The sequence below is a fragment of the Amblyraja radiata genome, chromosome 30 (genome assembly GCF_010909765.2).
Source record: "Amblyraja radiata isolate CabotCenter1 chromosome 30, sAmbRad1.1.pri, whole genome shotgun sequence".
Lineage (NCBI taxonomy): Eukaryota > Metazoa > Chordata > Chondrichthyes > Rajiformes > Rajidae > Amblyraja > Amblyraja radiata.
Window position 1 is genome coordinate 3161605 of NC_045985.1, and position 72089 is coordinate 3233693.

At 45.7% G+C, this 72089-nt stretch overlaps 2 protein-coding genes and 1 long non-coding RNA gene across 3 annotated transcripts; 1 reads left to right on the forward strand and 2 right to left on the reverse strand.

Annotated features, from left to right (window-relative positions):
* Window positions 1–17536: 17536 nt before the first annotated feature.
* Window positions 17537–25740, reverse strand: LOC116989904 (nuclear factor 7, brain-like; the record flags this gene model as incomplete). The annotated part of the gene is made up of 4 exons (XM_033047460.1): window positions 25723–25740; window positions 19546–19920; window positions 19359–19454; window positions 17537–17623 (listed from the first exon to the last, which is right to left on the reverse strand). Coding segments are annotated over exons 1-4 (576 nt in total), but the record flags the coding sequence as incomplete, so codon positions are not given.
* Window positions 25741–26118: 378 nt separating this feature from the next.
* On the reverse strand, window positions 26119–38944 carry LOC116989906 (E3 ubiquitin-protein ligase TRIM69-like). The gene is made up of 7 exons (XM_033047461.1): window positions 38912–38944; window positions 38726–38821; window positions 34900–35133; window positions 34264–34286; window positions 34046–34164; window positions 29984–30048; window positions 26119–26241 (listed from the first exon to the last, which is right to left on the reverse strand). Exons 1-7 carry the CDS (start codon window positions 38942–38944, stop codon window positions 26119–26121), a joined length of 693 nt encoding a protein of 230 aa, XP_032903352.1.
* A 23532-nt stretch (window positions 38945–62476) lies between these two features.
* On the forward strand, window positions 62477–65909 carry LOC116989834. The gene is made up of 2 exons (XR_004416338.1): window positions 62477–62688; window positions 65615–65909. It is a non-coding gene; the product is annotated as an uncharacterized LOC116989834 (long non-coding RNA).
* The last annotated feature ends 6180 nt before the right edge of the window (window positions 65910–72089 follow it).

The following is a 72089-nucleotide window of genomic DNA, read 5'->3' on the forward strand; positions in this document are numbered from 1 at the left end:
ATTGTTTCTGAATTAACAATGTCACTCTCCATCCTAATGAAGAACTCAACCATATTATGGTCACTCTTGCCCAAGGGGGCACGTACAACAAGACTGCTAACTAACCCTTCCTCATTACTCAATACCCAGTCTAAAATAGCCTGCTCTCTCGTTGGTTCCTCTACATGTTGATTTAGATAACTATCCCGCATACATTCCAAGAAATCCTCTTCCTCAGCACCCCTGCCAATTTGATTCACCCAATCTATATGTAGATTGAAGTCACCCATTATAACCCATTTGCCTTTGTCGCACGCATTTCTAATTTCCTGTTTGATACCATCGCCAACTTCAATACTACTGTTAGTTGGCCTGTACACAACACCCACCAGCGTTTTCTGCCCCTTAGTGTTTCGCAGCTCTACCCATACCGATTCCACATCCTCCAAACTAATGTCCTTCCTTTCCATTGCGTTAATCTCCTCTCTAATCAGCAACGCTACCCCACCTCCTTTTCCTTTCTCTCTATCCCTCCTGAATATTGAATATCCCTGGATGTTCAGCTCCCAGCCTTGGTCACCCTGGAGCCATGTCTCCGTGATACCAACTATATCATAGTCATTAATAGCTATCTGCACATTCAACTCATCCACCTTATTACGAATGCTCCTTGCATTGAGACACAAAGCCTTCAGGCTTGTTTTTACAACACTCTTACCCCTTATACAATTATGTTGAAAAGTGGCCCTTTTTGATTTTTGCCCTGGTTTTGTCTGCCTGCCACTTTTACTTTTCACCTTGCTACCTATTGCTTCTACCCTCATTTTACACCCCTCTGTCTCTACGCTCACACATTTAAGAAACCCTTTCCCTTTAACTCCATCCTGCACTATCCCATTCGACACCCCACCCCCCTTATTCAGTTTAAAACCACCCGTGTAGCAGTGGCAAACCTGCCTGCCAGAATGCTGGTCCCACACCTGTTAAGATGCAATCCGTCCCTTTTGTACAGTTCCCCCTTACCCCAAAACAGATCCCAGTGATCTAAGAATCTAAATCCCTGCCCCGTGAACCAGTTCCTCAGCCACACGTTCAGGTCCCGTATCTCCCTGTTCCTGCTCTCGCCAGCACGAGGAACTGGAAGCAAACCGGAGATAACCCTGGAGGTCCTGCTTTTCAGCATTTTTCCGAGCTCTCTAAAGTCACGCTGCAGAATATTCATCCCCTTCTTTCCGACATCGTTTGTGCCGACATGCACTACCACTTCCGGATGTTCACCTTCGCCCTTGAGGATTTTCTGCACTCTGTCCGTGACATCCTGGGTCCTGGCACCAGGAAGGCAGCACACCATCCTCGCATCCCGTCTGTTGCCGCAGAAACCCCTGTCCGTACCTCTCACAATGGAGTCTCCCACTACAATGGCGTTGCCTGCCTTAGGCCTTTTTGGTTTTGGCTCAACAGCCCTATTCGCATCACAAGCCAGTCCGCCGCCCAGTGTAAACACCTCTTCTGTCCCGACAGCTTCTAAGTGGGTGAACCTGTTCACAAGAGGTACAACACCCGGGGAAGTTGGCATTCCATGCTTCCCTCCCGTTCTCACTGTCTCCCACCTTCTCTCTTCCAGCACCTTAGGTGTAACAATCGTACCGTAGGACTTGTCGAGGAACGACTCCGTTTCTCGGACGAACCGGAGGTCATCCACTTGCTTCTCCAGTTCCCCAACACGGCCCTTCAGGAGCTCTATCTGGATGCACTTCTCGCATTTGTAGCAGCCAGAGGCACCAGCGGTGTCCTTGACCTCCCACATACTGCAAGCATCGCACTGAATCAGCTTGCCTGACATTTCCTTCTTTCGTCTCCTCGCCGACGACTCTCGAGCCAAAGACTCACACTTTACTCACAGGGCACTTCCCTCACAAGGCCGCTCACTCACTGCCGCTCGCTAAGAGCAGTCTTGCTTAAATTGACTGATAAATTGCCTGATTTGCCAATTTACAAACCAAATTCCTCAGTTTTCAACTGTTTTCCCAGCACTGACTCACTTCTCTCCTCCCGCTTGGGTTAGAGCCGATCAGTCGTATCTCTTGCTTAGCTCATGCTGCTGTTGTTGCTCCCAAAACTACAGCAGTTCTGAGTGGTACTACTACTGCTCCTAAACTATCCCAGCTGTGGACAGGTGATCTCTCTCTACCTTTAAACAACCTCTAACATCTGAATCAAACATATTTGTTTATCTTACCGGTGTGTGGGATCGGGACAAGCACAAATCACTACCATTATTTCTACACTGTAATAAAGACAAAGTGCATTTACTTCATTGATTAAAATAGTAAATACTGAAAACAGTGGAAAGTGCAATGTTGGATGACCCATTATCAGAACTGGGACTGTAATCAAATGCCGCTCAAACTGCTGAGTGTTTCCAGCATGGCAGCTTATTCCTCAGACCTTCTGGAATAGCAATGTTTCTTTAAATTTCCTTGCCCAAAAAAAGTTGCAAAAGTCACGTCATCCTGGTCAATAGATTTGTGCAAATATATCACTCATATACCCGACAGACAGCCCCAACTCGCTAGTTCTCGGTTCATTATTCAAATATGTACAAAATGCCTTCCATGCTACAAATCCACAAAGTATATTTTCCTCTTGCTACCATTCTGTTGTACCGTCTCCTGGGATCGCTCTCTCCGCTGTGACCAGAGGGCGGTAAAAACGAGCAACACTCCTTTACTCTGGCAAGAGGAAGTTGCTGGACAAAAATAAATGAAAACGGGAATGACAGGTTCAACATCTGACGCCCCAATTTAATTATAAATAATTACCGTGAATGTTCGGCCATTTTGTAACTGGAACAAACTCCAACCTTTACTTTACAAATGTATAGATCTGTGTCATTGTGCAACATGAATCTCCACAAACACATCCAATGACAAAACACAGCCTATTGCACTGTATCTGTTTATTTACGTGTGTGTATAAATTTATATATATTCTATGGTATATGGACACATTGATGGGCGGCGCGACGGACGTCTCAGCGGCCTCTGCAGTCTGTCTGTGTGTTTTTTTAAAATCCCGTTGAGGGTATAGTTTGTAGTGGGCTTTTAAATGTGTATATGTGGGGGGCGGGGGGTAGGTGGGGAAACTTTTATATCTCTTCCCTGCACAGAGACCCGACCTTTTCCCTGTCGGGTCTCCGTTGTCGTTGGGGCCTAGCACCGTGGAGCGGCCAACCAGCTGGAACGACCTGGGGGCTCAAGTCACCGAGCTGCGGACCTACCATCGTGGAGCTGGCCAGCTTCGGAGCGTGAGGAGTTCAGAGTGTGGAGAGCTGCGGTGGCGCACGGGTGCGACCCGACTCCGGTGGATGGTGACATGGTATTGTATTGTATTGTATTGTATTGTATTGATCTGATCTGTATTGATGCCGACAATATTCTATTGTGCAGCAGCAAGCAAGAATTTCATTGTCCTATCTGGGACACATGCCAAGAAACTCTTTAAGTAGGAACTGCTGATGCTGGAAAATCCAAGGTAGACAAAAGTGCTGGAGAAACTCAGCGGGTGCAACAGCATCTATGGAGCGATCTGGCCGAAACCCTTCTTCAGACTAGAAACTCTCTTGACTTGACGACCAGATGGCGATTAAAAATGTGCAACTCTCCTTACAGAAGGCTCAGAAAGGCCTTTACTCTGGCAAATGAAGAGTTTTTTTCAGCAAAAATATCTGAAACCAGAAATAACAAGATGACAGTTTCATGATGAAATAGTTCCCTGTACATTGAGCCATTTAGCAAGTGTAAAACAAACTGGGACATTTGCTTTGACTCCAGCAGACTGCTCAGCTCATTCAACACATCACGTGTTGGTTACAACTTTATACAAGTGTGTGTGATGGATGCAGCATGAACCTCCACCAACACATCCAATGACAAAACGCAGCAGCAGCTGTTGCTCAACATGACTTTCCTGCTTCAAACTATCACTGGGACACATTTAGTCACAACAATAATTTCAATGTCCTCACAGACAAGAGCAACTCACATTCAATGGGGGAAATTAACCCAAGTCTCTCCGCAAGATTAGAGCCGTCCACTGCGGAGCGGTGGACAAAATACTCACCGATGGATGGATGGATGGATGGATGTCAATCTGCTGTCCTCGCCCCCCCGGCCCCGAGTCTCCCCGCCCGGACTGCCAGTACTTAAGATGGCCGCCTATGGCTTCACTCCCAATGACGTCAATGAGAGACTGCCAGTAGTTAAGATGGCTGGCTATGGCTTCGCCCCTATTGACTTCAATGGACCCGTCCACTGGGGATCGGCAGACAAAATACTCACCGATAGATGTCAATATGCTGTCCTCGCTACCCGGCCCCGAGTCTCCCGACAGCGGCCCTGAATCCCCTCATCCGCCGCTGCAACAGGTCGGTCCAAATATACTCGAGGAGCCGAAGGAGGCGCCACCCATCCGCAGATGCAGCAAATGTGAAATATAGACCTGCAGATGCTGCAATTCTGAAACAAAGACCCGCAGAAGGGCGCGCCTCCGGGCGGTGACGTGGCGTGACGTGAGTGTGATGACGAAGCTGCCCGGTGATTGAGTGATGACGTGCTGCCCGGCGGATCCCAGTGGCGCGGCGCCGCCCTGAAACTCCAGTGCCCTGAATCCTGGCTGAGCTCAGACGGTGCCCGCACCCCGACCCCTCCCTCGACCCCTCCTCCACCACCCCCACCGCACCCCAACCCGACTTTTTAATTAAAATTGTTGACCAGCTGACCTTTTTTGAAATCTGACCGCTGCCCAGCTGTGTCTTTTTACATGTTGTGGTAGAAATTTTCCATGTGATTTCAAAAATCCAATCATCTATAAACTTTGTCCATTATTTCCTGAGATGTTTGCTAAACATCATCGCCAAACTGACATTTAAAAATAAATATTAAGACTTCCGGTGGCTGCTATGAAGCAGTGAAGGCAGTTGCACTGAGCTCTCCTCCAACAAATCGTGTTTAAAGTCGACTCCCATGCCAGGATCGAGTTAAAAAAATCTTATCAGGTTTGCTGAACGTCGAGGGTACTGACTCAATCAAACGGTACCGGTGGATTTGGGATTTTAAACGATCTTATCCTTAAAACTGGATGAGAAAGCGAAGAGGTCAGAAAGGACCCAAGAAAACTACAATCAGTTTCCAGCTCCAAAAAGCTCTGGATGAGCTTGAAACCACCCCGGAACTCACTTTTGAAAGTTTGGAAGAGGAGCTGGAACCTCAACAACCTACAAGCGATATGGCTGCGAGAAGTGATACAAAGGAGAAAGAAATGAAAAGCTGGGAAGAAACGGTAAGAGCTAATATTCTTAAAGATATCACTAAAGATCTTCAGAAGCAATTTGCCAAAATGAATTCTACAATGCAGAACAACTTCTCCACTATGGAGGGCAATCTTTCTAAGAAAATTGATAATAGCTGCGGCGAAGTAAAAGAGCTTTATGTAGCCCTGAACCAGCAGTTTAAAGATTTGGAGTCCAGGATGGCGAAGGAATTGGAAAGTATCCAGAAAGAGTATAACAATAAACATGACACCCTGCAATTAACAGACTCGGAAAAATTGAGGGAAGAGATGGATGGTGAAATGGAACAGATGAGCCAAGAAATACAAGGTCTGAAAAAACAACACGATACTAATTGGGAGCTAACGAATAAACTAAATGAGAAATGTCAAGATTTAGAGGCCAGGTCAAGGAGGCAAAATCTGAGAATAGTAGGAGTTCAAGAGGGTGCTGAACACGGCCTTCAAATGCGTGATTTTATTACTAATCTACTTAAAGATGTTTTCAAACTTCCAGAAAAACCAAAGATAGATCTGGCTCATCGAGTGGGTCGCTTCCAAAAACATGATAATGCTAAACCAAGGCAAATCATTGTAAAGTTCCTGGATATTTCAACTCTGGAAACTCTATTAAAGAAAATAACCTATGGAGAAAATCTTACATTTGCTGATAATATCGTACAGGCAAAAAGACGTGAGTTTAAAAGGGCAAGCAGTATTTTATATGGACATTCTGAAGTTCGTTATGGCGTGATCTATCCAGCGAAAATGCTAATTACGTTTAAGGGCAAGCAACGCTCATTTACGGACCCGGACTCTGCTTGCAAATATGCCCAGGAGATTTTAAACAAAATTCAAGGAGGAACAGAATAATAGACATTTTATCTGTGGAACTTTGTTTTTTCTGTTTCAATTAAGACACTAGAACGCTTCAGACGGTTACCAGACAGGCTTATCTGGCAAGAATGTGTTGTTCAATAACAGAGGCCGAATTAAACTTCTGAACTGAAAGCACAGATGGAAGCTCAAGGTCGCAAGCTCGTCAACAAACCCCTCAGCACGGAGAACTATGAGACCGTCTCCTTTTGAAATGGCCATTATGAGGCATCTGTTCCACACTATATGATATATGAACTATTATTTATATATATAATTAACTAACTAACTAACCACTTTCGCGCAATAAACTCAACTAACGTTAAAGGCGCAATGTACTATACTAACACGACTAACTATATAGCAGGAAGGATGGGGGAGATTAGACATATATTTTAAATACTAAATACTAATTATGAATTACTTAACATACAGGTATATGAAAAGTGTCATTATTGACGAGGTACTTTAACCCATAATTACTTTAATTTTAATCCAAATCTTCTACCTTCCCTTTTATTTTATTCTATTTTAAGCTGTTCAGCTGTTGACCTGATATGATAATTTTGGTAACAATTAGAGGGAACCGACTAACGTTGGGTCAAATTCTAATAGGGGGGACAAGGCCCAGTGCATAATTTCATCGACGGAGGTCAATTTAAAAATAAATCTAGCTACCTTAGGTGGCTTTTTTGTAATTTATCGCTTTTTTGATAAATTACATTCACTTTTTTTGTTTATTCACAATTATTTGTTGTGTGACTTAACAATTTTTATGTACACTTTATTTTATGTTTTTCTTTTTCCCTTATTTATATTTAAAAGTGTCAGGAGATGTAGAACTACTGTAGAAATTATGAAGGACAACTCTGGATTCGGGATTCCGAGGTACTTGCCTGCATCACATGAATCATACAGTCTGGTAATAATAGCCAATGCAAGATAATAGTCGAATAAATATCGGAGGTCTCACCTTCTGTAGTTGGAACATCAGAGGTGCGAATGAGCCAATTAAGAGGGGTAAAATTCTGGCACAATTAAAATCATTAATATGGATATTGCTTTCCTACAAGAGACACTTCTGAAACAACAAACTCAGATCAGATTAAGGGCAAATTGGATAGGTCAAACCTATTACTCCTCATTCACCTCTAAAGCAAGAGGCACGGCTATTATAATTCGGAAGGGTATACCTTTTAAATTAAAGAAATCTATATCTGATAAAGAGGGAAGATATGTTATAGTCACGGGAGAAATTTACAATACACCATTAACTATGATAAATATTTACGCGCCTAATTTTGATAACCCACAATTTTTTAGGAAAATATTAGATTTAATCGCAGAGCATAATTATCAAAATATAATAATGGGGGGAGATTTCAACTGTGTTATAGATCCATACTTAGATAAATCAATAAAGCTAGGGAAGCGTCTTGTTAAAACTAAGACCTGTGAATTTTTAAATACTTATATAAAAAATAATAACATAGCTGATATTTGGAGAATAGCAAATCCAAGCGGTAGGGAATACTCATTTTATTCATCAGTTCACAAAACTTATTCGCGAATTGATTATTTTTTATTGGACACAAAATTAATCCCGTATACGAATAAACCATCATATCATAATAGTATTATTTCTGATCATTCACCATTGACTTTTATACTTAAAATTGAGGGAATGCCGAGTATAAAACCTTTTTGGAGATTCAATGTACATATATTAAATAACCCGCAGGGTTATGAGTATATAAAAGAACAAATAAAACTTTTTTTCGAAATAAATGACACGCCAGGTATTTCTGCACCGCTATTATGGGAAACCTTTAAGGCATATATTCGCGGCGTCATAATTTCTTACCAAAGTTTTCAAAATAAGGAAAATAAAAGAGAACTTCAGCGGATAGAACAGAAAATAAAACTACTAGAACTGGACAATGCAACTGACCCAACCATAAATAAACATAATAAGATAACTTTATTGAAATATAAAGTCAATAGAATACTATCGGCTAGAGTAATAAAATTATTCCAAATTACAAAACAAGCACACTTCGAATTTGGGGATAAGCCACATAAACTACTTGCGAGGCAACTGAAGCAACGAGAAAAGGAAAAAACTATTACCAAAAATTAAATCGGATAAGGGTGAGTTTTTAACACTGCCTAAGGATGTTAACAAGAGGTTTGCCCAATTTTATCACAATTTATATACATCTAAAATAAATACAGATGTAAGTAAAATTACAAATTTTTTAGATAATTGCAAGCTCCCAAAATTGGATAGTTTAGAACAAGAGCAATTAGGAGCACGGATTACTAGTGAAGAAATAAAACAAATAATAAACTCACTGAAAAATGGGAAGACCCCAGGACCAGACGGTTTTAGTAATGAATTTTATAAAAGATTTCAGGAGTCAATTATACCAAGATTATTCAATTTATACACGCAGGCTTATACCGAAAATAAACTACCAGAAACCCTAGCAGAAGCAACAATAACACTTATACCAAAAAAAGATAAAGATTTAGATGAACCGGGTTCTTATAGAGCTATTTCACTACTAAATACGGATCAGAAAATTTTAGCAAAGATTCTAGCTAGAAGGCTAAATATTTATATTAACAATTTAATAAATACGGATCAAACGGGATTTATACCCAAAAGACAATCATTTAATAATTTGAGAAGGCTTTTCAATATAATGTACTCTCATAATGAGGACAATGAAGATATTTCAGTTATCACGCTGGATGCAGAGAAGGCATTTGATCAAGTAGAATGGCAGTATTTATACAAGGTAGTCCAAAAATTCAATATGGGAGAGAATTTTATTTGATGGGTTAAACTACTTTACGATAGACCTACGGCAAGAATATTAACTAACAATACGCTATCTCCAAAATTTTACTTATCAAGGGGTAATAGGCAAGGGTGTGCCTTATCACCATTGCTATTTGCCCTTATGATAGAACCGTTGGCCGAAACGATTAGAAATCACCCGAATATTCACGGATATAACACTAAGGATTCAAAGAATAAAATTTCACTATATGCTGATGATATTCTTTTATATATTACTAATACACAAAAGAGTATACCCACCTTATTAACACTAATTGAGGAGTTCGGCTCTTTTTCAGGATATAGAATAAATTGGGATAAAAGCGAAATGATGTCTTTAAAACCACAGGATTCGAGACACTTACTAAAATTCCCCTTCAAAATTGCAACAGAAAAATTCAAGTATCTGGGTATTCAAATTACAAGAAGACACAAATCATTATTTAGTGCCAATTTTATACCACTATTAAATAAACTGAATGATATGATTACATTTTGGAAAACACTTCCGCTCACATTGATAGGTAGAATCAACGCTATAAAAATGACTTTCTTACCACAATTAATATATTTGTTTCAAGCGATCCCAATATATATTCCAAAATATTTTTTCAAAAAACTAGATTCCACTGTTACTAATTTTATATGGGATTACAGAACACATAGAATTCAACGAAAGCATTTGTGCAAATCTAAAGAAGTTGGGGGTTTATCATTACCTAACTTTATGTATTACTACTGGGCAGTGCATATTAAGAACATAATGTACTGGCTGGCTAGCTCCACTCAGCAGTTGGAGTGGATAAGAATGGAGAAAGAGGAGTGCTATCCGCACGATATAGGAACGATCCTGCTCTCACCGATAAAATTGAATAGTATAATATACAAGAAGAACCCAATTATTCACAATATAATAAGAATTTGGAAACAAATAAAAGTATCCTTGAAATTAAATAATTTATCAGTACTAACCCCACTATTGAACAACCCCGCATTCAAACCTTCTCTCATCGACAACACATATCAACAATGGGATAGACTGGGGATTAGGAAAGTAGGGGATATGTATGAATTGGGTAAACTGTTATCATTTCAACAATTAAAATTAAAATTTAAATTGAAGGATAATCAATATTTTAAATATATACAAGTATGTGACTTTATGAAGAAATATATACATAGATTTCAAACTATATTTTTAGACCCTTTAGAAGAAGCAATGAATATTAAGGCTGATTCACAAAAATTAATTTCATACTTTTATAATAATATATTAGATAGAGAATCACCCTCAACAGAAGCACTAAGGGAAGATTGGGAACATGAGCTAATGATAAAGATCTCGAAGGATAGATGGGAAAAGTATTTGATGAATACACATAACTGTTCTATTAATACAAGACATAATTTAATTCAATTCAAATTATTGCATAGACTACATTATTCAAAAACGAGGTTGAATAAATTTTATCCAAACGTCTCTCCCAGATGCGATAAATGTTTGTTTCAAAACGCTAATTTAACACATTCATTTGTAGGATGTACAAAGTTGAATACATTTTGGAGTGATATATTTGATATATTTACAAAGCTCTTCAAGTCAAGAATAGAACCCAAAATGGAATGGATTATATTTGGAATAATAGGAGAAGATACCAATTTAAATAAAGACCAAAATGTATTTTTTTAATTATGGGTTAATAATTGGAAAGAAATTGATACTTAAATTTGGAAAAATACAACCATACCAACTGTTAAAATGTGGATTAGGAATATGATGGACATAGCACGCCTTGAAGAAATGATACTCCGACTAATAGATAAATATGACCAATTCTTAAGGAGTTGGTCTCCTTTCATCGACTTTTTGGAATCATGTGATGCAGCGGTACCATAAGGATTGCTGATTTCAGTTCATGACGTGGATAGATCTACATCTCCGAATATAGATTTGAAAATTTCTCTTTTAAGGGGCCTTCTCTTCTATTTCTACTTTCCACCTTTTCTTTTTTATTTTATTTTTTTTTTTTTTTTTTTATATACACACTTCACATTTCTACTTCTACCATCTATTTTCCACTCTTTCCCCTTTCTATTGTTTTCTTTTTCTTGTCTTGCTTACTCATAACATAAACTAGAGGTTGTACATGGAATGGATTACGGTATGACATAGTTGGCACCTAAAATTATGTGCCACTGTATTGTTTTGTATTGTATTAACTTCTAATAAAATTAAAAAAAAAAAAAAAACCTTGTAAACCTACGCTGCATCCTCTCAATAGCAAGAATGTCCTTCCTCAAATTAGGGACCGAAACTGCACACAACACTCCAAGTGTGGTCTCACTAGGGCCATGTACAACTGCAGAAGGACCTCTTTGCTCCTATATTCGACTCCTCTTGTTATAAAGGCCAACATGCCATTCGCTTTCTTCACTGCCTGCTGTACCTGCATGCTTACTTTCATAGACTAATGAACAAGGACCCCCCAGATCCCATTGTACTTCCCCTTCTCCCAACTTGACACCATTTAGATAGTAATGTGCCTTCCTGTTTATACTACCAAAGTGGATAATCTCAGTTATCCACATTAAACTTCATCTGCCATGCATCTGCCCTCTCCCCCAAACTGTCCAAATCATCATGCATTCTCATAGCATCCTCCTCACAGTTCACACTGCCACCCAGCTTTGTGTCATCTGCAAATTTGCTAATGTTACTTTGAATCTCTTCATCCAAATCATTGATGTATATTGTAAATAGCTGCGATCCCAGCACCGAGCCTTGCGGTACCCCGCCTGCCATTCTGAAAGGGACCCGTTAACCCCTACTCTTTGTTTCCTGTCTGCAAACCAATTTTCTATCCATGTCAGCACTCTACCCCCAATACCATGTGCCTAATTTGCCCACTAATCTCCTATGTGGGACCTTATCAAATGCTTTCTGAAAGTCCAGGTACACTACATCCACTGGCTCTCCCTTGTCCATTTTCCTAGTTACATCTTCAAAAAAATCCAGAAGATTAGTCAAGCATGATTTCCCCTTCGTAAATTCATGCTGACTCGGACCGATCCTGTTACTGCTATCCAGAGTGGGGAGAGTGAGGAAGATTGCCAGATTGCAGTGGGGATGGAGGAATGAAGCGGACTATTCACATATGGAGGCAGATCGGAGCAAGAGGATATTGAGGTGAGTGACAATAGAAAGTAGACAATAGGTGCAGGAGTAGGCCATTTGGCCCTTCGAGCCAGCACCGCCATTCAATGTGATCATGGCTCATCATCCCCAAATAGTACCCCGTTCCTGCCTTCACCACAGATCCCCTGCCTCTTCTATCTTTAAGAGCCCTATCTAGCTCTCTCTAGAAAGTATTCAGAGAACTGGCCTCCTCTGAGGCAGAGAATTCCACAGACTCACAACTCTCTGTGAGAAAAAGTGTTTCCTCGTCTCCGTTCTAAATGGCTTACCCCTTATTCTTAAACTGTGGCCCCTGATTCTGGACTCCTCCAACATCAGGAACATGTTTCCTGCCTCTAGCGTGTCCAAACCCTTAATAATCTGTTATGTTTCAATAAGATACCCTCATCCTTCTAAACTCCAGATTGCACAAGCCCAGCAGCTCCATTCTCTCAGCATATGACTGTCCCGCCATCCCGGGAATTAACCTGGTGAACCTACGCTGCACTCCCTCACCGGTCGGTGGGGGCGCTACAAGCCGGCAGCCCTGTCAGCAGCGTGTCAGTCTTTTCAACTTTTGGGGGGGGGGGGGGGGCCTTTCCCGGAGACGTGCCTGGGGCTTCAGCGGCGGGCGCAGCGCGGACTCTCGGCGTGGAGCGGGCAAGCCCTCGCCGGAGGGGAACGATCCGTTCGCTGACCCGCGGTAGCCTGAAGCCGGGGTCTGCAGATCTCCAGCTGGCGAGACGTCCGCAGTCTGGGATCCCTAGTTGGGGCCCCGGGGGGAGAAGAAGTTCCGACTCCGACTGCCGGCCCGCGGCCAACTTCTACTGCGGGCGGGGCATGGACTTACCATCAGGATCGGGGTCCCTCGCCGGGGAGCTTTGGCCGCCGGCCCTGCCGTCTCTGGTGCTTCTGGCTGCGGCGCGGCGGGGACTTTAAATCTTCGACCGCCAACCTGAAGCCGCGGTATCCAGTGGGGAAGAGGGGATTCTGGACTTACCTGGACTTTTACCTGTCTGCACATCTGGACGTCCGCAGCGACGGCTGCGGAGGGTTGAGGTCCCGACCACGGGGGAAAATGGAGGCGGACTGGCCAAATTTTGTGCCTGCCACCACAGTGATGAATACTGTGGTGCATGTTTGTGTTAAATCTTTATTGTTTCTGTGTGTGTTAGTAGAGGGTTGATTTTCGGACTGGAGTCCAATGTTGTTCCTTATTTATATACACGATTGGATGTGTGTGTAGGTTGCACGGTTAGTCAGTTTGCAGATGGAACTAAAATTGGTGACATTATGGAGAGTGAAGAAAGTTATCTGAGAGTAAATGGGATCCCTGTGAACTGGGCCAATGTGCTCAGGAACGGCAGGTGGGATTAATTCATGTGAAGGTGAGGTGATGCATTTTGCTGATTCAAACCAGGGCAGGACATACACAGTAAACGGGGAACTTTATAGAACTGAGAGATCTCGGGCTGCAGGTACACAGTGCCATGGAAGATGCAACAGTGACAGGCAGGGTGGTGAAGAATATGTTTGTCACTCATGATTTATAGGTCAGGGTATTAAATACAGCATTTGACACAATGAGGTTGTTTGTATATTGGAGAGGGTGGTAAAGGATTTACAATAATTTCATCAGGTCTGTAGGGCTGGGTTATAAGGAGACGTTGGACAGGCAGGGACATTTGTCTTTGGAGCCCATCAGAATGCCTTTATAGGCCTTGTATGAGATCTATACAAGGTGCACAGATAAGGTGAATAGCCACAGTATTTTACACAAGGTAGGAGTGTCTAAACTCAGAGTGCATCAGTGTAAGGTGAGAGTGAAAACAGTAAAATGGTTCAGTTTTTTCAGTCAATGCGTAGTGTATGTATGGAACGAACTGACAGAGGAAGTGGACAAGGCAGCTACAATGATGACATTTTACATACAGTTGGGTAGAGATGTGAATAAGAAAGACTGGAAGAATATGAGTCAGACTCAGGCAAGTGGGATCTAGCTTGGTTGGGCAACTTGATTGGCAGGGTCATGTTGAGTCAAAGAGCCTGTTTCTGTGCAACATCACACTCTGTCTGTGATGCTTTTCTGCAGCTGTGTTTGGTGGAAGATCAAATCTTCAATTTCCCTTCAGTCCAAAATACCATTAATGTTTGCATCTACGCATAACTTAAAGATGTCAGAAACAAGAACAGTGGAAAAGGTATAAGCTTTACCTTGCTTGATGGCATCAGGTGTTTCTGCCAATACCGTGTTGTACAAAAAAGGATTTCAAATTTTTCAATCAGCAAGTTATCATCTACCACCGACACTGGTTTATCTTCATCACGAACCCTGCAAATATTTAACAGCTAGTTATAAACTGAAAATTAGAAATATATTGGGCTGTTCAACAAAAACTTACAATGTTTCCATCAAGAGTATGTCCTACCTTTGCTTGCGACCAGCTTCCTCCTGAAAGAAATAAAACACAAATCTCAATTGACTGAGATGGACCATCCTCATCCCGACAGCGGGAATTTCACCAAATTCCTACAATCCTCTGATAATTCCCATTTCCCAACTCTTATCACCACTGTCATGCAGAGAGAAAGCGGATATTGCCACAGAGATGTAGAACGATGGGGGAAAGCACATGGAATGTTCATGAGAATGACGCCATAACTCAGAGGATGGAACTCAATGCAAAGATAGACACAAAAAGCTGGAGTAACTCAGCGGGACAGGCAGCAGCTCTTGAGAGAAGGAAGGGGTGACGTTATGGGTCAAGACCCTTCTTCAGACTACGGATCTCAACCCGAAATGTCACCCATTCTTTCTCTCCAGAGATGCTGCCTATCCCGCTGAGTTACTCCAGCTTTTTGTGTCTATCTTTGGTTTAAACCAGCATCTGCAGTTCCTTCTTACACAGAACTCCATGCAAAGACTGGGCAGGTCGTGAGATTTTATCTGGAGAACATGTCAGGAATGATGAGATAGGATTTAAGATTATCAGTGGATTTAAATGGGTGGGGGTGAAATAATATCTCTACTTGTGGGGAGACCAAAAATCAAAGCTGAAATATAGCATGTTATTCAACAAATACCGAAAGGAATGTAGTCATGAGAACATGGACCTCACTTGCAATGGAGGGACTGAAGCCAACAGCAGAGATAAATGTAAGTGCAGGCGGGATAAACACATTAGGGCTCCTGGAATTTGGGGTGTTGTTACCGGGTGTGGAGAGTAGATGAGAGGGATGATGAGTGGAGCAGTAAACATGACTAGGTAGGATGGGCCGAATGGCCTGTCTATGATGTAGAATGTGATGTCATTCTATGGTGAAACAAGGTGGACAAAACAAACAGAGCAAATTCCCCCAAGGTGACCACCCACTGCTGATGGGAACCGGATATAGATGATCAATCTGATGTGTGTGCGCCACGTTCTAGATTTCAATGTTAATCCCCACAATGTGGTCATGGCTGATCTAGCCCAGGACTGAACTCCTCCTCTTTGCCCCATTACCTTTGGTTACAATTCCCCGAATTATCAAACATGTATCTTCCTCTGGTATAAATACGTCTAACATGTTAAACCTCTCAGAGTCTCTAGGTTGGAGACTCCCAGATATTCATTGCCCTCTGCCCATTCCGTGGTCCTTGGGATCAGATATAGGATCACCTGTCATTGTTCTAAACGCTACAGAACACAAACAGCTCTCTACATTCCGGCCAGGCAATCCTGAGATCCCAGAGATTATACGGGAGGCCAATTAGTTTGGGAACAACAACAGCTGAAACAGATTAAACATTTACCTAAGGTATACAAAAATGCTGGAGAAACTCAGCGAGTGCAGCAGCATCTATGGAGCGAAGGAAATAGGTGACGTTTCGGGCCAAAACCCTTCTTCAGACTGATAGGGGGTGGGGTGGGGGGGAGAAGGAATGAAAAAGGGGAGGAGGAGGAGCACGAGGGCGGGGGGGATGGGAGGAGACAGCTCGAGGATTAAGGAAGGGGAGGAGACAGCAAGGGCTAGCAAAATTGGGAGAATTCAACGTTCATGCCATCCGGACGCAAGCAACCCAGGCGGAATATGAGATGCTGTTCCTCCAATTTCCGGTGTTGCTCACTCTGGCAATGGAGGAGACCCAGGACAGAGAGGTCGGATTGGGAATGGGAGCTGAGCCACCGGGAGTTCAGGTAGGTTCTTGCGGATGGAGCGGAGGTGTTCGGCGAAACGATCGCCCAACCACCGCTCAGTCTCAACGATGTAAATCAGCTGACATCTAGAGCAGCGGATGCAGTAGATGAGGTTGGAGGAGATACAGGTGAACCTTTGTCACACCTGGAACGACTGCTTGGGTCCTTGAATGGAGTCGAGGGGGGAGGTAAAGGGACAGGTGTTGCATTTCTTGCGGTTGCAACGGAAAGTGCCCGGGGAGGGGGTGGTACGGGAGGGAAGGGAAGAATTGACAAGGGAGTTGCGGAGGGAGCGGTCTTGGCGGAAGGCAGACATGGGGGGAGATGGGAAGCTGTGGCGAGTGGTGGGGTCACGTTGAAGGTGGCGAAAATGGCGGAGGGTGATTTGTTGTATTTGCCGGCTGGTGGGGTGAAAGGTGAGGACTAAGGGGACTCTGCCCTTGTTGCGAGTGCGGGGATGGGGAGAGAGAGCAGTGTTGTGGGGTATGAGTCCCTCTAGTCCTCACCTTTCACCCCACCAGTCGGCAAATACAACAAATCATCCTCCGCCATTTTCGCCGGAAATTGGAGGAACAGCACCTCATATTCCGCCTGGGTAGGCTACGGCCGGGTGGCATGAACATTGAATTCTCCCAATTTTGCTAACCATTGCTGTCTCCTCCCCTTCCTTAACCCTCGAGCTGTCTCCTCCCATCCCCCCGCCCTCGGGCTCCTCCTCCTCCCCTTTTTCATTCCTTCTCCCCCCCCCCCCAACTCTTATCAGTCTGAAGAAGGGGTTCGGCCCGAAACATCACCTATTTCCTTCGCTCCATAGATGCTGCTGCACCCGCTGAGTTTCTCCAGCATTTTTGTGTTCCATCAATTTTCCAGCATCTGCAGTTCCTTCTTAAACATTTACCTAGTTCTGAATTACTGATAAATGCAGCATTTATTTCTGAAATGTCACCCACCATTTTGTGACTGTGCACTTTCACTTCACCAAACTGTAGTGTAACCCCTCACCTTCAGAAACACCACACTGTCTTTTTGATCCATCTGTTGCTGCAACTTTAAGAGTTCCTCCTGAATGGAATTTAAATTCTCTTGAATCTCTCCAAGATTTTTCTCCATTGTATTTAGAATCTTCTTCTCTTCCTCTCGGATATCTGCCAGTGCGCGCTGCTCTTTCTCAATGAGAATCTTGTGCTGTTCAGCAAACTGGGATGTAATCTTGGACTGAAGGTTGTGTGACTGTTCCTGTGAAATGAAAGGTGAAAATCAATATATAATGTCACTTTGTTTAAGAAAGAACTGCAGATGCTGGAAAATCGAAGGTAGGCAAAAGTGCTGGAGAAACTCAGCGGGTGCAGCAGCATCTATGGAGCGAAGGAAATAGGCAAAGTTTCGGGCCGAACCCCTTCTTCAGACTGATGTAGGGGGGGGGGGGAGAAGAAAGGAGAAAGGAAGAGGAGGAGCCCAAGGGCCGAGAGAAAGCCTAGAAGGGGAGGAGACAGCAAGGGTACCGGAAATTGGAGAAGTCTATGTTTATAACGCTAGGGTGCAGACTGCCCAAGCGGAATATGAGGTGCTGCTCCTCCAATTTCTGGTGGTGCTCACTCTGGCCATGGAGGAGTGAGCACTTAAATACACCTGGACCATTTCCGACACTTCCCTACCATTTCTTGGCCTCACTATCTCCATCGCAGGTGATGGACATCTGACCGACATCCACTATAAACCCACTTACTCCCATGGATATCTTGACTACACTTCTTCCCACCCTGCTTCCTGTCAGGACTCCATCCCCTACTCCCAATTCCTCCGTCTACGCCGCATCTGCTCCCAGGATGAGGTGTTCCACACCAGGGCATCGGAAATGTCCTCATTCCTCAGGGTACGGGGGTTCCCCTCCCCTACTATAGATGAGGCTCTCACCAGGGTCTCTTCAATACCCCGTAACTCTGCTCTCTCTCCCCATCCCCCCACTTGTAACAAGGGCAGAGTCCCCCAAGTCCTCACCTTTCACCCCATCAGCCGTCACATACAACAGATAATCCTCCGCCATTTTCGCCTGCACCAACGTGACCCCACCACTCGCCACATCTTCCCATCTCCCCCCCTGTCTGCTTTCCGCAAAGACCGCTCCCTCCGTAACTCCCTGGTCAATTCATCCCTTCCCTACCGTACCACCCCCTCCCCGGGAGCTTTCCCTTGCAACCGCAAGAGAAGCTACACTTGCCCCTTTACCTCCCTCCTTGACTCCATTCAAGGACCCAAGCAATCGTTCCAGGTTTGACAAAGGTTCACCTGCATCTCCTCCAACCTCATATATTGCATCCATGTAGATGTCAGCTGATCTACATCGGTGAGACCAAGCGCAGGCTTGGCGATCGCTTCGCACAACACCTCCGCTCAGTCCGCAATAACCAGCCTGATCTCTCGGTGGCTCAGCACTTCAACTCCCCCTCCCATTCCCAATCTCAATCTGACCTTTCTGTCCTGGGCCTCCTCCATGGCCAGAGTGAGCAACACCGGAAATTTGAGGAGCAGCACCTCATATGACTGTGACATTTGCCCGGTACATTATTTATTTACTTTGGCAAATCAATAGCTTCTCTAAATGCTTCTGAAATATCGTGAGGGTAATCTTAGAATCCATCAATCCTCTACCCCAATATAATTCCCCGCTGCCAATCCCTTTTCACGTGCCCATTAATTCCCATTTTTCCCACCCACCACCCACTTTCCCAGGGATTACAACAGTCACCGATTGACCATTGAACCAGCGTGTGCTGGGGACGTGGAAGGAATCCGGCGCGGTCACAGGGAGAAGGCGTGAACCACACGGGCAGCACCCGAGGTCAGGATCGAACCCGCTCACCGGAACTAGGAGACCGCAGCACTACTTGTGTCACTGCGCTGCCCTATTATTACACGTATCACAAAAATAAAATCTACACAAGATCAGGAAATCAAAACGGGAAAGCCTCACCAGAACTCCAGAAATCTTCTGTTTCTGTTGCTGCTCCATTTGCTGGATCTCTGATTCCTTTTTTGTGAGAGACTGGATTGAAGATTTCATTTGATCCTGGGATTATGTTTGGGGATCAGAGAATAAAAGTGTTAGACAATAAAGACGGAATAAAACAACGATGCGATCAAAATCGGTTTGCATTTACCTTGTAGGTTTCAACAGCTTCTTTAACCGGCATGAAGCTGTGAGACTTGTGTTCCCGCCCAGCTGCACAAATCACACAGATCAGCTTCTTGTCGGTTTCACAAAACAGCTTCAGTTGTTCCTGATGTTCCTCGCACTGAAGTTTACTTTCCTTCTCTGTCTGATTCAGGCTCAGTGTTCGAGCTTTCTCAGACAGTCTAACCAAGGCCCGATTTACTTTGAGGGTGCGGTCTGTAAACTCCTCTCTACATTCCGGGCAGGAGTTTCTCCCCTCCCTGTCCCAACTCTGTGTGATACAGGGGCGGCAGAAGTTGTGCCCGCACTCCAGTGTAACCGGATCGGTGAAGAAATCCAGGCAGATGGGACAAACTACCTCCTCGGTTAAACACTCAAAAATGTCTTTCGCAGCCATTTTATCTTCACTTCCTGGTTCAAAGTGTTTCCCACTGCGCGCGCTGCCGTCTCGGGGGAATGAATGTTATTGGGCTGCAAGTGTTCAGTGTTGAGTGTCCTGGCCACTCCCAACTAATCACACGAGGGAGGAGTCAGTTAGACATTAAACCGGCCTGAATATTGACGAAAGCGCAGAATTTGGGTGGATGCAGTCTCTTGCCCAGACAAAGTTTCAAAGTGAAGGGAAAAGGTTGCTAAGAATCAGAGGGGTAACTTTTTCCACACAAAGGATGTTGGGTGTATGGAACAGGCTGCCAGAGGAGGTGTGTGTAGGAAGGAACTGCAGATGCTGGTTTGAACCGAAGATAGGCACAAAAAGCTGGAGTAACTCAGCGGGACAGGCAGCATCTCTGGAGAGAAGGAAAGGGTGATGTTTGCGATCGAGACCCTTCTTCAGATAGACGTCAGAGCAGGTAGTTGAGGCTGGGGCTATCCCATCGTTAAAAAAACACAGTTACATTCATAGGTACACAAAATTGCTGGGGAAACTCAGCGGGTGCAGCAGCATCTATGGAGCGAAGGAAATAGGCGACGTTTCGGGCCGAAACCCTTCTTCAGACTGATGAACGTCGCCTATTTCCTTCGCTCCATAGATGCTGCTGCACCCGCTGAGTTTCCCCAGCAATTTTGTGTACCTTCGATATTCCAGCATCTGCAGTTCCTTTTTGAACAGTTACATTCATAGGACAGGTTTGGAGGGATATGGACCCAAGCGCAGGCGGGTGGGAATGGTGCAGCTGGGACATGTTGACCGGTGTGGGCGAGTTGGGCCGAAGGGCCTGTTTCCACACTGTATCATTCTGTGACTATAGACTGACACAATGTGCTGGAGTAACTCAGCGGGTCATAGAAACATAGAAATTACGTGCAGGAGTAGGCCATTCGGCCCCTCGAGACAGCACCGTCATTCAATATGGTCATGACTGATCATCTAAAATCAATACACCATTCCTGCTTTTTCTCCCATATCCATTGATTCCGTTAGCCCTATGAGCGATATCTAACTCTCTTGAAAACATCCAGTGAATTGACCTCCATTGACCTCTGTGGCAGAGAATTCCACAGATTCACAACTCACTGGATGAAGATGTTTTTCCTCATCTCCGTTGTAAATGGCCTACCCCTTATTCTTAAACTGTGACCCCTGGTTCTGGACTCCCGCAACATCGGGAACGTGTTTCCTGCATCTAGCCTGTCCAATCCCTTAATAATGTAAAATGTTTCTATAAGATCTGCCTCTCATCCTTCTAAATTCCAGTGAATACAAGCCCAGCCGACCCATTCTCTCATCGCACAGTATGTCAGTCCCACCTGCAGGGTGAGGTGACAGCACTTGCACTTTGTACTGTTTGTTAACAGAGCTGTGTTTTTAACTTCAAGATCGACACAAAATGCTGGAGTAACTCAGCGGGACTGGCAGTCGGCTGTGGAAAGAAGGAATGGGCGACGGACTTGGTGTCGGGGCTTCACCGTTCTCCAACATGCATAGTCCCTCTTTAGCTGGTCAATGTTCTCTGGGGTCAACAGCTTCACATTTAACTTGAATGAATGAATGAATGAATGAATGAATGAATGAATAAGTTTCTCGGCCAAGTATTCACATACAAGGAATTTGCCTTGATGCTCCGCCCACAAGTGACAACGACATACAGTGACAGTTAGGAATGACACATAAAACATTCAACATTAACGATAAAACATTATTGATTAAACATGTGAATTAAATAAAATACCACAGCAAAAGGAGGCTACAGATTTTTGGTTATTGAGTAGAGCTACCTACTGGTGGAAAAACAGCTGTTTTTATGTCTGGCTGTGGCATCTTTGACAGTCCGGAGTCGTCTTCCAGAGGGAAGTGATTCAAAGAGTGTGGTCACGGTCTCCGTCTGCTCTCTGCACTGTCACCACACTGGAAGCCCGAAAGAGGCAGTCAGTCAGACCAGAGAACAGCGTGAAGTAGGATGTGTTGTAATCTGTTGTGTGAGTGTGACTGGTTTGCGAGCAAAAGGGCCAAATTGGATTATTAAACGTCAGACGCTGCAAGCGCCCGACTCATTGGCTGAGTAACAATGCGGTTTTCAATATTAAAGCAATTATCACGCTAAACCATCCCCACGGACACGAATCAACATCAGAACAGGGTCAGAATCAGCCATAGACCTCACACTAGTGTCAGACTCATTGGCGGGTGTTTGTTCATGGGAAGTAATTCGAAGAACAACGGTAGGAAGTGACCACTACCCGATAGAAATAGTAGTAGGAGTGAGTTTAGAGGAGTATAATACAGAGAGAATACAAAAGTGGTCTTTTAGTGGTGCTGATTGGGAGAAGTTTAAGACTATTAGTGATCAAGAAATGGAAAAAATTGATATTTATGAAGATGTGGATAATTTAAATATTTCTGTTTGCGAAGCCATTTTAGAGGCAGCAACAAAGTCCATTAAGAGGAAAGGAGGTAAGCACAACAAAAAGAGCGTACCATGGTGGACTAAGGAATGTGACAAAGCAATTAAGTGTCGAAATAAAGCTTTTAAAATTTTGAAAAGAAATCATAATTTTCAGAATCTTATTGAATACAAAAGGTTGCAAGCAAGTGTAAGAAGAGTAATAAAAAATGCAAAGAGGGAATTTTGGAGGACATTTTGTAACTCAGTGGGAAGGGAGACAAAAGTAGGTCAAGTTTGGGGAATGATAAGGAGAATGAAAGGAATTAAAAGAGAATACAAATATCCAATCCTAACTGACGGTGAAATTACAGCAGTGAAAGACGAAGAGAAAGCAGAGATGTTGGCAAAATCTTTTGCTAAAATTCACAGTTCAGACAATGTTAGTGAAGAAGGAAGAAAAGGAAAAGAAAATACCATAGCAGAGAATAGACAGTTAATACGACATGAGGAAGACACGAACGATGTTCTAAACAAACCATTCACAAAGACAGAATTCAACCGAGCTCTTAGAAAAACCAAGATATCAGCACCAGGTAAAGATCAGATTTGTTACACCATGTTAAACCATCTCAGTGAAACATCCAAGGATTTTTTGTTAGAATTTTATAATAAAGTGTGGGAGGGTGGGAAATTACCGCAAAGGTGGAAGGAGGCAGTAGTAATCCCAATAGGAAAGCCAGGTAAAGATCTGACAAACCCAGGGAATTATAGGCCTATTGCATTAACATCCAACATATGTAAAGTAATAGAAAAAATGGTAAATGAAAGGTTAACATATTATGTAGAAAATAAAGGATATTTATCCAATTACCAGAGTGGTTTTAGGAAGGGGAGAAACACCATGGATCCAGCTATATGTTTAGAACATGAAATTAGGAGAGCACAAATTAATAGAGAAAGTGTAGTAGCTGTATTTTTTGATATTGAGAAAGCATATGATATGATGTGGGGAGAAGGGTTATTAGTGAAACTAGGTAAATTGGGGATTAAAGGTCGTATATTTAAATGGATTAAGGATTTTTTATTTGGGAGGTCAATACAAGTACGAGTTGGAAATCAATACTCAGGAACATTAGATATTGTAAATGGAACACCTCAAGGGAGCATAATAAGTCCTTTACTATTTTTAGTAATGATAAATGATGTGTATGATGAAATTGTAAATGAAATGGGAGTTTCACTGTTTGCGGATGATGGGGCAATCTGGAAAAGGGGGAGAAATGTGAAGTTTATTGTGCAGAAACTACAGAGGGCTATAATAAAGGTACAAGAGTGGTCTTATAAATGGGGATTCAAATTTTCTGTGGAAAAGACAAAGATAATGTTTTTTACTAGGAAGGAAATTGGTAGTGAGGTTAAACTAAAATTATATAACCAGGAATTGGAGAGAGTAAAATACTATAAATTTTTAGGTTTATGGTTTGATGAGAGGATTACATGGATGGTTCATATTCAGAAAGTAGTGGACAAATGTAAGAAGATACTTAATGTAATGAGATGTTTAGTTGGATGTGATTGGGGGGCAGATAGAAAAGCTTTGAAGGCTATATACAATGGGTTAATTAGATCTGTGTTAGATTATGGTTGTGTGGTGTATGGGTCCGCATCAAGTACTTCTCTTAAGAAAATAGACAACATTCAATATCAGGCATTGAGAATATGTACAGGTGCAATAAAAACAACTCCAACAGCAGCATTACAGGTTGAAATGGGGGAGATGCCTCTAGAGATGAGAAGGATACAGCTTTCATTAAATTACTGGATTAACCTACAGGGCCAGAGTCAAGAACACCCAGCACAAGTTACTGTCAAACCATGCTGGGAAAAGGAGAGAAGGGAAACAAAAAGTTTTGGATGGACAGTGACCCAGAGAGCAGTACAAATCGGCATAGCACAATTAAATGTGGTTCCAACAGTTCCATTACCTTCAATTCCACCTTGGATACTTCCAGATGCAACAGTAGACTTTACAACATTAGAACAGGAAAACAAGGATAAACAACATAGGTATAATTCAGTCATCATACAGGAATACATTGACAGATACCACAGTTTTGTCCAAATTTATACAGATGCATCAAAAGATTCAGTAGATAAAGTAGGAGTAGCATTTATTGTACCAGAATTTCACATCAAAGTAGGGAAGAGGATCAATAATGAGGTCTCAGTATACACAGGTGAAATGATTGCAATATTGTTAGCGGTACAGTGGGTCGAGGATACTAGGCCTTTAAGGACAGTTATTTGCTCAGATTCAGGTTTAGCAATAAAGAGTTTACAGCACAGCCATTCAGACAGTAGACCAGACATTTTGATTGAAATACAACAAACACTATTCAGAATTCAAATGATGGGGCTTACAGTCATATTTTTATGGGTACCAGCACACATTGGCATTAGAGGAAACGAAATGGCAGATAAGGTAGCAAAAGAGGTAGCAAAAAGAAGTAAAATTGATTTAAGTATTAACATAGGTAAAACTGAAATCAAAGACATTATTAAGCAAAGACTGAAGGAAAGATGGCAAAAGCAATGGGATGAAGAGCGGAAAGGACGGTGGTTCTACAGAGTCCAGAGGAAAGTGGCAGAAATGAGATGTGCAGGAAAAAACAGAAAAGAGGAGACAGTAATCTCAAGAATTAGATTTGGACACACTGGTCTGAACAGTACACTTTTTATAATAGGCAAGCATAATACAGGTAGATGTGAATACTGTGGGCAAGAAGAGACGATAGAGCATGTCATTGTACATTGTGAGAGGTATGAGGAGGAGAGAGAACGGATGAGTGAGCAGTTCAGAAAAGAAAGAATACAATTTGATTTGGTAGATATTTTGCAAGGAAGTTCATATAAGTGCTATCAAATCCTGTTGCATTTTCTTAGGGTAACCAATTTGTTCGGAAGGATATAGGTTATTAGTATATGTAATTGTGTTGTTTGATCCACACTCCATGCCAGTTGGTGGCGGTAATGCACCAAAAAAGTTGTTTGCCAACCGCCAAAAAACACCACATAGAAGAAGAAGGAGTACCATCCCCACGGTCAGAGCGGGTTACTTTCATAGTTTCTGGATCTCAGTTCACCGCCGTTGCTGGTGAGTGACTCTGTCCCCGCTCCCGGCAGCTCACAGCCCAGTTGTATGAATATTTGATTTATCTCACTTCAGGTAGCCCCGGCATTCCCTCTCTCTCTATCCCTCCCCCCACCCAAGTCGCACCAGCTTCTCGTTATCATCCAGCAAACAGCTAACAATGGCCTGTTTCCTTTATCATCGTTACCTTTTGCATTCCTTTCATTCATTGTTCTTTATCTCTCCACATCACCGACTATATCTCTCGTTTCCCTTATCCCTAACCGGTGTGAAGAAGGGTCTCGACCCGAAACGTCGCCCATTCTTTCTCCCCAGAGATGCTGCCTGACCTGCTGAGTTACTCCAGCTTTTCTGTGGCTATCTTCATCATCCTCCTGTCCCGCCGGCCCTACCTACACCCCCCCCCCGCCTTCCCCCCATACCCTCACATCCCCCTCCCCCCCCCTCCCCCCTTCCTCTCTCCCAGCACCTCCCCTCCCCCTCCTCTCCTCTTACTGCATCTCCCTCCCCCCTGCATCTCTCCGCCCCTACGCCCCCTTACCATAATCCCCCCTCCCTCGCCTGCATCCCCCGCACTAATGCATCACGTTCTCTCCTCCAGCCCAGCGCGCCGCTTGACTCGGGGGTGATTCGGTACCGCGTGGAGTCGGCGACGTTGAGCAGAGGGAACCGGGACCGGGTCACCGCCAGGGATGCGGCGTACTATCTGGAAGGCGAAAGTTCTGCTGCGGCTAATGGCAGGTACAGAGAGAGAGAGAGAGAGAGAGAGAGAGGCCACTCGGCCCGCGCTTTGCTGCTGCCTCACAGCGTCAGGGACATGGGGTTAGTTCCAGACTCCGGGCGCTGTCTGTACGGAGTTGGTACGGTTTCCAGCGGCTGACATTTCGGGTCTGAAGAAGGGTTTCGACCCGAAACGTCACCCATTCCTTCCCTCCAGTGATGCTGCCCGTCCCGCTGAGTTACTCCAGCTTCTTGCGTCTATCTCAGTTTTGTAGGTTAATTGCCTTCTGTAAATTGGGTGACGTTTCAGTTCATGACCCATCTTCAGACTGGTTAGAGAAGGTTCTCTAACTAGTCCCGAACTAGTTGTGAATCTGTGGAATTCTCTGCCACAGAAGGCAGTGGAGGCCAATTCACTGGATGGTTTCAAGAGAGAGTTAGATTTAGCTTTTAGGGTTAACGGAATCAAGGGATATGGGGGGAAAGCAAGAATTGGGTACTAATTTTGGATGATCACCCATGATCAGATTGAAGGGTCGAATGGCCTCCTCCTGCGCCTATTTTTCTATATTTTCTCTGTGATACCCCATGGACTTTCCAAAGAGGAGGTCTCCTTGGCGTTTAAGAAAGAAATGCAGATGCTGGTAAAATAGAAGGTCGACACAAAATGTTGGAGAAACTCAGCGGGTGAGGCAGCATCTGAAAACAATAGACAATAGGTGCAGGAGTAGGCCATTCGGCCCTTTGAGCCAGCACCGCCCTGGCCACACTCATCTCGCTGCTCAGATTCAGATTCAGATTCAATTTTAATTGTCATTGTCAGTGTACAGTACAGAGACAACGAAATGCATTTAGCATCTCCCTGGAAGAGCGACATAGCAAATGATTTGAATAAATAATAATAAGTGTCCGGGGGGGGGGAGGGGGGTTGGGGGGGGGGGGGGGGTGATTGGCAGTCACCGAGGTACGTTGTTGAGTAGAGTGACAGCCGCCGGGAAGAAACTGTTCCTGGACCTGCTGGTTCGGCAACTGAGAGACCTGTAGCGCCTCCCGGATGGTAGGAGGGTAAACAGTCCATGGTTGGGGTGAGAGCAGTCCTTGGCGATGCTGAGCGCCCTCCGCAGACAACGCTTGCTTTGGACAGACTCAATGGAGTAAGCGAGGAACCGGTGATGCGTTGGGCAATTTTCACCACCCTCTGCAATGCCTTCCGGTCGGAGACAGAGCAGTTGCCATACCATACTGTGATTCAGTTGGTAAGGATGCTCTCGATGGTGCAGCGGTAGAGGTTCACCAGGATCTGAGGAGAGAGATGGACCTTCTTCAGTCTCCTCAGGAAGAAGAGACGCTGGTGAGCCTTCTTGATCCCGTTAATGTGGATGGGGGTGTGCGTGCCGCCTCTGGACTTCTTGAAGTCTACAATGAGCTCCTTGGTCTTCTTGTAGTTAAGGGCCAGGTTGTTGTCAGCGCACCATGCTGCTAAGTGCTGGACCTCCTCCCTGGAGGCCGACTAATCGTTGTTGCTGATGAGGCCAATCACCGTTGTATCATCTGCATACTTGATGATGGTGTTGTACCATGTACAGGTGTTCAGTCATAGGTGAAGAGGGAGTAGAGGAGGGGGCTCAGCACACAGCCCTGTGGAACGCCGGTGTTCAGGGTGAGGGTTGAAGAGGTGCGCTTGTCTAACCTAACAGACTGGGGTCTGTTGGTTAGAAAGTCCAGTATCCAGTTGCAGAGGGAGGGGTCGATGCCCAGGTTACCGAGTTTGGTGATCAGTTTTGATGGTATAATGGTGTTGAATGCTGAGCTGTAATCGATGAACAGCATTCTTACGTAAGTTTCTCTGTTGTCGAGGTGGGAGAGGGCAGAGTGAAGTGCCGTTGAGATGGTATCCTCCGTACCCGTTCTTGCGGTAGGCAAACTGATAGAGATCCAGTGTGGGGGGTAGGCAGCTTTTGAGGTGTGCCAGGACCAGCCTCTCGAAGCACTTGGTGATGATGGGAGTAAGTGCAACTGGGCGGAAGTCGTTGAGGCTTGCCGCAGTGGAGTGTTTTGGCACTGGCACGATGGAGGTGGTTTTAAGGCACGTGGGGACAACTGCTTGGGCAAGTGACAGGTTGAAGATGTCAGTCCAGACGTCTGTCATCTGCGCAGCACAGGCCCTGAGAACGCGCCCGGGGATGCCGTCAGGGCGAGCAGATTTACGTGCATTAGTCCTACTCAGTGCCACGTATACGTCGTAGGTTCTACCGCCGGAAAGAAGGTACAGGAAGCCTGAAAACTGCATCGGCCATACATCCATTAAACACTCCAACCTCCAAATACACTCCAAACTATTTAAACTTGGGGGAATTATCTTGTGACTTTGCACTACCATTTTCTATTTATTTATGTGTGTGTGTTTTTATATACATTGATGTTGTTTGTGTGTATCCTGGGTTTTACAGAGCCGTGTGCTGCTGCAAGCAAGTATTTCATTGTTTTGTTTCGGGGCATATGGCAATAAATCACTCTTGGCTCTAACATTTAGTTTAGAGAAACAGGCCCTTCGGCCCACCGAGTCCGTGCCGACCAGCGATCCCCGCACATTAACACTATCCTACACACACTGGGGACAATTTACATTTACACCAAGGCCACTTAAACTACAAACCTGTACGTCTTTGGCGAGTGGGAGGAAAACCGAAGATCTCGGAGAAAACCCACGCAGGTCACGGGGAGAACGTACAAGCTCCGTACAGATAGCACCTGTAGTCGGGATCGAACCCGGGTCTCTGGCGCTGTGAGGCAGCAACTCTACCGCTGTTCCACCTTGCACCGACTGTTGTATTACAACCGCCCTTTAAATCATTAAATGATGTTAATGTCGTGGGCAGCTCGAAGCACCCGCTCATTGGCTGTCAAAGCTAAGTTTACACCAATTTCCTCCCCCCTTGGGCTTGACCCCATTCTTCCAAAGATCCGTTCCGAAGAAAACTAATCTGTTGTGTGGAGAGCAAATGCTGCAAACACGCAGTAAATTCACAGAGTCGGCGGACTTTAGGACCCGGGGGTGCCCGGAGCTCAGGACCCGCCGCCCGCGGCTGCTGCTGAACCCGCGGTAAGGGAGTTGTTTCAATCTTTATATTTTCACAAATGTAATTTCTGATCCGTTGCCGGACGCGGTTAACGCGTTAAAATGAACGGATCGACAGACAGACAGACAGCTCTGATTTCAGTTGCTGTTTATTTCACTCTTCCCACATTCACATTTTTTTTTACACACCCGGAGCGGAACCGGAGCAGATTCTCAGCCACTGGTTTTCATCACAAGGCCAGAAGAGAGGATAAAGTTTCTCCGTGAAGTTATTCCCAGTGAAGGTGTGGAGATGGGACTTGGTGACCGCGTCGTAAAATGAAACTGTCCCGGACTCGTAACTGAGATAAACTCCCACCCTCCCGGGGATGGGACGGGCGGGGAGAGGGGATCGAGGGGAGGTGAGTGCATCAAACACGTCACCCAACCGCCTGATGCTCCAGACTCCAGTCTCCGAGGTCAGTGTGACCGGTCTCTTCCTCTCCACATACTCTGCGGCGACTCCCAGACTCCAGTGCCGACTCCCCGCCACCTTCACCTCCCAGTAATGTCTCCCCGATGTGAATCCCTCCGATCCCAGCACACACGCATGCATTGTAAACCTCTTCCCGATGTCAGGGAGACTCCTCCGGGTCTCGATCATTCTCACCCTCTTCCGATTCTTAGATACCTCGAGCAGCGCATGCGCTGTTTCCACATCCAGGGTGACGGAGACTGGGGGGAGAAGCAGAGAATCAGAGAGTCCCCGGGGGTCGGGGGAAGACTCGGGCACAGGCGGGGATGGCGAGGGGGACTTCGTCAGGCGGGGACGGTGGACGTGGAGGACGAGTGACAAGAGACAATAGACAATAGGTGCAGGAGGCGGGCATTAGGCCCTGCGAGCCAGCACCGCCATTCAATGTGATAATGGCTGATCATCCCCAATCAGTTCCCAGTTCCTGCCTTCTCCACATATCCCCTGACTCCACAGATTCACAACTCTCTTGGTGAAAAAGTGTTTCCTCATCCCCGTTCTAAATTATGGCCCCAGGTTATGGACTCCTCCAACATCAGGAACATGTTTCCTGCCTCTAGCGTGTCCAATCCCTTAATAATCTTATATGTTTCAATAAGATCCCCAGCCGCTCCATTCTCTCAGCATATGACAGTCCTGCCATCCCGGGAATTAACCAGGTGAACCTACGCTGCACTCCCTCAATAGCAAGAATGTCCTTTCTCAAATTTGGAGACCAAAACTGCACACAATACTCCAGTTGTGGTCTCACTAGGGCCCTGTACAAATGCAGAAGGTCCTCTTTGCTCCTATACTCAACTCCTCATGTTATGAAGGCCAACATGCCATTCACTTTCTTCACTGCCTGCTGTACCTGCTTACTTTCAGTGACAGATGAACAAGGACCTCTAGATCTCGTTGTACTCCCCCCTTTCCCAACTTGACACCATTCAGATAATAATCTGCCTTCCGGTTTGTGCCACCAAAGTGGTTAACATCACATTTATCCACATTAAACTGCATCTGCCATGCATCTGCCCACTCACCCAACCTGTCCAAGTCACCCTGCATCCTCAAAGCATCCCCTCACAGTTCACACTGCCACCCAGCTTTGTGTCATCTGCAAATTTGCTAATGTTACTTTGAATCCCTTCATCTAAATCATTGATATATATTGTAAATATCTGCGGTCCCAGCACCGAGCCTTGCGGTACCCCACTAGTCACTACCTGCCATTCTGAAAGGGAAGGTTAATCCCTACTCTTTGTTTCCTGTCGGCCAACTACTTCGCTATCCATGTCAGCACTCTACCCCCAATACCATGTACTCTAATTTTGCCCACTAATCCCCTGTGTGGGACCTCATCAAATAGTTTCTGAAGTCCAGGTACACTACATCCACTGGGTCTCCCTTGTCCATTTTCCCAGTTAAATCCTCAAAAAATTCCAGCAGATTACTCAAGCATGACTTCCCCCTCGTAAATCCATGCTGACTCGGACCGATCCTGTCACTGCTATCCAAATGTGCAGCTATTTCATCTTTTATAGTTCTTCAGAAGACCATCCTTCAGGCAGATATTCAAATATCTTGCCAGTAGATGGCGAGGGAGAGGCAGATTGGAAGATGAGGAGACGGATGTGAGTGGTAATTAGAGGTGGTTAAAGAGGATGTAGAGATGTGGGGTGGAGTTGCCGTGATCATACTGAACGGGAGTGGACTGGACGGGCGAGGCAATCTGCTACTGTTTACTTGCTTTCTTTAGTGGAGGGTGGATTTGATGCATCTGTACAACCAAGAACACTCTGATCTCATTGTGAACCAATATATGAACGTCACTGAGGGACTTGACAATGTTTTACATGTGAGGCTGGTCCACAAAACAAAGGCAGGTGGGATCCAAGATGAGTTGGTAAAATGGACCCACAATTGACTTGGTGGTTGGAGGTAGAAGGTAGCGGTAGAAGGATGATTTTGCTGCCTGGAGGTCTGGGACTGGTGGTGTGCAGCAGAGATCGGTGCTGCAACCTTTGCTGTTTATTTTATGTTTTCATGGCTTGGATGTGAATGTAGGAGGTGTGACTACAAAGTTTGTGGAAAACGGGTAATGTTGTGGATAGCAAGGTAGTCTGTCAAAGTCTGCAGCAGGATATAGGCTGGATCATCGAAACCTTCCTGTCATGCAGGGATATTAATACTGGAGGACGCTGTTTTTTTCACACAAAGAGTTTAATATCTGGTATATTTTGCCAGAGTAGGTGGTGGAATCAAATGTAATTACTACATTTAAGTGGCTTTGCGATTTAACAGACGATGTGTTGAATATTAACCATATAACCATATAACAATTAGAGCACGGAAACAGGACATCTCGGCCCCTGTAGTCCGTACCGAAACATTTATTCTCACCTAGTCCCATCTACCTGCACTCAGACCATAACCCTCCATTCCTTTCCCCTCCATATACCGATCCAATTTATTTTTAAATAATAAAATCGAAACTGCCTCCACCACTTCCACTGGAACCTCATTCCACACAGCTACCACTCTCTGAGTACAGAAGTTCCGCCTCATGTTACCCCTAAACTTCTGTTCCATAATTCTCAAATCTCAATACAATGTTATTTAATGATATTAAATATAATGCTTGTAAAAGTGTGGTTATGATCTGTAGAACCTAAGAGGATAAATGTCTAAAAATTCCTGATTTTAAATTGTCTGACAATAATCTTACTGTCTGTAATACGGTAAAATATCTTGGGCATTTTATTACAGAACAGATGACAGATGATGAGAATATTTATAGGCAACGACGCATGCTGCACGTACAGGCAAATATTCTCTAGTCTAATTTGGTGCGTGTACAGATGTGGTGAAGATGTCCCAGTTTAGAGCATATTGCACACCACTCTATACTGCACACCTGTGCTCAAACTATGGAAAGCCAAGTTTGCAGAGACTAAAGGTGACCTATAATGATGCCATCAGAACACTGCTAAGGAAACCTAGATGGTGAAGTGCTAGTAACATGTTTGTGTCTGCAGAGGTCAGTACTTTAGAAGCTATCCTAAGAATTCATATGTATAAATTCATTTGCAGGATAAAAGACTCTAAAAATGTAATCATTGTGGCCTTGTCAAACATAAGGTTCAGCACTAGTACATGCTACCAATCCCAGCTGTGGAGACAATGGTATCATTGTCTCATTGTAGGACATTGATCATTCTTTTAATTCTGGATTTTAAATCACCTATTGTGTTGTATTTAATATATAATATCTAATGCTTTTATAAGTGATCTACTAAGATGTTATATGTATTTTATGGTGTTTTATATGCAATGTATTTTTGTGTAATGTTGTCCCTTGTCTGGAACTTGAATCTGAAATAAAGTTTATTATAATTATTAATAATACGGTTCTAATGTGGGCAAATGGAATTAATGTGTCTGGGGGAAAAAGGTGGACAAGCATCTGATGGGCCGAAGGGCCTGACTCTGTAATGTACAACCATGGCTCTCTGGCTCCACGAGCACTGAATGACTGATTATCCACAGCCAGCGGTGCAGGGAATTCCAAATGTTGCCCAGTCTCTGCGTGCAGTGATGTCTCCTTGTCTCTGTCCTAAATGGTCCAAACCCTGAGAGGGTTTCCGTTGACTCTTGACCCCTCAGACATGGGAAACAACCTCCTTGCATCCAGCCCACTGAGTCCTGTAAGGACTTTGTGTTTCACTGAGATCTCCACTAATACACCTGAACTCTCGAGTACACAGGCCTAGTCTACGCAATTTCACCCAGCACAGCAAACTCATTCACCCAGCACAGCAAACTCATTCACCCAGGAACAAGTGTTTAAGAAGGAACTGCAGATGCTGAAAATCAAAGGTAGACAAAAATGCTGGAAAAACTCAGCGGGTGAGGCAGCATCTATGGAGCGAAGAAATAGGCGACGTTTCAGGTCGAGACCCTTCTTGAGTCTGAAGAAGTCTCTCGACCCGAAACGTCGCCTATTTCCTTCGCTCCATCGATGCTGCCTCACCCGCTGAGTTTCTCCAGCATTTTAGTCTACCACCCAGGAATAAGGATTTTCTTCAAGTGCAAACAAACTTCGCTCTCTGTCTCTGTGATGCTTCACCCAGAGCCATTAATACCATTAATCTTCACATATAATATTGCATAAAGATGTCTTAAAAAGAACAATGGAAAAGGGATTAGTTTTACCTCGGTTGATGATATCAGATGTTTCTCTCAATGCCATGTTGTAGAAAAAGGTGCGATCAAACTTTTCAATGGGCAACGCGCCATCTACCACCAACATTGTTTTGGTTTCATCACTAACCCTGCAAATATTTAACAGCTGGTTAGAAACTGAGCATGAGCTGTTTTTTTGATGTTGTACTATAAAAACATACATTGTTTCAGTCAAAAGCATGTCCTACCTGCTCTTGCGACCAGCTTCCTCCTGAAATAAATAAAACACAAATCTCAATAGACTGAGATGGATCGTCATGATCCCGACGGCGGCTATTTCACCAAATTGCTACAGAAAACCCCTCTGATAATTCCCATTTCCCAACTCTTTGCCGCTGTCACACAGACAGAAAGTGGATATTGTCGTAGAGACATTGAACGCACTTACGAGTAAGACCGGGCAGGTCGTGGGGTGTTATCTGGAGAAGATGTCAGAGATTATAGGATGGAATATTTTAGGGTCAGCGGCGGATTTAAATGGGTGGGGGTTGGAAATGTTATCACTAACTGTGGGGAGACCAAAAATCAAAGCTGAAATGTATGATGGCCTTTAATAAATTCCACAAGTGCTGCAGTAAAGAGAATGTGGAACTCAGCGGACAGCCTGTAGACAATATTGTAGATAAATGTAAGTTGAAGTGGGAAAAATACATGAGGATTCCTGGAATTTGGGGAATTGTTGTTGGATATGTGAGTAGATGGAACAGATGGAACTTTGACACCGTTCTGAATTACTGGTAAATGATGCATTTATTTCCGAAATTTAACCCACCACTTTGTGACTGTGCACGTTCACTTCACCAAAGTGTAGTGTAACCCCTCACCTTCAGAAACATCACGCCGTCCTTGTGGTCTATCTGTTCCTGCAACTTTGAGAGTTCCTTCTGAATGGAATTTAAATTCTCTTGAATCTCGTGAAGATTTTTCTCCATTGTTTTTACAATCTTCGCCTCTTCTTCCCGGATATCTCCGAGTAAGCGCTGCTCTTTCTCAGTGAGAATCTGGTGCAGTTCAGCAAACTGGGATGTGACCTGTGACTGAAGGTTGTGTGACTCTTCCTGTCAGATGAAAGATGAGAATCAATATATTATGTCACTCTGCTGTGTTTCCTCCTGAAATGGAAGGTGACATTTGGCTAATCAATGTCGAATTCTCGAGTACAGAAATATGTCATTCGGCCCAAAATCCAGCATCCCTGCCTCACTGGACTCCTATCAATTTGCATACAGGGCAAATAGATCAACAGAGGATGCCATCTCTCTGGCCCTTCACACTGTCCTGACTCACCTGGACAGACAGGGCACGTATGTGAGGATGCTCTTCATTGACTATAGCTCTGCATTCAATACGGTCATCCCCACCAAGCTCACCACCAAACTCCACCAGCTAGGCCTCAGCTCACCGATATGCGATTGGATCCTGAAATTTCTCACGGAGCGACCGCAGGCAGTGAGACTGGGCCCGCACCTGTCCTCCACCATCACCCTGAGCACCGGCACACCATAGGGCTGTGTACTAAGCCCCATGCTCTACTCCCTCTTCACTCACGACTGTGTCCCTGCATTCGACACCAACACCATCGTGAAGTTTGCAGACGACACAACAGTGATTGGGCTGATCGCCAACGGTGATGAAACAAACTACAGAGCGGAGGTGCAGAACCTGGCGGACTGGTGCGCCAATAACAACTTGGCACTAAACACCTCCAAGACCAAGGAGCTGATTATTGACTTCAGGAGGTCCCATACTGGAGAATATGCCCCAATCTCCATTTATGGGGAAAGTGTGGAGAGAGTGTCCAGCTTTAAGTTTCTGGGCACTCACATTTCAGAAGACCTCACATGGTCCACCAACACCGCTGCGCTGGTCAAGAAGGCACTGACGTATGGCATCTCTGTGTGGTATCTCAGCTGCACGGAGGCGGAGAGGAGAGCTCTTCAGCGCGTCGTCAACAGAGCGCAACGGATCATCGGACAGAGCTCCCAGCCTTGGAGGGCATCTACCACACGCGGTGCCTCAGGAAGGCCCTCAGCATCCATAAGGACTCATCACACCCCTGTCACGGTCTGTTTCAACTTCTCCCCTCCGGCAGACGTTACAAGGCCTTCTACGCCCGAACCTCCAGACTCAGGAACAGTTTTATCCCAAGAGCTATAGCGGCTCTGAACCGGCCCTAATGAGTGCCCTCCCTCAGATGGTCACGTCAATCAATTCAGCTTGCTTATTTATGTATTGTATTTATTTACCTTTCTTGTACATCAGTGGAGCTGCACACTAAATCTCGTTGCACTGACGTGCAATGACAATAACAGATATTATTATTATTATTATTATTATGTCCATGCTGGGCTCTGTACGTATCTACATTAATTCAATTTACTTGTATATAATCCGCTCCTTTCATCACCGTGGCAATTCAAGAGCTCGTCTTGATAATTCTGAAATATTTGGTGAAAGTAATGTACACTCACATCATTCCCATTTCCAAGGTACAATTCCCTGCAACCTATTCCATTTCATGTGTCCATTAACCCTCAGTGGACAGAACCAGGTCACCAGAACTAGCAGACAGCAGCACCACTTAGAATGACAGACTTCATAGAGTCATACAGCAAGGGGTGTTAGATACCCACCAAGACGTCCCATCTGCGCTATTTCCACTTGTCCGTATTTGGCCCAGATAGTTCTAAACCTTTTCTCCCCACGAGTTTGTTTGAATATCTTTTAAATGTTGTTACGGTTTCTGACTCAACTACCTCATCTGGCAGCTCGTTCCATGAACCCACTACCAAAGTTGTCCTTCATGTTCGTTTTAAATCTTTTCCCTCTCATCTAAAACCTATACCCTCACATTCTCGACCCCCCTACTAAGAGTAAAAGACTGACCATCCAACATATCATTCCATTTCATGATATTATACACCTGCCACAGACCATTCTTCAGACTGCTGCTCTCCAGGGAGTAAAGTCCTTGGCTGCTCAACCTCTCCCAAGTGTTCTGGTCCTCGACCACTGAGCTCTATAGTGCAGTGTTGTTACAAAACCCTACCATCAGCAGCGCTCCAGATCTGCCCACTGCCTAGGCGTGCGATTCAGGAGGCTGTTGGTTGGGGAGGGGGTGGGGGGGAATGAAAATGCAGGTTTGCATTGGTTGTCAGAGAGGAATTTGCTTGGACTTCAAGCTGATGAAGAAAAATTGATCTGCAATCCCGCTCCCTTTAAAAAAAAAAAAGGTTGCTGGGCGAATGCATCGCTGGATTGAAGTTAATGTGACTTCGCCTTCAACACCTTCAACATCACGGATCGCAAGTGCGGGACAAAACAAAAGGTATGTCGTATATTTCCCATCTTAACTTGCTTTTTGGTGTGGTTTCATTGTAATCAGATGATGCGAAATATCTGATTTTCATTTAGGCTCCGATGCGATATTGGCCGTGCCTTGCCTGCCAATCGGGGCTTAAATCACGGCAGCGACCACATGCCAATCGATCATAATCCAGAAACTGCTACTCTCAAGATAATCAAATTCATTATTTTTTTGCTCAATCATGTCATAAGAGTCATGTCTAATTCATCTATATTTTGTGCTATTGTCTATCCGTGATCAATATTTTCATACTAAATAACTGAAAACTTCCACAGTAAAGTTTTAGTGAGATATTTAGTATGAAAATATTGATCATGGATAGACAATAACACTAAATATAGAAAATGTAGATGTTCTTATGACATGATTGAGCATAAAATAATGATTTTGGTAATCTTGAGAATGGATGTTTCTGGATTTGGAACAAATGTCTGTGCAAAACGCACCTTGTCTGCTGCAGTGTTATATCCAACATAGGACATTTTATGGGAATTAAACATTCAATTCCTTCCTTGGCATAGAATTTCATGACAAGGTGAGATTTAAAAATCATGTTGTATTGTGAATTCTTGTGTGAATGGGATCAGTTTGTTATTTGGATACTTTGGCTATTTAAACAATTATTTTTAGATAGATGTTTAGATCTAGTAATTGAATTTAGATGAATTTAATTGATTTGACACTGATGAATATGAATTATTTGGGGGGGGGGAGTATTGAATATTTGTTTTAACGTTACAATAATATTATAGTTCTGATCTTGAGAATATCACATTTTTGAATTTTCAAGGCAGTCTGGGTGTTTATTACTATTTCCGTCACAACGGGTAATTTTGTATTTAGCTACTTAATTAGGTAATTAACTAATTATATACTTTAATATCAGGCCATCCGAGTAAAATGTGTCATTTGTTTCAGAATACTTCAATCGATAATAACTGAAAATTTCATTCAGTTATCTTAATTTTTAAGAAAGCTATGGGCTTTTATGTAAACTGACTGTCCTCGATCACAGCTTTTGTGTTAAGTCAATGGAAAAGCAATAGGGAACAGGATGTTAATTTCCGAGTATGTAAATGACCATAACTTTTTTTATACTGAAGATATGAAAGTGAATTAGGTATCAAATGAAAGTTCTTTTTATGCTTTATCTGATGGGATAAATTACAGGCTTGATTTTTTAAATCTCAAAATGTTGTAACATTCCAATGTAGTGGTGCCAAATTATTGCACACATCACAGGGATGAAATCCACACAAGAACATTAAATCGGCAGTACAAACCTGAACTCCAGAAATGTTCTCTTTCTGTTCCTGCTCCATTTCCAGGATGTCTGATTCCTTTTCTGTGAGAAATTCGAAGGTAGATTTCACCTGACCCTGGGGTTGGGATTCAGATCAGAGAATAAAAATGTCAGAAAATGAACACAACATGACACGATTATGTGATCAGAATCGGTTTGCTTTTACCTTGTAGGTTTCAAAAGCTTCATCTACCGGCATGAAGCTGTGAGACTTGTGTTCCCGCCCAGCTGCACAAATCACACAGATCAGCTTCTTGTCCGTTTCACAAAACAGCTTCAGTTCTTCCTGATGTTTCTCGCACTGAAGTTTACTTTTCTTCTCTGTCTGATTCAGGCTCAGTGTTCGAGCTTTCTCAGACAGTCTAACCAAGGCCCGATTCACCCTGAGGGTGCGGTCTGTAAATTCCTCTCTACATTCCGGGCAGGAGTTTCTACCCTCCCTGTCCCAACTCTGTGTGATACAGGGGCGGCAGAAGTTGTGCCCGCATTCCAGTGACACCGGATCGGTGAAGAAATCCAGACAGATGGGACAAACTGCCTCCTCGGTCCAACTCTCGACCTGGTCTTTCGCAGCCATTTTATCTCCACTTCCTGGTTCAAAGTGTTTTCCACTGCGCGCGCTGCCGTCTCGGGGAATGAAAGTTATTTGGCTGCAAGTGTTGAGTGTTCAGTGTCCTGGCCGCTCCCAACTAATCTCACATGAGGGAGGAGTCAGTTAGACATTAAACTGCATCTGCCATGTGTCTGTCCACTCCCCCAACCTGTCCAAGTCACCCTTCATCCTCGTAGCATCCTCCTCACAGTTCACACTGCCACCCAGCTTTGTGCCATCTCCTCTCTTTCTCACCTCCTATCCCTCTCTCTCTCCCCTTCCCCCACTGACACATCTCCTCCACCCCTGACTCTTCCGCTCCGCCCCGTCCCATCTCCCCGCTTCTCCCGCCCCTGTCCCCGCCCCTGTCCCCGCCCCTCTCCCCGCTTCTCGCCGGCCCTCTCCCCGCCCCTCTCCCCTCCCCCTCTCCCCGCCCCTCTCTCCGCCCCGCTCCCCGCTTCTCTCTCCGCCCCTCTCTCCGCCCCTCTCTCCGCCCCTCTCTCCGCCCCTCTCCCCGCTTCTCTCTCCGCCCCTCTCCCCGCTTCTCTCTCCGCCCCTCTCCCCGCCCCTCTCTCCGCCCCTCTCCCCGCCCCTCTCTTCGCCCCTCTCTCCGCCCCTCTCTCCGCCCCTCTCTCCGCCCCTCTCCCCGCTTCTCTCTCCGCCCCTCTCCCCGCCCCTCTCTCCGTCCCTCTCTCCGCCCCTCTCTCCGTTCCTCTCCCCGCCCCCTCTCCCCGCCCCTCTCTCCGTTCCTCTCCCCGCCCATCTCCCCGCCCCTCTCACCGCCCCTCTCTCCGTTCCTCTCTCGGCCCCTCTCCCCGCCCCCTCTCCCCGCCCCTCTCCCCGTTCCTCTCCCCGCCCCTCTCCCCGCCCCTCTCACCGCCCCTCTCTCCGTTCCTCTCTCGGCCCCTCTCCCCGTACCCTCTCCCCGCCCCACTCCCCGCCCCTCTCCCCGTCCCCTCTCCCCGCCCCTCTCCCCGTACCCTCTCCCCGCCCCTCTCTCCGCCCCTCTCTCCGTTCCTCTCCCCGCTCCACCCCCCTCTCACATTCCCAGGGCTCCGGCTTCCCGTCTTCCTTCCTCCCTTACACTTTCCACTCCCCACCCACCCCTCGCCTGCACCGACGCTTCCCTCTCTCTGCCCCAGCCCAGCGGGCCGTTTGATTCAGTGAGGTTTCCCCACAAGCCTGGAGCCGGCGCCCGTAGTGTAGACGTGACCGGGACACGGTGAAGGATGCAGCCCTCTGACTGCAAGGCAGCGGGACAGCTGCGGCTGCTGACAGGGACAGAGAGAGAGGCCGCTCGGCCCGCGCGTCGCTGCTGTCCGCTGAGTCGGAAATGGACAAGTGTCAGTAAAATGAGGAACTCAGCGGGTCGGGCAGCATCTGTGGAGGGATTGGACAGGCGACCCTTCAGACTGATGGGGGAGTGAGAGAAAGCTGGAACAGAGAGGTGTGTGTGTGGGATGGGGGTGGGGATGGGGTGGGGGGAGGGGGGGTAATGTCTGTCAAGTGATTGATGGAAGAAGGAACTGCAGATGCTGGTTTAAACCGAAGATAGATACAAAAAGCTGGAGTAACTCAGCGGGACAGGCAGCATCTGTGGAGAGAAGGAATGCGTCGAAGAAGGGTCTCGACCGCTGAGTTACTCCAGCATTTTGTGTCGATCTTAAGTGATGGGTGGATACAGGTGAGGGGGTGATCAGTGGGTGGAATAAGTGACAATGACTAGAGGTGAAAATGAGACAAAATGATGTCAGATGAGGAGAGAAGAGGTGGAGTGAAATGTAAAGCCGGAGGGAGGTAGAGATGGGTGGGGGGATGGGGCGTGATGGGGTGATGGGTGGGGGGGGGGGTGGATAACAGGGAAATGGGGGTCTTGGGGATGAGATGTGAGCGGGTTGCAGAGGGGAAAGGAGCAGGGTGACTGGGGAGGGATGGGAGATGATGACAGAAATGTGTGCTCAAATTTCCAGTCATCTCCCCACCCCACCCCTCCCTCTCTTTCCCCTTTCCCTCCCCCGACAAAATCTGTGTGGGCATCTGATCTTCCAGAGGTGTATTGATCTTATAGAGGTGTATAAAATCATGAGTGGAATAGACGCACAGAGTCTCTTGCCCAGAGTAGGGGAATCGAGGACCAGAGGACATAGCTTCAAGGTGAAGGGGAAAAGATTCAATACGAATCTGAGGGATCTACAGGAGGCGCTCTCATCAAGGCAGCCGGCATCATCAGAGACCCACACCACCCTGGCCACGCTCTCAACTCGCTGCTAACATCGGGAAGAAGGTACAGGAGTATGAAAACTGCATCGACCATACACCCATCAGGCTATGAAACTCTCCAAACTCCAAATACACTCCAAACTATACAAACTTGGGGGAATTATGTTTTGACTTTGCACAACCATTTTCTATTTCCCCGAGAAGTGATCAATTTTCGGATCATATTCTCCGGGCTCTGCGGCCTACCGTCGCTGGAGCTGGAAGCCTCCTCGGGCTGTCGTGAGCCCCACCGCGGGGCGCGGACTTAACATCGGAGCGGATCCCTTGCCTGGGATCGCTCCCACCGCGGCCATCGCGGACTTACCATCAAGGGCTCGCAGTCTCGGGAGAGACCGAGTCGGGAGCTCCAACGCCGCGACCTGCCCCGACGCGAGGTTCGATCGCGCGGCGCGGGGGATCTGACATCCCCCCCGATGCAGGAGCTGATCGCCTCGACGCAGAGGGTCAAAACACCGCCGGCTACGGGAGTCAAGATCGTCCCGTCAACGGAGGGCTCGAGGCCCCCGACCGAGGAAGAACAAAGGGAAGGGTCTTGAACTTTATTCCGCCTTCCATCACAGTTGTCGGCGCTCAGACGCTGAGTCACAGCCCTGGGCGTGGAGAAACTGCGGCATAGCCGACCGCAACCCCCCCTATCCCTCCTCCCTGCCCATCTCCTCCCCGCCCTCCCCGTCCCGACGTTACCGGGACACCCGCCGTGTCACTGCACCGCTCCCGGCTCCCGCAGCGCCGAGACAGGGCTAGAGTCGCCCCCGCTCTCTGCTCCAAGCTGCCGGTTCCAACTCACTCACATCACTGCCGGCTCCGGACTCTGCCCGGCCGGGTCGAGGTTTAGACATCGCTGAGGGTGGAATATCACCGTGAGTTTTTTTTGAACAAACATTCTCTCTCTCTCTCCTCTCTCTCTCACCTTCTCTATCTCTCTCCGCTCTCTCCCTCTCCCCCTCTATCTTTCTGCACACTCACTCACCCTCCCCCTCTGCCCCCGTCGCTCTCACCCCTCCTCTCCTCTTCTCCCGCCTCTCTTCCCTCTCTCTCCCACCACTTTCCGCCACTCTCTCCCTCTCTCTCTCTACCCCCACTCTCTCACTCCCCCTCTCTCTCCTCTTCTCCCCCCCTCATCTCTCTCCCTCTCTCTCACACCACTCTCTCACTCTCCCTCTCTCTCCTCTTCTCCCTCTCTCTCTCTCCCCCCCACTTTCTCACTCCCCCTCTCTCTCACCTCTTCACCCTCTCTCTCCTCTTTCTCCTCTCTCTGCTCCCCCCCTCTCTCCCCCCCCTCTCTCTCCGCAATTTCTCATTCCCCCTCTCTCTCACTTCTTCACCTCCCTCCCTCCCTGTCTCTCCTCTTCCCCCCCTCTCTCTCCCCTCCCCCTCTCCCTCTCAACCCCCTTCCCCTCTCCACCCCCTCTCTCCCTCTCTATCTCCCTCCCCATTTTCTCACTCCTCCTCTCACTTTCCTCTTCCCCCCCTCTCTAATCACTTCTCCCTCTCTCCTCTTCTCCCCCTCTTCCTCTCTCTTTTTTTCTCCCCTCCCCCTCTCTCCCTTCCGGGGGATCAGAGAACTGGCCACAGCCGCCACCTCCCCTCTCTACCACCACTCTTCCCCTCTTGTTTCTTTCAGAGTGAAAACAGCGGCCAAAGTCTCACGCACAAGTGTGTGTGTGTGTGTGTGTGTGTGTGTGTGTGTGAATGTGAGTATGTGTGAGTGTGTGCGTATGTGTGTGTGTGTGTGTGAGTGTGTGTGTGTGTGCGAGAGTGTGTGTGTGTTCGCGCGCGCGCGCGTGTGTGTGTGTGTGTGTGTGTGTGTGTGTGTGTGTGTGTGTGTGTGTAGCATAAACCATATATATATATATATATGCATAAATAAACAGATAAAGTGCAATAGACTGTTATAGTTCAGAGTTTGTATGTGTGTGTTTAATAGCCTGATGGCTGTGGGAAGTAGCTATTCCTGAACCGGGATGTTGCAGATTTCAGGCTCCTGTACCTTCTACCTGAAGGCAGCGGATAGATGAGTGTGTGGCCAGGATGGTGTGGGTCCTTGATGATGCTGGCAGCCTTTTTGAGGCAGCGACTGCGATTGACACTTAAGACATTGTTTCATGTCTAACTGACCCCTCCCCCGTGTGAGATTAGTTGATAGCGGCCAGGAGGCTGATCACTGGCGGCCAAATAGGGGGTCATCGGGTCAAAGGGCGTGAGGCACGGAACAGCTCAATCCATGCGGAGGACAAGGCAGCCTCCGGCATACACTGTTAAAGCACAACACGCGTACTTTCCTACCTGTTAAAAACTTCCAAAATTGTCATTTTTAGCGCTGTAAATAATTGTGGAAATCGGGGTCAGTGTGAGAGACATTTTGCCTATTTCAGAATTCCAAAAGTGAAGAGAAATGAAGGTAAAGAGAAGCGAGAGCTGAAGGGACAACAACAGCTAAAGTGCTTGGCGAGCATTGGCCGTGCAGATATCGAGATTTAAAATATTGTGAATTATCGCGTTTGCTCACTGCATTTCATCAACAGTAAGGCATTATTTGTGTTTTTTCTTGATTCCTTTGGTATCTAAAAAGTTTCAGAAGTGATAAATCTGGCTGTAAAATTTTAAATCGCCCATGGTTCTCTTGTGGGTTTTACATACAAAATGAAAACGCTTCTGAAGCTAAATGTATCATTAAAAAAATCTCCAGACTTACGAGTGGGGTGTGGAAAAGTAAGTTTTCTATCATTATGTTATTGAAATGTATATTTTGGCAAATAATAAAATGTATTGACAGCTTAAACACCCACTCCCTTTCAATAGGATATTGTCAATTTGCTGAGGTTGATTATGTCCAATGAACAGCTAACAATTATGCCATTCCTTGGCTTGCATCTGAGTAAAATGTAATTCTAAACCTACGTATGGTTTGCGATTTTTTAATGATAAATTTTGCTTCAGAAGATGTAGATTCACAACTCTCTGGGTGAAAACGTTTTTCCTCATCTCCGTTCTAAATGGTCCACCCCTTATTCTTAAACTGCGACCCCCTGGTTCTGGACTCCCCCCAACATCGGGAACATTTTTCCTGCATCTACCCTTTTTCACACAGCGAGTTCTGAGTCTGTGGAATTCTCTGCTGGAGATAAATGGGGCTACTGTGGATATGGTGAGCTGCTTTAAATACCTGGGAGTCCACATCACAGAGGATCTGACATGGACAACACACACTGCCGCATTGGTGAGTAAGGCAAGGCAGCGCCTTTACCACCTCAGGCAGCTGAGGAAATTCAGAGTCTCTCTGAGGACCCTCCAGTGCTTCTACTCTGGGGCTGTGGAAAGCTTCTTGTCCGGCAACATCACAATCTGGTTTGGGAACAGCTCTGCCCAGGACAGGAAGGCTCTGCAGAGAGTAGTGCGTTCGGCCAAACACACTATGGGAACTACACTCGCCCCCCTGCAGGACCTATACACCAGGAGGTACAGATCCAGAGCCAACAACATTATGGGTGACCCCTACCCCCCCAGCAAAGGACTGTTCCAGCTGCTACGGTCAGGCAAACGCCTCCGCTGTCATGCTGTGATAACAGAGGATGAGACGGAGTTTCTTCCCACAGGCCGTCAGGACTGTAAACCAGGGACTCATTTACTAATTTACTGTTATGTTGTGTCTTTTTAAAAAAAAAAAAAATTTTCTAACATGTAAATACTGGTTCTGTTTTATTCTGTTCTGTTGTTTTGCACAGTCCGCAGGCATTGCCACTTACATTTTATTGTACATCTTGTATGTGGATGTGACAAATAAACTTGACGGCTTCTCTGGTTGCTTTCAAGAGAGAGCTAGATAGGGCTCCTAAAGATGGCGGAGTCAGGGGTTATGGGGAGAAGGCAGGAACGGGGTACTGACTGGGGATGTTCAGCCATGATCACATTGAATGGCAGTGCTGGCTCGAAGGGCCAAATGGCCTACTCCTGCACCTATTGCCTATAGCCTGTCCGATCCCTTAAGAATTTTCTATATTTCTATAAGGAACCCTCTCATCCTTTAAATTCCAATGAATACAAGCCTAGTCGATCCATTCTTTCATCCTATGACAATAGACAATAGGTGGGACCTTATCAAATGATTTATGAAACTCCAAGTACACTACATCCACTGGCTCTCCCTTGTCCATTTTCCCAGTTACATCTTCAAAAAAGTCCAGAAGATTAGTCAAGCATGATTTCCCCTTCGTAAATTCATGTTGACCGATCCTGTTACTGCTATCCAAATGTGCCGCTATTTCACCTTTTATAATTGAATCCAGCAGCTTCCCCACCACCAATGTCAGGCTAACTGGTCTATAACTGGTCTATAATTCCCCGTTTTCTCTCTCCCGCCTTTCTTTAAAAATGGGATTACATTAGCTACCTTCCAATCTACAGGAACTGATCCTGAGTCTATTGTGGAATTATCACCAATGCATCCATGATTTCTAGAGCCACTTCCTTAAGTACCCTGGGATGCAAACCATCAGGCCCTGGGGATTTATCAGCCTTCAGTCCCATCAGTCCATCCAACACCATTTCCTGCCTAATGTGGATTTCCCTCAGTTCCTCCGTCACCCCAGATCCTCTGGCCACTACTATATCAGGAAGATTGTTTGTGTCCTCCTTAGTGAAGACAGATCCAAAGTACCTGTTCAACTCATCTGCCATTTCCTTGTTCCCCATAATAAATTCACTTTTTTCGGTCTTCAAGGGTCCAACTTTGGTCTTAACTAATTTTTTCCTCTTCACATACCTAAAGCAGCTGTAACTATCCTGCTTTATATTCTTGGCTAGCTTACCTTCGTAACTCATCTTCTCTCCCCGTATTGTCTTTTTGGTTATCCTCAGCACGTCCGTCTGCAAAGATGTTACCGAGCCGTCCTCCTCCCTAAGGCTGTTGATCACAGAGCTCCCCCTGTGAACCTTATGGAAGAAGAAACGTGAGCACGTGAACATCTTTGCTTTTCTCACCATTCGCCTGGGGTGTGCAGTAGCAAGGTTCGTTTGATTTAACGGACGTGAGCACACAGTTAGCTGCAGACTTCGCCCAGGACAGGAAGGCTCTGCAGGAACGGAAGGGACGTCACGACCGCGGTGCCGCAGGTGCTGTCGCCGAGGGAGGACGGACGGAGCCGCGGCTCGAGAGACTAACAGAGACTAACAGAGGCAAAGAGGTTTGCCACACACTGCAAGGGAGCAGTGGACCAGACAGGAAGAGCGGACGGAATTACCACTAGACAGCCAAACCAGTAGGTAATTTACGGCTGGGGTGAGTACTTTCCCATTTATAGGAGGTAGGATTATATAAATAAGGGGTGTATCAATACAGTAGGGGATTCTTAAACAGGACCAGTTAATTACCTATATAAGATGGGCGGTCAGGAGATGTGCCAATACTGCGAGATGTGGGAATTTGTCGACACCATTGATGTAGAAGATCCCTACAGCTGCAGTAAGTGTTTGAGGCTAGAGGAACTCCAGCTCCGCATTGATGAGCTGGAGACCCAACTTCATACGCTGCGGTACATCAGGGAGGGGGAGTATTACCTGGATGTTTTGTGCCAGGGGATGGTCACACCGACCAGTTTAACTAATTCAGTAGGCAGTGAGCAAGGAAAGGAAGGTGTGGCCATAAGCGAGGCAGGTAGGGGGAACCAGGAGGAGATGCGGCAGGAGCCACAGCCCTTGTCCCTGACGAGCATGACCGAGGCTCTTACTCAATGTAAGGACGGGATCAGGGGCTGTGGGAGGGATGAGCAACCTGGCTGCAGCACCGTGGATCAGGAGGCCATTCAAGAGGGGGGAGTTAGAAGAAATGCCGTAGTGATAGGGGATAGTATTATTCGGGGGGTAGATAAGGTTCTCTGCGGCCAGCAGAACATGTCCCGAAGGCTGTGTTGCCTACCCGGTGCTAGGGTTAAGGATATCTCTGCGATGCTGGAGAGAAATTTGCAGAGGGAGGGGGAGGATCCAGTGGTCGTGGTCCATGTGGGGACCAATGACATAGGAAGGACGAGGAAGGAGGATCTGCTGAAGGAGTTTGAGCAGTTAGGGAATAAATTAAAAAGCAGAACCTCGAGGGTACTGATCTCCGGATTGCTACCTGAGCCACGGGCCAAATCGGCGAGGGTACGTAAAATTAAAAAGCTAAATGCGTGGCTCAAAGACTGGTGTGGGAACAATGGGTTTGGTTTCTTGGGCCACTGGCACCAGTACTGGGACAGGGGGGATCTGTTCTGTAAGGACGGACTTCACCTGAACGGTGCTGGGACTGGGTCCTGGCAAATCATATAACTAGGGCAGTAGAGAGGTCTTTAAACTAAGTAGCGGGGGGGAGGTATCAAGGGGGGTAATAACGGCAGGGGTAGAGGAAATAGAGCAGGGTATCAGTGGGGAAGCGGAAAGTCAAAATGTGACAGGAGACAGAATGTGTGAAGATAAAGCTCTAGATGTAAAAGGGGCAAAAACGGAAAGGAAGGGTAGTAAAAATCATCTGAAAGTGCTTTATCTAAATGCACGGAGTATTCGTAATAAGATAAATGAATTAACGGTGCAATTAAGTATATATAGTTATGATATCGTGGCCATTACGGAGACATGGCTGCAAGGAGATCAGGACTGGGAGTTAAATATAGAGGGGTACTCGACAATTAGGAAAGATAGACAGGAAAGAAAGGGAGGAGGGGTGGCCCTTTTAATAAGGGAGGGAATAACGGCAATAGAGAGGAAGGATATTGCGTTGAAGGATCAGGATAGTGAAATAGCTTGGGTACAGATAGAGAATAATAAGGGGAAAAAAACACTAGTGGGTGTAATTTATAGACCTCCAAATAGCTGTGACGCTGTTAGTCAGAACATAAATCTGCAAATAGTTGACGCATGTAAAAAGGGAACTGCTGTAATCATGGGGGACTTCAATTTTCATATTAATTGGGCAAACCAAACTGGGCAGGGTAGACTAGAGGAAGAGTTTATAGAATGTATTAGAGACGGGTTCCTAGAACAGTATGTCACAGAACCGACAAGGGGGGAGGCAATCTTGGATCTGGTCCTGTGTAATGAAGCAGGATTAATTAAAAATGTCATAGTTAGGGACTCGTTGGGAACAAGTGACCACAATATGGTCGAATTCCATATTCAAATAGAAGGGGAGCAGGTTGAAACTCAGGCTAGGGTGCTTAGTCTAAATAAGGGGGATTATGAAGGTATGAGGACTGAGCTGATCAAAGTTGACTGGGATAGCAGACTCAAGAATAAGACGGTACATGAGCAGTGGTGTACGTTTAAGGGTATACTGTATAACCTTCAAGAAAAATTTATTCCTATGAAGAAAAAAAGGGGTAAGGGTAAGAACAGTCAGCCATGGCTCAGTAAAACTATAAAGGATAGTATTCGGCTGAAGGCAAGGGCATATAAGGTAGCCAGAGATAGTGGGAGGGTAGAGGATTGGGAAGCATTTAAAGGTCAGCAAAAAATAACTAAGAGATTAATTAAGACGGGGAAAATAGACTATGAAAGGAATTTAGCGAACAACATAAAAACTAATAGTAAGAGTTTTTATAGCTATATAAAAAGAAAAAGGGTGGCTAAGGTGAACGTTGGTCCATTGGAGGGTGAGACTGGAGAGTTGTTGGTGGGGAACATGGAAATGGCAAAGGCATTAAACGAGTATTTTGTATCAGTCTTCACCATAGAAGACACAAAAAATATTCCAACGCTGGATAAACAGGGGGCGGTAGGAATGGAGGAGCTAAATACTATTAAGATCACCAAGGAGGTGGTATTAGGGAAATTAATGAGACTGAAGGAGGATAAATCCCCTGGGCCTGATGGATTACATCCAAGGGTCTTGAGGGAGATAGCGGTGGGGATTGTGGATGCATTGGTGATAATTTTCCAAAACTCCCTGGAGGCAGGAACGGTCCCAGTGGATTGGAAAATGGCCAATGTAACACCTATATTTAAAAAAGGAAGTAAACAGAAGGCGGGTAACTATAGACCGGTTAGTCTAACATCGGTGGTGGGTAAAATGTTAGAGACAATTATTAAAGAAACACTAACGGGGCACTTGGATAAACATGACTTCATCGGACAGAACCAGCATGGTTTTGTGAAGGGGAAGTCCTGTTTAACGAATCTGCTCGAATTCTTTGAGGAAGTAACAACCCGGGTGGATAAAGGGGAACCGGTGGATGTGGTATACTTGGACTTCCAAAAGGCTTTTGACAAGGTGCCACATAAGAGACTATTGCTAAAAATAAAAAATTATGGGATTGGGGGTAATATATTAGCATGGGTAGAGGATTGGCTAACAAATAGGAAGCAGAGAGTGGGGATAAATGGTTCATACTCGGGATGGCAACCGGTAACTAGCGGGGTTCCGCAAGGGTCGGTGCTGGGACCCCAGTTGTTCACAATTTATATAAATGATTTGGAGGAGGGAACCAAGTGTAATATATCAAAATTTGCGGACGATACAAAAATGGGAGGAAAAGTAGGGGATGAGGAGGATAGGAAGAGTCTGCAAAAGGATATAGATAAGCTAGGTGAGTGGGCAACAACTTGGCAGATGAAATTTAATACTAATAAATGTGAAGTTATTCACTTTGGGAAAAAAAATGATAGGGCAAGTTATTTTTTAAATGAGGAGGAGCTGCGTTGTAATGCAACGCAAAGGGATCTAGGGGTATTAGTACATGAATCACTAAAAGTTAGTATGCAGGTGCAGCAAGCAATCAGGAAGGCCAATGGAGTTTTGGCCTTTATTGCTAGGGGGATTGAGTATAAAAACACGGAGGTCTTGCTGCAGCTGTACACAGTATTAGTGAGACCACATTTGGAATACTGTGTACAGTTCTGGGGTCCATACTTAAGAAAGGATGTACTAGCCCTGGAGGCAGTGCAGCGAAGGTTTACAAGATTAATTCCTGCAATGAGGGGATTGACATATGAGGAAAGGTTAAGTAGGCTGGAACTCTACTCTTTGGAGTTTAGAAGAATGAGAGGCGATCTCATTGAAACATATAAGATCGTGAGGGGCCTTGATCGGGTGGATGCACCGAGGATGTTCCCAATGATCGGGGAAACTAGAACTAGGGGACATAGTTGCAGAATAAGGGGGGGCTCTTTTAAAACTGAGATGAGGAAGAACTTCTTCACCCAGAGGGTGGTTAATTTATGGAATTCACTGCCCCAGGGAGCAGTGGAAGCAGAAACTTTAAATATATTTAAGACTAAAATAGATGTTTTTTTAGCTGCCAAGGGGATAAGGGGCTACGGGGAGAGGGCAGGGATATGGACCTAGGTATGGTTAGTATAGTAAGACCTGAGTGATCTCCTGGACAAGTGTCGATCGCCTGGATTGGGGTCGGAGAGGAATTTCCCGGATTTTTTTCCCGAATTGGACCTGGGTTTTTATCCGGTTTTTTGCCTCCCCCAGGAGATCACGAGGTTCTTGGGGTGGAGAGGGGTGATAGCGGTATAAAGGGGAGGGTAGTGTCTTGTGTTCTGTGTCTTGTGTCTACTGTTTGTGGGTAAGTGTGTCTGTTTAGTGTTCAGCCATGAGCGAATGGCGGTGCGGGCTCGACGGACCTGGTGGTCTACTCTCGCACCTACTTTCTATGTTTCTATGTCTCATCCTGCTCCACGTGGCGGACCCTGGATCGGAAGATGATCATTGGAGGATTCGCAGGTAAAGAGCCCAGTTTGCCGCTCCTTCAACTCTCTAAGTTCCTCCCTCACACACCCTCCCCCCTCTCTACTGCAAAAGGAGCAGTTGCTGCAAATCTGTCTGGAGTTGGCACAATTCACATTGACTCTCTTGCTCTCTGAACCCCTTTAAAAATGAAGAACCTCTTAATGTTCTCCTTGGTTGCTTCCCACCAGAGTGTCGGGGCTTCACCGTTCTCCAACATGCATAGTCCCTCTTTAGCTGGCCAATGTTCTCTGGGGTCAACAGCTTCACATTTAACTTGAATGAATGAATGAATGAATGAATGAATGAATGAATGAATGAATGAATGAATGAATGAATGAATGAATATGTTTATCGGCCAAGTATTCACATACAAGGAATTTGCCTTGGTGCTCCGCCCACAAGTGACAACGACATACAGTGACAGTTAGGAATGACACATAAAACATTAATAATAAATCATTATCGATTAAACATGTGAATTAAATAAAATACCAGAGCAAAAGGAGGCTACAGATTTTTGGTTATTGAGTAGAACTACTACTGGTGGAAAAAAAGCTGTTCTTATGTCTGGCTGTGGCAGCTTTGACAGTCCGGAGTCGCCTTCCAGAGGGAAGTGATTCAAAGAGTGTGGTCACGGTCTCTGTCTGTTCTCTGCACTGTCACCACACTGGAAGCCCGAAAGAGGCAGTCAGTCAGACCAGAGAACAGCGTGAAGTAGGATGTGTTGTAATCTGTTGTGTGAGTTTGACTGGTTTGCGAGCAAAAGGGCCAAATTGGATTTTTAAACGTCAGACGCTGCAAGCGCCCGACTCATTGGCTGAGTAACAATGCGGTTTTCAACATTAAAGCAATTATCACGCCCACGGTCAGAGCGGGTTACTTTCATAGTTTCTGGATCTCAGTTCACCGCCGTTGCTGGTGAGTGACTCTGTCCCCGCTCCCGGCAGCTCACAGCCCAGTTGTATGAATATTTGATTTCTCTCACTTCAGGTAGCCTCGGCATTCCCTCTCTCTCTATCCCTCCCCCCACCCAAGTCGCACCAGCTTCTCGTTATTATCCAGCAAACAGCTAACAATGGCCTGTTTCCTTAATCATCGTTACTTTTTGCATTCCTTTCATTCATTGTTCTTTATCTCTCCACATCACCGTCTATATCTCTCGTTTCCCTTATCCCTAACCGGTCTGAAGAAGGGTCTAGATCCGAAACGTCGCCCATTCTTTCTCACCAGAGATGCTGCCTGACCCGCTGAGTTACTCCAGCTTTTTGTGTCTATCTTCATCATCCTCCTGTCCCGCCGCTCCTACCTACACCCCCTCCCCGCCTTCCCCCCATACCCTCACATCCCCCTCCCCCCTTCTCCCCCCTTCCTCTCTCCCAGCACCTCCCCTCCCCCTCCTCTCCTCTCACGGCATCTCCCTCCCCCCTGCATCTCTCCGCCCCTACGCCCCCTTACCATAATCCCCCCTCCCTCGCCTGCATCCCCCGCACTAATGCATCACGCTCTCTCCTCCTGCCCAGCGCGCCGCTTGACTCGGGGGTGATTCGGTACCGCGTGGGGTCGGCGACGTTGAGCAGAGGGAACCGGGACCGGGTCACCGCCAGGGATGCGGCGTCCTATCTGGAAGGCGAAAGTTCTGCTGCGGCTAATGGCATGTACACACAGAGAGAGAGAGGCCACTCGGCCCGCGCTTTGCTGCTGCCTCACAGCGTCAGGGACCCGGGTTTAGATCCTGACTCCGGGCGCTGTCTGTACGGAGTTGGTACGGCTTCCACCGGATGACATTTCGGGTCTGAAGAAGGGTCTCGACCCGAAACGTCACCAATTCCTTCCCACCAGAGATGCTGCCCGTCCCGCTGAGTTACTCCAGCTTCTTGTGTCTATCTCAGTTTTGTAGGTTAATTGCCTTCTGTAAATTGGGTGACGTTTCAGTTCACGACCCATCTTCAGACTGGTTAGAGAAGGTTCTCTAACTAGTCCCGAACTAGTTGTGAATCTGTGGAATTCTCTGCCACAGAAGGCAGTGGAGGCCAATTCACTGGATGGTTTCAAGAGAGCGTTAGATTTAGCTTTTAGGGTTAACGGAATCAAGGGATATGGGGAAAAGCTGGAATGGGGTACTAATTTTGAATAATCACCCATGATCATATTGAAGGGTCGAATGGCCTACTCCTGCGCCTATTTTTCTGTATTTTTACTGTGATACCCCATGGACTTTTCCAAAGAGGAGGTCTCCTTAGCGTTTAAGAAAGAACTGCAGATGCTGGTAAAATAGGTCGACACAAAATGCTGGAGAAACTCAGCGGGTGAGGCAGCATCTGTAAACAATAGACAATAGGTGCAGGAGTAGGCCATTCGGCCCTTCGAGCCAGCACCGCCCTGGCCACTCTCATCTCGCTGGTACCACCGGGAAGAAGTTACAGGAAGCCTGAAAACTGCATCGGCCATACATCCATTAAACACTCCAACCTCCAAATACACTCCAAACTATTTAAACTTGGGGGAATTATCTTGTGACTTTGCACTACCATTTTCTATTTATTTATGTGTGTTTGTTTTTATATACACTGATGTTGTTTGTGTGTATCCTGGGTTTTACAGAGCCGTGTGCTGCTGCAAGCAAGTAGTTCATTGTTTTGTTTCGGGGCATATGGCAATAAATCACTCTCGACTCTAACATTTAGTTTAGAGAAACAGGCCCCTTCGGCCCACCGAGTCCGTGCCGACCAGCGATCCCCGCACATTAACACTATCCTACACACACTAGGGACAATTTACATTTACACCAAGGCCACTTAAACTACAAACCTGTACGTCTTTGGCGAGTGGGAGGAAAACCGAAGATCTCGGAGAAAACCCACGCAGGTCACGGGGAGAACGTGCAAACTCCGTACAGACAGCACCTGTAGTCGGGATCGAACTCGGGTCTCTGGCGCTGTGAGGCAGCAACACTACCGCTGTCCCACCTTGCAACGACTGTTGTATTACAACCGCCCTTTAAATCATCAAATGATGTTAATGTCGTGGGCAGCTCGAAGCACCCACTCATTGGCTGTCAAAGCAAAGTTTACAACAATTTCCTCCCCCCTTGGGCTTGACCCCATTCTTCCAAAGATCCGTTCCGAAGAAAACTAATCTGTTGTGTGGAGAGCAAAGGCTGCAAACACACTTTAAATGCAATGAGTCGGCGGGCTTTAGGACCCGGGGGAGCCCGGAGCTCAGGACCCGCCGCCCGCGGCTGCTGCTGAACCCGCGGGAAGGGAGTTGTTTCAATCTTTATATTTTCACAAAAGTAATTTCTGATCCGTTGCCGGACGCGGTTAACGCGTTAAAATGAACGGATCGACAGACAGACAGACAGCTCTGATTTCAGTTGCTGTTTATTTCACTCTTCCCACATTTACATTTTTTTTTACACACCCGGAGCGGAACAGGAGCAGATTCTCAGCCACTGGTCTTCATCCCAAGTCCTGAAGAAAGGATAAAGTTTCTCCGTGAATTTATTCCCAGTGAAGGTGTGGAGCTGGGACTTGGTGCCCGCGTCGTAAAATGAAACTGTCCCGGACTCGTAACTGAGATAAACTCCCACCCTCCCGGGGATGGGACGGGCGGGGAGAGGGGATGGAGGGGAGGTGAATGCATCAAACCCGTCACCCCACCGCTCGATGATCCAGACTCCAGTCTCCGGGGTCCGTGTGAACTGTTTCTTCCTCTCCACAGACTCTGCGGCGACTCCCAGACTCCAGTACCTACTCCCCGCCACCTCCACCTCCCAGTAATGTCTCCCCGATGTGACTGCCTCCGATCCCAGCACACACAGCCAGTGTGTAAACCTCTTCCCGGTGTCAGGGAGACTCCTCACGGTCCCGGTACATCTCACCCTCTTCCGATCCTCAGACACCTCGAGCAGCGCATGCGCTGTTTCCACATCCAGGGTGACGGAGACTGGGGGGAGAAGCAGAGAATCAGAGAGTCCCCGGGGGTCGGGGGGGGGAGGCCCGGGCACAGGCGGGCGGACAACTGAAACCTTGCCCGGGTTTTCACCCACAACAACATCGGGTGGACAACACACATCTGTCACAGAGATTTTAGCCAGGGATGGCGAGGGGGACTTCGTGAGGCGGGGAAGGTGGACGTGGAGGACGAGTGACAAGAGACAATAGACAATAGGTGCAGGAGGCGGGCATTAGGCCCTTCGAGCTAGCACCGCCATTCAATGTGATAATGGCTGATCATCCCCAATCAGTACCCGGTTCCTGCCTTCTCCACATAGCCTCTGACTCCACAGATTCACAACTCTCTTGGTGAAAAAGTGTTTCCTCATCCCCGTTCTAAATTATGGCCCCAGGTTCTGGATTCCTCCAACATCAGGAACATGTTTCCTGCCTCTAGCGTGTCCAATCCCTTAATAATCTTATATGTTTCAATAAGATCCCCAGCCGCTCCATTCTCTCAGCATATGACAGTCCCGCCATCCCGGGAATTAACCTGGTGAACCCACGCTGCACTCCCTCAATAGCAAGAATGTCGTTTCTCAAATTTGGAGACCAAAACTGCACACAATACTCCAGTTGTGGTCTTACTAGGGCCCTGTACAACTGCAGAAGGTCCTCTTTGCTCCTATACTCAACTCCTCTTGTTATGAAGGCCAAGATGCCATTCACTTTCTTCACTGCCTGCTGTACCTGCTTACTTTCAGTGACAGATGAACAAGGACCTCTAGATCTCGTTGTACTCCCCCCTTTCCCAACTTGACACCATTCAGATAATAATCTTCCTTCCGGTTTGTGCCACCAAAGTGGTTAACATCACATTTATCCACATTAAACTGCATCTGCCATGCTTCTGCCCACTCACCCAACCTGTCCAAGTCACCCTGCATCCTCAAAACATCCCCCTCACAGTTCACACTGCCACCCAGCTTTGTGTCATCTGCAAATTTGCTAATGTTACTTTGAATCCCATCATCTAAATCATTGATGTATATTGTAAATATCTGCGGTCCCAGCACCGAGCCTTGTGGTACCCCACTAGTCACTACCTGCCATTCTGAAAGGGACCCGTTAATCCCTACTCTTTGTTGTCTGTCTGCCAACCACTTCTCTATCCATGTCAGCACTCTACCCCCAATACCATGTACTCTAATTGTGCCCACTAATCCCCTGTGTGGGACCTCATCAAATAGTTTCTGAAATTCCAGGTACACAACATCCACTGGGTCAGAAACAATGGTTCTGAACTTAAAGAAAGGTAACTTTGAGGGTATGAGACGTGAATTGGCCAAGATTGACTGGCAATTAATTCTAAAAGGATTGACGGTGGATATGCAATGGAAGACATTTAAAGACTGCATGGATGAACTACAAAAATTGTTCATCCCAGTTTGGCAAAATAATAAATCAGGGAAGGTAGTACATCCGTGGATAACAAGGGAAATCAGGGATAGTATCAAAGCCAAGGATGATGCGGGCAAATTAGCCAGAAAAAGCAGCATACCGGAGGACTGGGAGAAATTCAGAGACCAGCAGAGGAGGACAAAGGGCTTAATTAGGAAAGGAAAAATAGATTATGAAAGAAAACTGGCAGGGAACATAAAAACTGACTGCAAAAGTTTTTATAGATATGTGAAAAGAAAGAGATTAGTTAAAACAAATGTAGGTCCCTTGCAGTCAGAAACAGGTGAGTTGATCATGGGGAACAAGGATATGGCGGACCAATTGGTTCCGTCTTCACTAAGGAAGACATAAATTATCTGCCGGAAATAGCAGGGGACCGCGGGTCAAAGGAGTTGGAGGAATTGAGTGAAATCCAGGTTAGCCGGGAATTGCTGTTGGGTAAATTGAATGGATTAAAGGCCGATAAATCCCCTGGGCCAGATAGGCTGCATCCCAGAGTAATTAAGGAAGTAGCTCCAGAAATAGTGGATGCATTAGTATTAATCTTTCAAAACTCTTTAGATTCTGGAGTAGTTCCTGAGGATTGGCGGGTAGCAAACGTAACCCCACTTTTTAAGAAGGGAGGGAGAGAGAAAACGGGGAATTACAGAACAGTTAGTCTAACATCGGTAGTGGGGAAACTGCTAGAGTCAGTTATTAAAGATGGGATAACAGCACATTTGGAAAGCGGTGAAATCATTGGACAAAGTCAGCATGGATTTACAAAAGGTAAATCATGTCTGACGAATCTTATAGAATTTTTCGAGGATGTAACTAGCAGCGTGGATAGGGGAGAACCAGTGGATGTGGTGTATCTGGACTTCCAGAATGCTTTCGACAAGGTCCCACATAAGAGATTAGTATACAAACTTAAAGCACACGGCATTGGGGGCTCAGTATTGATGTGGATAGAGAACTGGATGGCAAACAGGAAGCAAAGAGTAGGAGTAAACGGGTCCTTTTCACAATGGCAGGCAGTGACTAGTGGGGTACCGCAAGGCTCAGTGCTGGGACCCCAGCTATTTACAATATATATTAATGATCTGGATGAGGGAATTGAAGGCAATATCTCCAAGTTTGCGGATGACACTAAGCTGGGGGGCAGTGTTAGCTGTGAGGAGGATGCTAGGAGACTGCAAGGTGACTTGGATAGGCTGGGTGAGTGGGCAAATGTTTGGCAGATGCAGTATAATGTGGATAAATGTGAGGTTATCCATTTTGGTGGCAAAAACAGGAAAGCAGACTATTATCTAAATGGTGGCCGACTAGGAAAAGGGGAGATGCAGCGAGACCTGGGTGTCATGGTACACCAGTCATTGAAAGTGGGCTTGCAGGTGCAGCAGGCAGTGAAGAAAGCGAATGGTATGTTAGCTTTCATAGCAAAAGGATTTGAGTATAGGAGCAGGGAGGTTCTACTGCAGTTGTACAGGGTCTTGGTGAGACCACACCTGGAGTATTGCGTACAGTTTTGGACTCCAAATCTGAGGAAGGACATTATTGCCATAGAGGGAGTGCAGAGAAGGTTCACCAGACTGATTCCTGGGATGTCAGGACTGTCTTATGAAGAAAGACTGGATAGACTTGGTTTATACTCTCTAGAATTTAGGAGATTGAGAGGGGATCTTATAGAAACTTATAAAATTCTTAAGGGGTTGGACAGACTAGATGCAGGAAGATTGCTCCCGATGTTGGTGAAGTCCAGGACAAGGGGTCACAGCTTAAGGATAAGGGGGAAATCCTTTAAAACCGAGATGAGAAGAACTTTTTTCACACAGAGAGTGGTGAATCTCTGGAACTCCCTGCCACAGAGGGTAGTCGAGGCCAGTTCATTGGCTATATTTAAGAGGGAGTTAGATGTGGCCCTTGTGGCTAAGGGGATCAGAGGGTATGGAGAGAAGGCAGGTACGGGATACTGAGTTGGATGATCAGCCATGATCATATTGAATGGCGGTACAGGCTCGAAGGGCCGAATGGCCTACTCCTGCACCTAATTTCTATGTTTCTATGTTTCTATGTTAAAGGTGTAATCAACAAGAAGAATGGAATCTGAACAAGTTTTACCCGGCTGGATGGCACAGGTTTCTCTCCACAACGTGTTAAACACAAAGTGGTGATGAATCTTTTCAATCGGCAAGGTACCATCTGTCACTGACAATGTACGAACTTCATCACTGACCCTGCAAATATTTATGAACTGGTTAGAATCTGAGCTTCAACATTTTCGGAGCTGTTCTACAAAAACATGCAGCGTTTCAATCAAGAGCGTGTCCTACCTCCTTCTCCGACCAGCTGCCTCCTGAAAGAAAAAAGACACACGTCTGAATAACTGAGCCAGAATATCCACATCCCGACAGCAGAAATGGCACGCAGATTGCCACAAGATTCCTAGTTACCAACTCTTATTGCGGCATCCACACAGACATATAAATAGTATTTCTGTCGGGACAAAGGATCACGGGGGGGGGGGGGGGAAACACAAGGAACGTACATGAAAATGATGCCATCATTGAGAGGGTGCAAGTTACGGGCAAGAATGAGGAGCTGGTGGGGTGTTATCTGAAGAAGTTGTCAAGGAACGTAGGGATGGGGCGATTTAAGATTATCTGTGGATTTAAATGTGTGGGGGGACAAATAGTATTGCTACTTTTAGGGGGGTGGGAGATTGGAACCTTCACGTGGTCCGTCCTGTTTCGACGAATGCATCAACCCGGCGTGCACAATCAAATATGAACAAATAGAACAAGTTGTCCTACAGCTTTAGACTGTACACGCCATACGCAAGAAGAAGCAGCTACATTTTGGGAGACCAAAATTCAAAGATGAAATATGGGATGGCCTTTAATAAATCCCATTAGTCATGCAGTAAAGGGAACGTGGAACTCATTCACACAAAAGTGGCCAAAGGCAATATTGGAGATACATTGAAGGGGAAGTAGGATAAGCACAAGAGATTTCCCCCTGTTTGCCCCATTCCCTGCATGTTCAATTCATGGATGACTTTTGATAAATGATGATGTGTGCGCCACATTCTAGATTTCAATGTTAATCCCCACAATGTGGTCATGGCTAATCTTGCCCAGGACTGAACTGCCCCTTTTTCCCTCATGTTCAATTCCTGGAAATTTCAACAAAAAAAGTCTCTTCTTCTGGTTCAAATACTGCTAACAGTTTCAATCCCCAAAAGTCTCTGGGTTGGAGAATTCCAGAGATCTCACTGCTCTCTATCCAGTCGTGGACCTTGGGGACAATGGTGAAACGACTCTTCATTCTTTTCAACTGCAAGGAATATCGATCCAACCTCTGCAGATCAGACAAGCACCTCATCCTGCAATTATCCTGGTGATTCACTTTCGTGTTGCCTCCAATGCTGTAACATCATTTCATGGTTAAGGTCATGAAATCAATGCAAAATGGTCTTGATGTGCCTCGGATAATTGAGACCCCCCCCCCCCCCCCTTTACAAGATTCTACAAGTATATTATCAGCAGAAGAATAACCGGGGGAACTATTCCCCTTTAAGAGCAAAATGATAACTAGGGATAGAACAGGTCCAATTTAGTGCTGTTAAGGAGGACAAATTCCAATGTGCATCCTAGGCTAAAATTATTAGACTGCCTGCACGGGGATGTTCTAACACCACAAACTACTTTTCCTCTAATGCTGACCATACAGAAGACTTTCCCCGTAGTCTTATGATTCCTGCAGATTTTCATTATTTTCGGGGAAATATTACACGTTAACGAACTCAGTGACAAGATCACAGCGACTATTACTCACGGAGTTTGCAGGCTGTCCTGAGATCCCATAGTTTATACAGGAGGCCATTTAGTTTGGGAACAACAGCAGCACATCACTGGAACAGACGGAACATTGACCCAGCTCTGAATGACTGGTAAATGATGCATTCATTCAGAAATGTCACCCACCATGTTGTGACTGTGCAGTTTCACTTTGCCTAACTGTAGTGTGACCCCTCACCTTCAGAAATATCCCGTTGTCTTTTTGATCCATCTGTTCCTGCAACGTTGAGAGTTCCTTTTGGATGGAATTTAAATTTGCTTGAATCTCTTGAAGCCTTTTCTCCATTGCGTTCCGAATTTTCTCCTCTTCTTCCCGGATATCTACGAGTACACGCCGCTCTTTCTCAGTGAAAATCTGGTGCAGTTCAGCAAACTGGGATGTGATCTGTGACTGAAGGTTGTGTGACTGTTCCTGTGGAATGAAAGGTGAAGATCAAGATATAATGTCACTGTATTGTGTTTCCTAACGACATGTGAGGGGATAGTTGGCTAATCAACCTTGTGGCATTGAGCACAGAAATAAGCCATTTGGCCCAACGTGTCCATGCTGCCGACCCTAGTAATCTACAATAGTCCCACATTCACTTGGATTTAATCCGTACCTTTAATTACCGTGGCAACTCAAATCCTTGTCCAACTGCTTCTGAATTGTGGATAAAAGTGGACAGTTCACAAGTTATAGAGGTAGAATTAGGTGATTCTACCATCGATTCTACTCCACCACTCAATCATAGCTGATCTCTGCCTCCTAATCCCATTTTCCTGCCTTCTCCCCATAACCCTGACACCCTTTCCAATCAAAAAAAGGTCTCTCTGTGCCTCAAAAACATCCACTGACTTGGCCTCCACAACCCTCTGCGGCAATGAGTTCCAAAGATTAATTACCCTCTGACAAAATATGTTTAGTTTTTTTTAGTTTAGAGATACAATGCGAAATCAGGCCCTTCGGCCCACCGGGTCCGTGCCGACCAGTAATCCCCACACATTAACAATTTTTACATTTACCAAGCCTATTAACCTACAACCCTGCACGTCTTTGGAGCGTGGGAGGAAACCGAAGATCTCGGAGAAAACGTCACGGGGAGAACTTACAAACTCCATGCAGACAGCACCCATAGTCGGGATCCAACCCGGGTCTCATGCGCGGTAAGGCAGCAATTCTATCACTGCGCCACTATGACCGCTTTTCTAAGTTCCTCCTCACCTCCTTTCTAAAAGAGCGCCCTTTAATTCTAAGGCTATGACCTCTGGTACTGCAGTCACACCAGTGGAAACAATGGAGAGGGAGAAGGGTAGATCGGAGGTGTTAGTGTTGCAGTTGAATAAAGGGGACTATGGGGCCATGAGGGAGGAGCTGGCCAAAGTTGACTGGAAAGATACACTAGCAAGGATGATGTGGCGCACCTAAGACGGTGTGACCACCTCGATCTAATTTATTTGATGGTGCATTGCCAGATTATAATGTGCAACAGTGAGGCGGAACATCTGTCACTCCAGTTGCTGCGGGGACTGGAAACAGCAAGGCACTTCCCCCCATCTCGGCAGAAGCAAGCTGGGGATGAATTAAGACGCACATTGTCCACATTTGCTATCTCACACCGGCTTTTATACAGGTCGGTAGACTGTCGGGACCACACAAATATGCACTTTTGGGGTTTGAATATGGTTGTGTGAAGTTTCTGTATTGTTTTGGGTGTTAAGAATGTTGAAGTTAGTGGGTTACTGGTTGCGAATGTTTCTGTGTGCTGTGTTGGAAGATATAATAACGTGTAGCATGGGCATGTTTCTTGACAGGTCATTCCATAACCTGTGGTGGTTGCAGACGTTGTAATGAGGATATGGCATAGTAAAAAGGCCAAATGCCAACTGTTAGCATGTTGCTGGAAATGTGCAGTGAGGGTTAATTAAGAACCTAATAATATTTATTGATGTGTAAAATCAAAAATACAAGTGTGTAAATCACATAGAGAGTGTATCAAGTACAAGGGAAACATAGGAAAGAACTGGCTGTGAGTGAAACTGTAACAAAATGGATGTGTTAGGGAGAGACAAAATGGATGACTGAAGTGATGATAAGAGCAATGTTTTGTGTTTACATTATTGTTGAATAAAACAACCAGCAGAAGCAAGGTGGGGATGAATTAAGACGCACCGTGTCCTCATTTGCTATCTCACACCTGCTTTTATACAGGTTATCTATCTGCCTTACGGTGCCCATTCCTGGGACCCGTAACAGATCGTGGGGGCTCATCCAGGATCGGCGCCACTTCCTGGTTGGAGCTGGGGCCGATCAACAAATGACACCTGAGACCGAGACAGGGCTGATTCGAGCTGAGTGCCGAGAGCGGTGAGTCGGAGCAGAGACTGTGCCATTGCTGAACTATGATCCATCGTGAAAGACGGTGAAAAGCTGCTGCCATGTCAGAGAGTGGGAGGAAGAGCCTAATGTGGGACATTAGGAAGTCACTGCTCACCTTGTCAGCTGCAGAGCTCTTTCACATCGCCAAAGAGGTGGGTCCAGCGTCAGATTGGGACCTGTCTGAACTCCATGGAGGAGACCATGAAGGCTGCTTCGACAAAATCAGTTCATTCATGTACAGTAAGCATTTGTTAGAGTCAGAAGACAGTGGAATGTCTGAATTGTTGGGTTTGAAAGATGCTATTGATGATATTGCAAAGACCCGAAATGTATTGTGTTTGCCAGAGCTAGAAATACAACCCATAGGTGCTCATGGAGATACTACTAACCAAATGTTCCAAGTCAGTTCTACTTTGCCAAACAGTGATGCTTTCACAACTGACCCAGTACTACCTACTGCTGTATCTGACTCCACAAACGCAGAGTTACTGGCAATGCTCACTAGCTATGAGGAGCTGGGTAAAAGGCTGAAACAAAACATTACGGTACCGACAACTCAGTCACCAGAAGACTCTCCGCCATTAGCAGCACAGGCTAACAAGTCTCGAAGTGACTCATCATACCACAACCCGACAGTTGTCCGACCCATTTGAGAGGGGATGATTTCCATAAGAGATCTATCCTACCTCCAGAGAAGGGAGTTTAAGGTACAAGGGGGCCAGGTTGGTGATCATTCGTCAGACATCAGTTATAACAATGTCTGTAAGCAAATAGAGGAAGGGATCAAAGAAGGCTTCCATGATGCAGAGATAGTTCGTGGTGTGCTCCGGATAATAAAACCTGGAATTTTTTAAAGAGATGCTAATGAACAAGGATGACTTGACTGTGATGGAACTCAAGGGATTTCTCCAGGCTCACCTAAGAGAAAAAAGCAGTACAGAGTTATTCCAAGAGTTAATATGTGCCAAGCAGGAGGAGAACGAGACACCACAACAATTCCTCTATCGTGTCATAGGTTTGAAGCAACATGTCCTATTCACATCAAAACTGTCAGACGCAGGTATAAAATACAGTGCAGCAACTGTTCAAGATGGCTTCCTACATACAGTTTACCAGGGATTAGGCTACAAACACAGTGACCTACGCAGAGAAATAAAACCTCTCTTGTCCAGTGGTGAAGTAAGTGATGAGACAATATTGCGCCATGTAATGAGAATCACCAGTGAAGAAAGTGAGAGACAAAAGAGGATAGGTCCTTTTCATCGGCAGGCTGCAGTACATGCACCTGGTGCACAGTTTGAGCCGAATACAGCAAAAGAACAGTGCAGCAAGCAAGAGAGCGCGGCGCCAAAATTAAAGACAGACCCAATTAAAGAGCTTACAGCCAAAGTAGATGAGCTCACAAGTATGATTGAGGCCATGAAACAACAAATTAAGCCACAACCAACAGATGTGAGGAACCAATATTCTCAAAATAAAATGAGACGCAGGAGAGATAAACCATACGGTTGTCCAAAATGTGTTGAACAAAATCGCCCAGACTGTAACCATTGTTTCTCATGTGGGGAGGAAGGCCACAGAGCTTTTGGCTGCTTAAAGAAACAGAAGAATCAGGGAAACTTGAACCAGTCGCTGCAGGGGGGCGCCCAGTGATGGATCTGAGAAACGTCCCCAAACTCAAACTGATTGTGATGACAATACAGATCTTCCTTTGTCCACTACTTCAGAAGTAGCGAGCACACAGTACAATGACAAACAAAGCAAATCATCTTCTCAGTTCTCTTTTGAACCACAATGTACCAAACGTAAAGCTGTCGCCAACATGATAGGAAAGAAGGCTCTGATACAATGTAATCTAAGTGGTTTGGCGGTAACTGCATTGCTTGACTCAGGCGCACAAGTTAGTATTATCAGCCGTGCCTGGAAAGATCTACACCTGCCTGATCTAAACATTCGACCAATGCCTGAGATCATTGAGGAACTGGATGAGCTAAAGGTTTATGCAGTCAACGGAGAGCTCATTCCTTTTGATGGATGGGTTCTTATAATGACCAACCTACCTGGGAATGAGGACCCAAGTCTTGCCATCAGTGTCCCATTCTTAGTCAGCAGTTTGACCATGGGGAGACCGTTGATTGGTTTTAATGTTCTGGAGCAGCTTGTTGAAGGACAACCAGAAAGGTTAGTACCTACTCTGATATAGTTGTTTCAGAATGCCATTGGTGTTTCAAGTGAGAAAGCAGAAGCAGTGGTGAGTTTTATTCAGACAGTGGAGCCAAGCATGCCACAAGGACGCCTAAGAACTGGTGCAAAGGACGTGGTCGTTCCAGCTGGACAAGTCAGCTGGGTGAGATGCCGGGTTCCCCCAACCATGAACTCCTATGGCCGTCTGGTGTTGTTCGAATCAGACGAAGGCAGTCAGCCTTTGGATCAGCTAGATCTAGGAGCAGGTTTGGTTGAAATGCAGAATCCTTTAAAACCATTGTCACCATTGCTGTTGGCAACAACACCAGCTGGAAAGATACACTAGCAAGGATGATGTGGCGCACCTAAGATGGTGTGACCACCTCGATTTAATTTATTTGATGGTGCATTGCCAGTTTATAATGTGCAACAGTGAGGCGGAACATCTGTCACTCCAGTTGCTGCGGGAACTGGAAACAACAAGGCACTTCCTCCCATCTCGGCAGAAGCAAGCTGGGGATGAATTAAGATGCACCGTGTCCACATTTGCTATCTCACACCGGCTTTTATACAGGTCGGTAGACTGTCGGGACCACACAAATATGCACTTTTGGGGTTTGAATATGGTTGTGTGAAGTTTCTGTATTGTTTTGGGTGTTAAGAATGTTGAAGTTAGTGGGTTACTGGTTGCGAATGTTTCTGTGTGCTGTGTTGGAAGATATAATAACGTGTAGCATGGGCATGTTTCTTGACAGGTCATTCCATAACCTGTGGTGGTTGCAGACGTTGTAATGAGGATATGGCATAGTAAAAAGGCCAAATGTCAACTGTTAGCATGTTGCTGGAAATGTGCAGTGAGGGTTAATTAAGAGCCTAATAATATTTATTGATGTGTAAAATCAAAAATACAAGTGTGTAAATCACATAGAGAGTGTATCAAGTACAAGGGAAACATAGGAAAGAACTGGCTGTGAGTGAAACTGTAACAAAATGGATGTGTTAGGGAGAGACAAAATGGATGACTGAAGTGATGATAAGAGCAATGTTTTGTATTTACATGATTATTGAATAAAACAACCAGCAGAAGCAAGCTGGGGATGAATTAAGACGCACCGTGTCCTCATTTGCTATCTCACACCTGCTTTTATACAGGTTATCTATCTGCCGTACGGTGCCCATTCCTGGGACCCGTAACAATGACAGTGGAACAAAAATGTTAGGTATTTCTAGGAATAATACAGAAGGTGCAGGATCAGTTCATTCCTAGGAGGAAGAAATATTCTAAGGGGAGTAAGTGGTGACCGTGGCTGACAAGGGACGTCAGAGACAGTATAAAAATAAAAGAGAAGAAGTACAACGTAGCAAAGATGAGTGGGAAGCAAGAGGATTGGGTAATGTTTAAAGAGCAACAGAAGATAACTAAAAAGACAATACGGGGAGAAAAGATGAGGTACTAAGGTAAGCTAGCCAGGAATATAAAGGAGAATAGTATAAGCTTCTTTAGGTATGTGAAGAGGAAAAAATTAGTTAAGACCAAAGTTGGACCCTTGAAGATCGAAAAAGGTGAATTTATTATGGGAAACAAGGAAATGGCAGATGAGTTGAACAGGTATTGTGGATCAGTCTTCACTAAGGGGGACACAAACAATATTCCTGATATAGTAGTGCCCAGAGGATCTGGGGTGACGGAAGAACTGAAGGAAATCCACATTAGGCAGGAAATGGTGTTGGATAGACTGAGGGGACTGAAGGCTGATAAATCCCCAGGGCCTGATGGTCTGCATCCCAGGGTACTTAAGGAAGTGGCTCTAGAAATCGTGGATGCATTGGTGATAATTTTCCTATGTTCGATAGACTCAGGATCAGTTCCTGTGGATTGGAGGGTAGCTAATGTTATCCCACTTTTTAAGAAAGGCGGGAGAGAGAAATCAGGGAATTATAGACCAGTTAGCCTGATATCGGTGGTGGGGAAGTGGCTGGAGTCAATTATAAAAGATGAAATAGCGGCACATTTGGATAGCAGTGGCAGGATCGGTCCGAGTCAGCATTGATTTACGAAGGGGAAATCATGCTTGACTAATCTTCTGAGATTTTTTGAAGATGTAACTAGGAAAATGGACAAGGGAGAGCCAGTGGATGTAGTGTATCTGGACTTTCAGAAAGCATTTGATAAGGTCCCACATAGGAGATTAGTGGGCAAAATTAGGGCACATGGTATTGGGGGTAGAGTGCTGACATGGATAGAACATTGGTTGGCAGACAGGAAACAAAGAGTAGGGATAAACGGGTCCCTTTCAGAATGGCAGGCAGTGACTAGTGGGGTAACGCAAGGCTCAGTGCTGGGACCGCAGCTATTTACAATATGCATCAATGATTTGGATGAAGGGATTCAAAGGAACATTAGCAAATATGCAAATGACACAAAGCTGGGTGGCAGTGTGAACTGTGAGGAGGATGCTATGAGAATGCAGGGTGACTTGGACAGGTTGGGAGAGTGGGTAGATGCCTGGCAGATGAAGTTTAATGTGGATAAATGTGAGGTTATCCACTTTGGTATAAAAAAACAGGAAGGCAGATTACTATCTAAATGGCGTCAAGTTGGGAAAAGGGGAAGTACAACGGGATCTGGGGATCCTTGTTCATCAGTCTATGAAAGTAAGCATGCAGGTACAGCAGGCAGTGAAGAAAGCGACTGGCATGTTGGCCTTCATAACACGAGGAATCGAGTATAGGAGCAAAGAAGTTCTTCTGCAGTTGTACAGAGCCCTAGTGAGACCACACCTGGAGTCTTGTGTGCAGTTTTGGTCCCCTAATTTGAGGAAGGACATTCTTGCTATTGAGGGAGTGCAGCGTAGGTTTACAAGGTTAATTCCCGGGATGGCGGGACTGTCATATGCTGCGAGAATGGAGCAGCTGGGCTTGTATACTCTGGAGTTTAGAAGGATGAGAGGGTATCTCATTGAAACATATAAGATTGTTAATGGTTTGGACACACTAGAGGCAGGAAACATGTTCCCGTTGTTGGGGGAGTCCAGAACCAGGGGCCACAGTTTAAGAATAAGGGGTAAGCAATTTAGAACGGAGACGAGGAACACTTTTTCTCACAGAGAGTTGTGAGTCTGTGGAATTCTCTGCCTCAGAGGGCAGTGGAGGCCTGTTCTTTGGATGCTTTCAAGAGAGAGCTAGATAGGGCTCTTAAAGATAGCGGAGTCAGGGGATATGGGGAGAAGGCAGGAACGGGGTACTGATTGGGGATGATCAGCCATGATCACATCGAATGGCGGTGCTGGCTCGAAGGGCCGAATGGCCTACTCCTACGCCTATTATCTTGTGCTGTATAGAGGTGTCTTGACGTTACATGCATCACATTGATGAAAACTACACAGGAAATCGAAATTGGAAAACCTCACCAGAACAACAGAAATCTTCTCTTTCTGTTGCTGCTCCATTTGCTCGATCTCGGATTTCTTTTTTGTGAGGGATTGGAAGGAAGATTTCACCTGATCCTGGAGTTGGGATTCAGATCAGAGAAGAAAAATATCAGAAAATATACACGACATGACACAATGATGTGATCAATATCGGTTTGCTTTTACCTTGTAGATTTCAACTGCTTCATCTATCGGTCTGAAGTTGTGAGACTTGTGTTCCCGCGCATCTCGACAGATCACACAGATCAGCTTCTTGTCCGTTTCACAAAACAGCTTCAGTTCTTCCTGATGTTTCTCGCACTGAAGTTTACTTTCCTTCTCTGTCTGATTCAGGCTCAGTTTTCGAGCTTTCTCCGCCAGTCTAACCAAGGCCCGATTCACCCTGAGGGTGCGGTCTGTAAATTCCTCTCTACATTCCGGGCAGGAGTTTCTCTGCTCTCTGTCCCAACTCTGTGTGATACAGGGGCGGCAGAAGTAGTGCCCGCACTCCAGTGTCACCGGATCGGTGAAGAAATCCAGGCAGATGGGACAAATTGCCTCCTCGGTCAAATTCTCGACCGGGTCTTTCGCAGCCATTTTATCTCCACTTCCTGGTTCAAAGTGTTTTCACTGACGTTGAGCTGCTGAATATGGGCGGTCACATGGACCGTCACAGCGGCGCCGCGGTAGAGTTGCTGACTTACAGCGAATGCAGCGATGGAGACACGGGTTCGATCCTGACGACGGGTGCTCTCTGTCCGGAGTTTGAACGTTCTCCCCATGATCTGCGTGAGATTTCTCCGAGATCTTCGGTTCTTCAGAGGCTTAGTAAATGTGTGTGAGAGAGAGAGACAGGGGATGCAGAGAGAGAGGGGGGCAGAGAGAGAGATAGAGAGAGAGACAAAGAGAGACTCCGTTCTAAATGTCTTACTTATTATTCTTAAACTGTGGCCCCTGGCCAGAGACATGTTTCCTGCCTCTAGCGTGTCCAACCCCTTAACAATCGTATATGTTTCAATGAGATCCTCTCATCCTTCTAAACTCCATTCTCTCAGCATATGACAGTCCCGCCATCCCGGGAATTAACCTTGTAAACCTACGCTGCACTCCCTCAATAGCAAGAATGTCCTTCCTCAAATTAAGGGACCAAAACTGCATACAAGACTCCAGGTGTAGTCTCACTAGGGCCCTGCACAACTATAGAAGGACCTCTTTGCTCCTATATTCAACTCCTCTTGTTTTAAAAGGATGATTCCGTTGCCTGAACTACAGGGAGAGGTTAGGCAGGCTAGGATTTTGTTCCTTGGAGTGCAGGAGGCTGAGAGGTGATCTGATGGAGGTATATAACATTTTGAGGGGGGATTGGGTGAATGCACAGTCTTTTACTCAAGGTCGGGAAATCAAAAAGCAGAGAACGCAGGTTTAATGTGTGAGGGGTAAGATTTAATAGCAAGCTGAGGAGCAGCTTCTTTACACAGAGGGTGGTGGGTATGGAACGAGCTGCCAGAGCATCCTTCTAAATTCCAGTGAATACAAGCCCAGTCGATCCATTCTTTCATCATATGTCAATAGACAATAGACAATAGGTGGGACCTTATCAAATGATTTATGAAACTGCAAGTACACTACGTCCACTGGCTCTCCCTTGTCCATTTCCCCAGTTACATCTTCAAAAAATTCCAGAAGATTAGTCAAGCATGATTGCCCCTTCGTAAATCCATGCTGACTCGGACCGATCCTGTTACTGCTATCCAAATGTGCCGCTCTCTCGTCTTTTATAATTGACTCCAGCAACTTCCCCACCACCGATGTCAGGCTAACTGGTCTATAATTCCCCGGTTTCTCTCTCCCGCCTTTCTAAAAAATGGGATTACATTAGCTACCCTCCAATCCACAGGAACTGATCCTGAGTCTATTAGCAAATTATCACCAATGCATCCACGATTTCTAGAACCACTTCCTTAAGTACCCTGGGATGCAGACCATCTGGCCCTGGGGATTTATCAGCCTTCAATCCCATCAGTCTATCCAACACCATTTCCTGCCTAATCTGGATTTCCTTCAGTTCCTCCGTCACCCCAGATCCTCTGGCCACTACTATATCAGGAAGATTGTTTGTTTCCCCCTGACCCGCTGTGTTACTCGTACTTTCCTCCCTGTTAAAAACAGCCAAAATGTTGAATTTTTGGTCTGAAAAAAAATTGTGGAAGTTGGGGTAAATACAGCCAGATTTATCACTTCTGAAACTTTTTAGATGCCAAAGGAATCAAGAAAAAACTCAAATAATGCTTTAGTATTGATGAAATGCAGTGAGCAAACGGCCAATGTTCGCTAAGCACTCTGTCTGTTGTCCCTTCAGCTCTCACGTAATTTCTCCTCACTTTTGGAATTCTGAAGTAGGCTAAATGTCTCACATGCTCATCCCGATTTCCATAATTATGGAAATGGTCATTTATAAAAATGGACATTATCGGCGGGTTTTAACGGGCCCGCTACGTTCAGATTCAGATTCAACTTTAATTGTCGTTGTCAGTGTACAGTACAGAGACAACGAAATGCAGCTAGCATCTCCCTGGAAGATGGAGTTGGAAACAATGGTCAGTGCCTACCTGCAGTACATCGCGTGTAATTCATTTGGTGTAGTGTAGCAACAGTACGGGTCATGGGTCGTGACCCGACTGCCGTGAAACCTCCCTATATGTGTGTGTGAATATATATGTGCGTGTGTGTGTGTGAATATATGCGTGACTATGTGTGTGTGTGAATGTGCGTGTGTGTTTGTGTGTGCGTGTGTATGTGTGCGTGTGAATATGTGCATGTATGTAGATGTGTATGTGTGTGTGTACATGTGTGTGTCTGAATATGTGTGTGTGTGTGTGAGTGAATATGTGTGTGTGTGTGTGTGTGTATATATGCGTGTGTGTGTATATGTGTGTGAGTGAATATATGTGTGTTTGTGTGTGAATATGTGTGTGTGTGTGTATATGTGTGTGTGAATATGTGTGTGTGTGTACATCTGTGTGTCTGAATATGTGTGTGAGTGTGAATGTGTGAATGTGTGTGTGTGCATGATTATGTGTGTGTGTGTGTGTGTGTGCGTGTGCATGATTATATGTGTGTGTGTGTGAATATGAATGTGTGAGTGTGTGTGCATATGTGTGTGAGTGCATGTGAATATAAATGTGTGTGTGTGAAATAATATAGTATTTCATAGGTCAGAGCTTATATGTTATGATTAATAGCGTGTTGGCTGTCAGGAAGAAGCTGTTCCTTAATGTAGATGTTACAGTTTTCAGTTTACAAAAGTCGGACATGACTCCAGAAGTCGGGCATCAGTCAGTCCACAAGCTGTGAGAGTCAGTCCGAAGTCCATGAGTTAATCCCAAGGTAGTGAGTGAGTACACAGGTCATGAGTAAATCGCTCACTGCCCCCCTTCTGCACTAACATCCCTCACCTCAAGACGCTGCCCTCCGCCATGCTATAGGATGCACTCCCTACTGAAGCCGTCCACATCCCCTGCATGAGGACACCCCACCCCCTTCTTATCAGTTCACGACAACCCCCGCCTGAAGCTGCC

Coding starts and splice junctions, on each gene's coding strand:
- LOC116989906 (XM_033047461.1), bottom strand. CDS start 38,944: ATGCCGGTAGATGAAGCTTTTGAAACCTACAAG. Junction 38,822..38,911: donor AAGCTTTTGAAACCTACAAG/GTAAAAGCAAAC, acceptor TCCCAACCCCAG/GGTCAGGTGAAATCTACCTT. Junction 35,134..38,725: donor AGAACATTTCTGGAGTTCAG/GTTTGTACTGCC, acceptor TTCATCTGACAG/GAAGAGTCACACAACCTTCA.